The 72,089-nt window shown below is 44.0% G+C and overlaps 1 protein-coding gene and 1 long non-coding RNA gene across 2 annotated transcripts; one reads left to right on the top strand and one right to left on the bottom strand.

Moving 5' to 3' along the window:
* Nucleotides 1-725: 725 nt before the first annotated feature.
* On the bottom strand, nt 726-8,361 carry LOC144332800 (uncharacterized). Its single transcript, XR_013400921.1, has 4 exons — nt 8,229-8,361; nt 2,531-3,046; nt 2,343-2,433; nt 726-1,030 (listed from the first exon to the last, which is right to left on the bottom strand). It is a non-coding gene; the product is annotated as an uncharacterized LOC144332800 (long non-coding RNA).
* Nucleotides 8,362-31,518: 23,157 nt separating this feature from the next.
* Nucleotides 31,519-51,995, top strand: EMP1 (epithelial membrane protein 1). The gene is made up of 5 exons (XM_001087779.5): nt 31,519-32,001; nt 46,647-46,764; nt 48,675-48,771; nt 48,877-49,017; nt 49,731-51,995. The coding sequence occupies exons 2-5, from the start codon at nt 46,687-46,689 to the stop codon at nt 49,898-49,900; spliced, it is 486 nt and encodes a 161-aa protein (XP_001087779.3). The 5' UTR covers nt 31,519-32,001; nt 46,647-46,686; the 3' UTR covers nt 49,901-51,995.
* The last annotated feature ends 20,094 nt before the right edge of the window (nt 51,996-72,089 follow it).

The following is a 72,089-nucleotide window of genomic DNA, read 5'->3' on the forward strand; positions in this document are numbered from 1 at the left end:
CACAAGCTCACACTGGGGAAAAGCATGAGTTGTTGCCCTGGAGCAAGCTGCCTGTCTGCCAGGCCAGTAGTGACACAGCCCCTTTCAAATGCTCCAGACTTATGAGAACCAAAAAAAAAAAAAAAAGAAGAGAGAAAAAAAGGTAGGTTCAGGGCTGACACACGGCGGCTGCATTCTGGGATTGGGCTACAGCTGGCCCTGGCCGTGCCCCTCTCTCTGAGGGCTGTTGGAAGAGGTGCTTTCTTGTGTACACAGGTGGAGGAGCCCACATTTCCAATCTTTTAGCCCCACCTCTGGCCCAGCCCAGCTGCAGACACCCTTCCTTTGGGCTGTGAACTGGACTGCATGGTCAAGCCTAGGGCAGCCTGAAGCCAGTGATGAAAATCCCTGGCATTTCCTCTCATAACCATTTCCAAAGGGCTTTCCCCAAATATGATCTCATTCCATTCTCATGGCACCATGGCATTTTCAACTCCAATTTAGAGATGCCAATCACTAAGCACCTCTAGAGAGGCCATGCCGTTAATTAGTATCTAGGGCTGCTGACTTGAAAACCTGGGCTCTTTCAGCCATCTCACATGGTTTGCATCTGACTCATCCCCTTTGGAGGTGAGAAGGTGGGCTCTGCGATTTGGGAGATGAGAATGACAAAAAAAACCTGTATTAGCCATCCCGCCTGAGCTTGCCAAAGGTAGCCACCTCCATCTGTGGGTCAGGAAGCTCTTTGCATTTCTGCTAGAAGGAACTGATGGTGCCTATTGATTAAAAATCTCATGAAAAGAGAAGCAGAGCAGGCAATTGTTATGTGTTTGGTGGTGTTGGTATGTGGGGCATGAAGAGAAAGGAGAAATGTCTGAAACTACATTCACCAATCTTAAGCAAACTTCATTGCTTGAAACACAAGAGGGAAACAGCTGACTTCCTTCATCTTCACCTTGGATGTGCGAAGGTTCACCCCAGGTGAAGGGCACTGACCAAATGTGTGACCCTGGGCAAGTCACTTCGTCCCTTTAGGCTTGAGCTTCCTTTCCTGGAAAACAACGAGGCTGCAATAAATGCCCAAGGTCGGACTAACTCGAATAGTCTGTGAGTCCAGGATTCTTAGGAAAATGGAAATCATTAGAGTAGGAAGGGAAGAGTTTCTTCTTGGGGACTTCTGGTTCAAGGCCTGCCTTCCTGAAGGGGCAGTTAAATCATTAATAGGTTGGTGAAAAAGCATCATTTTCTTAGGGATGGAACGTGCCCTTAAAGTATTTGCAAAACTAGCTAACTAACAACCAGCAAACTAACCACCTAACTAACCAACTAGCCAATTAACTACCTAACCAACCAGCTAGCTAACTATCTACTAACTAAAACTAACACCTGAACAGCAGCCACAGTGTGGGGAAGGAGCAATTGCAAATACCCTTTTCTTCTGTTGCAAACAGGGACGGCTCCAGCAGTTGGATGGCAGCCCCGGGTTTCCTGACATAACCTGTATCTGCTTGGTGCTCCTCGGCTTGCAGGGCACAGGCAATTTGGTTTCATGCGGCCATGCCAAGTGCAGAGAGAGGCCCCAGCTGCACTTTCAGTCACGTGACCTGGTGACTCAGGCCCTTTCTGGTTCCTGCTTGTCAGGGTATGGGAAAGGTGAGACACCACTTTGCAGTGGCTCTTTGGGAGGGTCTAGGGTTGAGCAATGGTTTGTTATTATATAGGTTGCCCTGAACCCTTTTTACGTGAGCATAATAAAGTTATCTTATAGCCCCAGAATTGCCATTTTCAGATGATGTCTGCAGAGTTGCTGTGTTCATCTCCTGTCTCCAGGAGTAAGCCAAAATCATCGGAGGGGAAAAAATAAATCTACATTTCACCACTTCCTTTAATGAAATAGTTCGGTATTTAACCACCTCATCACCCGAAATGTCTTTTATGCTAACCTGAATCCACCCTGCCACGTTTAAGCATAATTCCTCTTACTCTGGTAGACAGAGTGGAAAATTTGTTCCACGATGGCAGGAATGTCTACGTAACCTTAAGAGAAGATGCTAATTCCAACTTTATTTTCTCTTCTCTGCCTATCTGTAGCCTCTGTTCTTTCAAGCTAGGTTTCAAATTTACCTCCTTTAGGAATCTTTCACTGTGGAACCCCTCCTTTCTACAGAAGAGACCAGAACACACAGGCTCAGAGTTTATATTCTTATGTGTTTGTTCTTACTGATGTGCGGTTTTGAAAACGCTTTTGAGTTGATTTCAGAGCGCAGTGCTCTGTATTTGCAGGTGGGATGGATTCTCTTTAATGCAACTGTGGTGTTGTGAAAAGCGCTGTGGCCTTGGAGTCAGGAATCCTGGATACTTACCAGCCATTACTTGAGGCAGGTTCCTCAATCTCGGAGAGGTTTGTATTATTCCTCTGGAAATCAGAAAATGGGGCTGTAACTCCTGGAGTCACTGTGAAGATAAATGAAGGAATGAAGATAAATGAAGGAAAGTGCGGAGGATAATGGCTTGCATTTAACAGGCAGCCCATTGACACTCACTTACGTACCCTGAGGGACCAAATCTTCTATTTCTATTGTTTTTCTCCATAACGCCTCACTGCACTGCTCTGCCCACAGCATAAGCTTAATGAGTGCCACACACTGACTATCTATTTGGTACCTAAGAACAAGCAAGCTGGAAAGGGCTTAGGGCCACTTTATGGTCTGAGTGAAGTCTTGAAAAGTCCAGGATGTGGGTCCCCACTCCAGGTAGATCACAGGAGATAGCTCAGGGTGTGTCTCTGAGCCAGGGAACCAGATGAGAGGCAGGATCCATGAAATAGGAATCTAGGGGAAACAGAAGATTTGGTCCTAAAAGGGATGTCTGGTGCAGGCATGTGCCGGAGAAAAAGGGGCCAGCAATGCTTCTACTAAAATCTGTTCCTTGTAACTTCACCGGCTCTTAGAGTTCACCTTTGCACTGCCGGCTCCATTTTCCTGCGTCACTTCGACAAGCCAATTTCCGGTCCTTATCAGCACTGTGGGAGGTGGGGTTTCTTTATCCAGGTGCTCAGTTTGATTACCTATGAGAGACAGATGTTATTGATGCTAAAGTAATTTATTTTCCCTGGGAAATGCAGGCTTTGACCTCCGCCTGGTTCCTTAGCCCTTCCTGCACACAAGGGTCAGAGGCTCAGAGACGGCTGTGGCCATGCTCCAGTGAGTGCAGGTGACAAATCTCAACCCTGATCCAGTTTGACTCCAGGGTGAAATGGGCAGGGATGACTCACAGGTTGAGGAACCCGCTCCACAAAGGCTCTGTGGAAGGAAATGATGTCTGGGTGGAAAATGGGCTTGCAGCTTTGGGATGAACTAAGCCTGGAGAGATTACTGAGGGCGAGGGAGGGGTTTATTTATAGAGGGCGAGGCCTTCTCTTTTTCCCACTAGGCCAGATGAATGGAGAGGTGAGGAAAGAAGCCTGTTGGGGGACCACATCTATTCCCCGGCTCATCTCTTCAGTCAAAGCCTGGCAGAAGCTTCTCATTTATTTTTCTACCACCAGTTCCCTGACCCAGGATAGGATATCAGGTGGTAAATCAATACTTGCATATGGTGATTTTTGCTTTGTGGACCCTCAGATACAGACAGCCAAGCTCAACACATTCCTCAGCCACACTGTTGTTAGTAGGCTGTGCAAGGTCACATTTTGGTTTTATTTTGGTCATTTGCCTTTTTCCTTTCATCCCTTATCTTCACTTCCATTTCCCTTCGGTACCTCCCTTCCCTATTCCATACTCTACCTGTACCCCTGACTCACTCGTGGTATTCTAATGACAGAACAAGAACCCCATGCATGTGCCCCTATGGCTTTGGCAAGAGCTTCTCTGGGTATATACCAGTCTGCAGGATCACTGGGCCATAAGGCATAGGCATGGCCTATGCCGCTCCTATATATGCCACATAGGAGTATTTCACTAAATACCGCCTGGTTGCTCTCCAGAATGGCTGCACTCCAGCAGTGAATGAATGAGCCTGTTTCCTGGAATCTTCTCCAGAACTTGCTGTTACCTGGCTTTCTAATCTTTGTATACTGGGTGTGTGTAAAATACTATATAATTGTTTTTAAATTTGTATTTTTCTGATTTCTAGGAGGGTTACATATCTCATCTCTTACTTGTTATCTATTCTCTAATTTGTGTATTCCATGTTTTGCCCATTGTTCTTTGGGGTTTCCAGTCTTTTTCATGTTGATTTGCAGGAGTTTTTGCATATATTAGATATATAATTATCTATGTATGTAGACACTATAATTTTTTGGATATTGTTCTTATCCAGTTTTGGAAGCAAGATTATACTTACTAGCCTTGTCAACTGAATACTATTTTAATTTCTATAATGATGATCTATGCAAACTTTCAACTTCTTCTTCTGCCAATGTTGGTACTTTATAAATTCACTATAATGTGTCTAGGTGTGGACCATTCTCCCCATCTGTGTTGTATAACATTCCATAAGTCTTTCCAATTGAAGTCTCTCATTTTCTTTAATTCTAAGAAATAATAATTATTTCCTTAAGTATTTTCCCCTTTCATTTTTTTTTTTTTTTGGTCTTTTTGGAGAGCATCTGTTGTATGGTTAGTGATTCTTCTACTTCTGTAAATCTAACTTCCACTTTTGATTCTTTTTTAGAAAGAACTTAAAATTATATGGTATTTATTCATTTACTCTTAATAAAAATAAGCCTCTTAATATTCCCTTGTATTTATTTCACTTCTTCCTGGAGTACTTCTTCTAAGAGAATATTGAAAGAGGTTTTATATGTGCCTAAGATATCCTCAATTTGCCCCCAAACTTAAAGACAGTTTAATTGGAGTTAAAATTCTAGGTTGAAAGTTTGTTTTTCAATGCTGAAAAAAGTATTCTATTATCCCACATCCAATGTCGGTAGTAAGGATTCCTGGTTGTCACCCAACACCCCCTGCCCTGTCCCAGGGGATCTGAACCTTCTCTCTGGAAATCAAGAGAATGTGGAGAGGATCTTTGGAGGCTAAGTGATGGTGTGCTGTGTGGATTGCAGCAGTGGCAAGAGGACCAAGAGCTAATGAGGTGGGGTGGGCAGGGCAAGGCACAGGGAAGGAGATGTGCAGGTTGGGGGTGGCTGGCTAATTCTTCTGGCTGGCAAGTGCTGACTTTTCCTGCAGAACCCTGGAAGGGTACAAAATTCTAAATTTAGAGGACTCAAAAACTCTAGATTTGATGGTGAGCAAGAGTGAGATGCAGGCTGAAACTCCCCACTTCTCTACCCTATCACAGGGGAAGGATTGCTCCTCTGTAAAGAAACTGAACAATCTGATCCTGATGTGGGAGCTGATGCCACATCCAGGCTCCATTACCACTGACCCTGCAGTGGAGCTGGGTAGTCTGCACAACCTCTGGTGTACTCTGAGTTCAGCCAGTTTTGCTTGCATCACCAACTGATAGGCATTTGAAAGAAACTATGAAACACAATTAAGAAAAAGAGAAATGACTCCACAGAAAAACAAGAGTTAATTCAGGATACATAAGGAACTTGAAAGAAACTCGAATTTGTATATTCAGAGACATTTATGAAACTATCATATCAATTAACAGAAGAGAATGCTATAAAAACATTAACTAAAAAGTTGGAGGATAAAATAGAGGAAAAGTAAAATAAAAAAGGTAACACATAGACTAAACCAGGGAACCAACATCTAACTGATAGAGGCTCCAAAAAGAGATGAAGACAAACAGATGAGGGAATGAAGTACAGAAAAACATTACAAGAGAATTCCCCGGAGTTGAAGGACACAAAATTTAAGAAAGACATATTCATCTTGTACTCACTACAATAAGGAAGAGTTGGCAAATGAAACGGTGTAAAATTCGGGACACTAATACTGAAAAGAGAGTTCTTAAATGTTTTCTGGGAGAGAGAAATGGAGAAAAAAATAACGCCAACCTACAAATAAATGAGCACCAAAGATTTCTAACAGCAACACAGTTTGCTAGAAAACAGTGTTTAACTGCTTTAAATTATGAAGGAAAATGATTTTCAACTAGAATTCTTTATTTTTTTATTCTTATTGTTAGATGAATATGCTTATGTATCAACTAGAATTGTATACTCCTCAAGAATATCTATGAAATTTGAAGTCAGAGGAAAAGACATTTTGAAACAGATAAGAAGTCAGAAGGCTTAACTTTACACACCTTTTTTTGGAAGTCATTTGAAAACACACTCCTGAAAAATGAGAAAGCAGAACAAGCCAGAGGAAGACACCAAATTCCAGAAGCAGTATATTCAACCTGGAATCATAGTGAAGAGTAACACACAATGACAGTTTTGCTGCAGGTCTGGAGAGGCCAGTATAGATTTTACAGCTGAAAGAAACACTAATTTGTGTCTTCAAATGTTTTTTGAAGACATGTAAGCACAGAGATGTTAAATCAGTTGGCCAAGATCACTCAGTAGTAAGTAGTAAGTTAGCGATCCTGACTCAGCCTGTCAGGCTTTGGAGCCTGAGCTCTTACCTCTTACTATACAGTGCTTCTCCTGGTAACCTGCCTTAAAGTTATTAACGAGTTCCATTAGGAAAATGAAAATAGTGATATGTTCCAGGCATGCTAAACCCTCATTTATTATAGTCAGAATGCAAAACAATACTATGTAAAATTGCTAAATTAAGAATTAGCTTTATAGAAGTCAAGAAACAGTTTTTAGAGAAATAAAAGTAATCACCAGGAGAGAAAACTCAAAGAGAATGCAAGGTGATTAGGTAGAGGGAGTGGACAAGGGAAAGCGGAGAGGGAAGAGGAAGGGAAGAGACTGTCGCTTTGCATTTTAAATCCCCTGCACCTTAAAAAATTAAATTATGTGCATGAATTACTTTGAAAAACTGTAAATTTGTGTATCTTTTAAAAGGGTAAATAGGGCTTGTTTGGAAGATGAGCCGAAAGGGCAATGATAGTAATGTTCAAAGGGGGAGAAGAGTTGGAAGTTTGTGTCCTCGTGGGGAATGGTGTGATCTAGTGGCTGGATTCTAGGGTGGTGGTTTTAGCAGAGGGTGGACGTCAGGCGGGGGAGGGGGGCAGCAGCTGGAGGTGACTCTGGAAAAGTGGGCTAAGGCAAGGCTGTGGAAAGCACTGAATGCCATGCTAAGAAGTTTGGAATTTCCTCTGTTGACCATGGGGAGCTATGAAAAAAAGTTTTGAGCAACGCTGATTCCATCTATGTTTCAGAAGAATCATCCTTATGGCAAAATGCAGTAGGATTTGGAGTGTGGGAATGACAGGAAGCGGGAAAGCCAGATCAGAGGTGGTTACAAGCTTAAGGGACTCTTCAGGGTCCGAATTAAGGCTTTTAACCTATGTAGAAAACTGAAGTTCCATAATTGCAACTTGAATGAAAACTCTTCCACCACTTTCCTCACCTTCCTGCGGACTGGGGTGTCCTTTGCCCAGGAAGACACTGATGGGGCGGTAGGGTGGTGGTGGGTGGGCCACAGGGAACTGCCCACCCCTCCTCATTCAGGGGCCACTAGAACCTCCTGTCTGGTCCAAGTCTCACTTCAGATTTTAAAAATCTTATTACAAACAATTTTTTGGCCACATTTCAAGACATGTCTTAGTTTTTAGCCCAGGATTTTTACCAATCTCTCCCCAGCCCCCTCCACACCCTTTAATGATTCCCTTGGTTTTTATAAGTAGTTTTCCAGTTTTTTCCTCCTGCCCTGCCAACTCATCTAAGAAGTAGGATTTTTTTCTCCTTTTTTATTATTAATATTTTAAAAATAATAAAATGGAAAAAATGAATGTTTTTGCACTTCTGGCCTCTTGCTTTCGAGGTTCACACCCACTGGTGCCCTCCCTCTGAGGCTCACTAACATTCCACACTGCTGGGCGTGTGTCTGCGTGACTAGGAGCCCTCGGCTGCTGTCTCCTGTCATTATAATTTCTCCCTTACCTCCTCACCTACTTCCATTCCTCCATTTCTCTTGCCCTCTGGTTGCTAGGCAACACAGTGCAGGGGCAGGAGGAGCTGGCGGGCAGAGCCCCCATGGAAATAGTGGCTGCTTGTCTTCCTCTCCCAGCAGCTTGGCTGGGAGTTGGGCAATTGCTGAAGGTCAAAGGCAGCCATCCATAACTGTGTCATTCCCTCCACTAGGTATAAACCTGATGCAATCAGGGAAATACCTGAAGGTAGGGGATGGGGTAAAGTAAGGCAGTCAGTTTTCCTTTCATACCCAAGAGGCTGGGCGTGGCTCCTGCCTTCCGGCAGAAGAGGGTAAAGGTGGAGATGAATTGGCCTTTCTTCATTTCAGGAATGTGAATTTCATTTCCTTCCACACCTCTCTGTCCAGTGGCTGGGCTTCAGAACTAGAGTCGACCCTGCAAAATACAAATTCACTTCTTAGCAGAGGTTGAATTTTTTGAGTTGGGGTCCATTTCTCTAGTACCAAACATGATCTGGGGACTCGCAGCATGGACAGCCTCTGGGAGCTTGTTAGAAATGTAGACCTCGGTCCCATCCCGGACCACCCAACCAGAAGCTGCAGTTTTTCAGAATGGCTGGGTAATTTGTATGCATGCTGATCAAATATTGTAGATTTGGTCTTAGGTTCTTGAGACTTCTTCTTTTCTCCTGCTCAGTGGGGCATCATGGAATCCTATCTTGGGGTCCTTCATGGGTTTACGGAGAGATGAGTGAGCAAATGCAGAGAACTGTCTTAGCCTGACAAAAACCCCTTCCCCTTTCTCCATCTATCCTTATCCTACACAGGTGTGAGACAAGGCATGTCCAGATATGTTACTTCCCTTATCCTCACACGCTCCTGTGTCTATTTTTAAACAACGAATCTCAATTATATTGATGAAGAAATGACCTAGTTTGTTGAAGCTTTCAGAGCTTCAATGGACTCACCCTGGTGATTGCTGAACAGCTTGCTTTCACCTTCCTTTGGTATGTGTCTTAGGCTAGAACTTCTATCCTTTTAAACACATAGCTCCAAAGAGTCATTATTGAAAAAAAGCAATCAGAAACAGAATGTTGGGTTTGGTTTGAGTCATAAATTCCACCACGTAGGGATGAAATTAAGGACTTTTTTCCTGAGCCTCTGCAAATGATTCCAGTAGTTCAGAGGCCCTTTTGAACAAGAGGTTACATGGATTGAGTTTCAAAGAAAAGAATGTCGAAAGACGTCTTCCAGCTGAGAATGGGCTCCAGATGTGAGCATTGCTCTTCCAGATGTGTGGACGAATGGAGCGGGACTGAGATGCCTCACATGTCTGTAACATGAAATGGAAAATCCTCTCTCAGCCATAGGGGAAAGTAGGACAGGGGGAAGACAAATGGAATCCAAATTAAACTCTTCAAGGTGGGGCCAGACTAACTCGAAGAAATCATTCCCACGTGGGCTGACATTTTACATATGCAGTATGTGTAGAGGCCACGCCTCAAACTGCGCTGCTGAGCAGAAACTCAGGAGGTATTTTGTCTGCGGGAACTCACTCTTCTCAGACCTGCGTAATTCTGATTCAGCCCCTTAGAGGAGCCTCACTGAGAACTGCTGAGACTACAGACAGATCAAGCAGGACAGGCGGCCAGACTTACTTAGGGGAGCTGAGAACAGAGCCCAGAATGCGGAAGGGGAAGGAGCCAGGAATCACACAGTCCTTTCTTTCTTCGGCTTCTGAATCAGCAACTCATTCTCTCGGGGATCGCTGGGTTTGTTTCTTGACAATGGCTAGCAGGTCCCATGTTTCTCAGATGAGTAAATTTGAAACCACAGAAAACCGAGGCCTTGTGGCCAAGTCCTCTTGGTTTGTCACATCTCTGAAAATCTGAGCCATTGTCAAACTCCTGGCTGCAGGGAATTAAACCCTTTATTTCCCTCTGCCAGCATCTTCACCTTCTCCAGGAAGATCTGCCAAAGGACTGCTCCAGGTGCAGGTCCATCCACCTCCCCACTTTCCCAAACCTTCCTTTTCCATTTAGAGGCTGTCCTTGAGTCCCAATTTCCATGTCACTCTGGAAGCGTAAAAGTGATCTTTATTCCCCCTACCTTCTCTATTTTTAAGCAACACAACTAACTCACTCTGTACTGGTTCAGCTGGTGAGGATCCATATTTTCATTTTCCCCTAAGAGTTCCCAGGATCTAAACAATATGTTCTGACAAAACAGGTTAATTTGAGTTGCTAATTATTTACATTATTAAAACATTATTACATTTGTCCATGTAATAATGTCTACATACTGATTACACACACACACACACACACACACACACACACACACACACCCAAACTGGCATAATCCCTGGTTAATATGCTAATAATAAAATTGATGATTACTAAGTTGAAAAAGTTAGTTAGCTGTCTTCTGTTTTTGTATATGGGGCCTAATTCTTCCTGTGATCTTGGGCCCAACACTTTTCTGAAAGGCCACACCAGTCAGAAAGCAGATTTTCCAGTTGGAAGGTATTGAATGCATTGCAGGGGTAAACCCAGGACCAGTCCACCCTGGGAGGACATATGTCATTACACTGAGAATCAAGTATCAGGAAGTATAGTATCATCATCATCATTATCAATCAATGACTAACTATGAGTTTATTTCCTTTTGTTTTTATTTTATTTTTTAATTTAATTTAATTTTTATTTATTTATTTTTTTTGAGATGGGGTCTCAGTCTGTCACCCAGGCTGGAGTGCAGTGGCATGATGTTGATTCTCTGCAACCTCTGCCTCCTGGATTCAAGCAATTCTCCTGCCTTAGCCTCCTGAGTAGCTGGGACTACAGGCGTATGCCACCATGGCAGGCTAATTTTTTGTATTTTTAGTAGAGACAGGGTTTCACCACATTGGCCAGGCTGGTCTTGAACTCCAACTCCTGACCTCAAGTGATCTGCCTGCCTCAGCCTCCCAAAGTGCTGGGATTACAGGCATGAGCCACCGAATCCAGCCTCCTTTTGCTTTTAATCAATTTAGAATTGAGTTCTTAAGTTGCTGTTTTGATTCTAAGCATATGTTTTGATTCTAAGCATATTTTGATATTCCAGTGAGTACCCAATTCAGTTTTTATATATATATATATATATATACACACACACACACACACACATATATATATATATATAAAATTACACACCCTGCATCAAAAACATCTTTACGTATTTTTATACTTAAACCCAGTTCAAATTGCTTTAAGGCTTAGGAAAATAAGTTTAGTTCAGTATGTAGTTTAGAAAATGTATACATTTTATTCTGGCTTCCAACTAAAACTGTGGTGTATTTCTTGCCTCTGAATTGGACAGATTTCTGTGTTTGGCATGTATTGTGGCAATGGTGTATTATTTTGTTCTTGTCAGTTGCATTCATCATTATTTTAAAAAGATTCCAGAAAGCCTGGTGTTATAGTTAGCCCACCTTGACCCTAAATGTTGCACCATTGCATTTTGACCAAGCATTGGGATCATAAAAATTCTCCACCTTCTGTTTCTAGGCTTTCCCCACAGCTCACAGCCCAGAGTCAGGAGAAATGGCGTTTTGGTTCATCGGCTTCCCTGCAGTGAGCAGGGCTGTCCAGACTGAAGGGAAATGGCATTTCTCCTGCTGCAACTCAGGACCCTGCTAGAATAATTCTTGCCTAAGACGGCATCGCAGCCATGTGTTCTCCAGCTCATTAATCCTCAGCAGTGACTAACGCTGAAAACCCAACCCTTGTCTTTGGCCAAGGGTGTAATTTCGTTTGGAATGTTGCTTTCTGTTGACTTGTTCTCTACCTTTTTTTTCACCTGTCTGTTATGCTTAACTCTACCCTCCTGCACGTGTTAATTCTAGTCCTTTGGTGATCTAAACTAAAGAAAATGCCTCAGGCATAAACTTTTTATTGATTAGGTTTCTTTTCATGTGCTACGGCACCTATACCTCTAATATTGATATATTAGTTTAAGCCTACCATTTCTCGAATGCCTATGTGCCAAGTAACTTACATGTATCATGTTTGTTGTGACTAACAACCCAATATAGTGTTGTCCCCACTTTTTAGATGAGAAAACTGAATCTCAGAGAGTCTGAATGCCTTGCCCAAGGCCCTGCAGCTAGAAAACCTCATCTATCTGACTTCAAAGTCTATGCTTCATGGACTTCCAGCTCTGGTTCACGTTACCCCAGTAGAACCCTGTGACTTCAAGAATTTCTCAAACGTCCAAACCAATCTATTTTAATTCACTTTATTAATAAAAATAATAATTCCTGCCTGTCTCATAGATGGTGTAATGAAGTGAAAGGAAGCAGAAGAGAGTGTTGTAGCTGGAAAGGTGGGAAATCACCCCCTCTATGCTGAAGGGAAGATTTCAGGTTCCAAATGACACGTTTCCCTCAGAACGTGTGAACCTGCCACCACCCTTTTAATTTGGTGGATTGATTTAATCCTGTATCTGAACCTGAGTGAGGAGATTCCTTCCTGGTTCATGACCCTGCTCTTGGAAATGCAGGATCTTGAACTAGAAGGCTCTGAGTGACAGAATGAAGAGCTGGAGGAATCAGAGTGAGATACAAGAGGGTTCTAGACTTGTTCCTCATTTTATCAGACAATTGAAAGTGTTGATCTTTCTTCTAGAACTTGTAACAAGAGAAAGAACAGCAAACATGAACTGTTTCCCCTCGAGTTTGTTTTCTTGCACATACCCTCTCTTCCTGACGCCTTGGAAGAACAGCCTCTCTTGACCACCAGAGGACAAGCCTACAAAAGTGTAGAGTAGATGCGTGGCTGAGTGCATGTTTGCACCCTCATTCCACATCCATCTATGAAGCATTTGAGGCAGTTCCAACAATAGCATGATCACTAGCCGTGCTGCCATTTCTTCCAACAGTGACCATGAATATCTTTGCTGTGCTCCTGAAACTCTGCAGACAGTCCTGAGGGATCCAGTGGGTCCTCTGACAGACCCCAATGCTGGAAGTCACGCATATAGCTCTGAAGAGTTGTCACAAGAAATGGCGTTTCTAGAGGATGCACAGGAAGCTTTTCATTTGGCATCAGAAAGGCTATTGGATTTGCAAAGACTGCAGAGGAAGAGTTTAAATTCTGAGCCCTCAAAACAGATTTTCAGAAAAGTGTCTTCCAAGCTCTGTTTAGTAAATATAAACAAGATAAGACAACACGCTTCCCAGGATCTTTCTCTTGGGTTTTTATTATGTATGTATTCGTTTATTTTTTGCCTATGATAGGGGTATTACTAGGAAAGGGAGACCAAAACCTCTCATTCCTTAGGTTGCATGTAATGCTTACTCAGGAGATACGAGCAAACACTTTGGAATCTTTATCATTTATATGTTAGCTGCCTTACTGGTGAACTCTACAGAGACTATCATATTTACCAAAATAGAATGACATCTCTGCAGAATCTTTTGTCATAGGATTTCTTGGCCAAGTCACCTTCCCTCTAATTTGCAGAGATGATAATAAAAATCAAGTGAGGTCACTAGTTGAAGAATAAGTCATCAGCAGAAGCTGATGAGCTCAGCCTCCTTCAATCTGGCCTGGAGCCAGGTGACGGGTTCAGCGCAGGAGCCTGGCCTTCTCTCCCAGCTCTCGATATACATACTTACTGCAATGGGTACCTGTAGTTAGTGCTGAAAAAACAGGTGTGGTGTGGAGCAAGTCCAGTGGCTCTTTAATTATTTGCAAATTTGAAGTCAGTTAAGTTTCTTAATTATTAATGATCATCCTTTGGACATCAATATGCCAAGTACTGCACTTGTCACCCAGAAGAGGAGCCGGGATTGTGACGTTTCAGCGTTTCACTAGGATGGAAGAAGAATCAAGCATGAAGCCACCAAAGAAGGACATGGAAGGTCATCAGAATGGCAAAGAAAGCAGTGTGAAGGGAGTGCTAAAGGGAAAGTGTGTCAGTGTCCTGGCAGTGTAGCCAGGCTGAGGTTGGAAGGAGGCATGAACAAAGCCTGGTTCAGAGAAAAGGGTGACATTATTGTCACCCTTTGGTGACATGTGATGACATTATTGTCCAGGCAAAGGGCAAGAGTCTTCAGGTGCATGAATGACTGGATAAATAACAAACATGATTGGAGCCACAGGGCTGTATTGTGCCGCAGCAGGGGCTGACGAGGTGGGGGAGGGTGCTGGTGGAGATAACAGGAGCTATGCATGGGTTCTGAGCCAGATATGAAATGGACTTTGAACCTAGTTGGTCTGAGCAGCTGCATGTGGTATCAATTAGCATAAAAAACAGTTGAAACCAAAGAAATCTGCAAAAGGACAGCTCTCATAATCTAGCATTGAGAAACATAAAAACTGAACTTGTGTTGAGACATTTGGAATGGAGAAAAAGACCCTAAGACAGGACGTAGGGCAGAGGAACAATTAGCCAGGGCTCAGCAAAGAAATGGTGATGGAATTGGAGGAGAGATACTGCATGTGTTTTGTCGCCTCTTGGAATTTTTGAGCTGGAAGAGACCTTAGTCTAATATCATTATTTTGCAAATGAGAAAACCAAAGCCTAGAGAGGCCAGTGAAGAAGTTGTCCCTATAGACTTACACATGGGCCGATGAAATTCAATTAGGTCTATATTTTATTTGGAAAATGACATAAATATGTTTTAGGTTTCAGACACAGAAGCTTAATTAACTAACGCCGTGTGTCCAGCAGAGCAGTGGTTTTAGGCTTTTGACTTGTGCATTCTGATTCCAGAAAACTTGACCCTTGATAAGCTCTGACCCTTGATCCCTGGAGACTTTTGGGAGGTAGTGAGTTACTTTGCACTGGGGCTACTACGGATAGAGAGGATCAGGTTCTCCAAAAGCCATTGGAAAACATGGTGGGGCGGAAGACTGGCAGAATCTCAGAGCTACACCCTGCTCCCTGGGGTTCTGAGATCTGGGAACGGTCAGGCTAGACTGGATCTTTCTCAGGATGTCCCATTCTGGTCTGGGTCATCTGGCTTCTACCCAGACTCACGTCAGCCTCCACACTGTGATTATCCATGACACTTCAGCCAGCAGCATCTCCACAACACAGTTTATTAAAAAAAAAAAAAAATTAAGATCCTTTCCCAGGAACTGGGAACACGTTTCATTTAGCTTCATTTAAAATACATTGTTAAAGCGATGTGCCCCACAGAGCTGCCAAATGCTATAAATATGTATGAAGTCGCGGTGGCCTCCTACACCCATGGAGAGGCCAGTTTTGGGATGGATAACAGACAGGGGGAATTTTAAGTACATCCTGTTCCACTAACACTTGCTTCTTTTCCATTCTGTTCTTCCTTTTGCTCTCTCCTGCTCACCCCAGCAGAAAAAATAATTGTATGAAGGCAGAGCCTGAAAGATTTCTTCTTTTTTTTTTTTTTTTCCTTAAAGTGTTGCAAAACCTTAAAACTGTAAGGGAATAACAGCTTTCCCCACGACACACAAACGCAGCTCTCCTCTGGCAAACAGGAAACCATCCCAGGGCTGTGGGCTCCTGAGCCAGGAAATCGGGCTTTGCTGCTCTGGCTACCTTCCCCTCAGGTTCTTCCTGGGCATTCAATGCAGTTAAAAATAGTAACCACCAAAACCAGAAGAAAAGATGATTTCATTGTCTAACCGCTGCAACTTGTGGCCTGATTTGGGTGGTGGCAGAGAGGGAGTTAATCCTCTGAGTTGGCACCTAGGGAATTCTCTTAGGGTCGAGCTGGTCCCTCCCCCCGCCCGCATGTCAACACCGGGTGTCCCTGAGGAGGAGCCCAGCTCAGGAGGGCGGCGTGTTAGGCAGGGCCAGCTTGCCACACTCGTGCACACTGTGGCTGAGGCAGCTGGTGGAAATGCAAGATCTCCCCGTGGCCCAGCCTGTGTGCCATGCAGGTGGTACACACCTGCCCTGGCTTGGGAAGGCAAGGCTGGGGGCAGAGCCGCTCTGCTCTCTGAGCTAGTCACTCCTGCAGTGGTCTGAGCAGTGTGCATCCTCAGCTGGCCCTGGCAGGCTTAAGAATTTGTAGAATATGCTCAGTTCCACTCAGCATGGGGAGCTGTCACAGTGACAGGTGTGGAAGGGACCCAGTGGGCTTCTAAGGCTCTGTGAAGAGAAAGACAGCTTGAGAAGGTACTTGAGGGTCTCCAACAGTTAATCTCGTTGAATAAAAGAGAAATCAGTTTTTACCATGAAGAACCTTGCTCCACCCCTGCCATGCAGATTAAAATCCTCCAAAGCAGAGGTAAATTCACAATGATGAAAAGATCCACATCCCTCAAAATAGGCTTATGGTCCTTAATTTTTAATTTGCGTTTTTTTTTTTTTTTTTTGAGATAGGGTCTCACCCTGTCATCCAGGCTTGAGTGCAGTGATGTCATCATGACTCACTGCAGCCTTGGACTCTTGGGCTCAAGTGATCCTTCCATCTCAGCCTCCCAAGTAGCTGGGACTACGGGCATGAGTCATCACACCCAGCTATTAATTTTTTTTTTCTAGAGATAGGGTCTTGCTATGTTGCCCAGGCTGGTGTCTAATTCCTGGCCTCAAGTAGGCTTCCCAAAGTGCTGGAATTACAAGAGTGAGCCACTGCACCCCGCCTTGCCACTCATTGGGCAAGAGTTTTAAAAATAAGTTCTGTGTGCCTGGCACCTCCTGAAGTGTTGTGGGGATACAGAATAGATATAAGAGCTGTTTGCCATCTTTGAGGACTTTACAGTGAAGGTGAGAGAACGAACTCAGCTGAAGCAAACTGGAGACAAGACACACCAAGCATTCAGCCAGGAAGCACTGAGTGCCGACCAGACACTGCTCCGGGGAGGGCAGCTGTGAAATAGCATAAAGAAATGCCTGCTCTCAGGAGCTCATGCTCCGTGCGGGGAGTAGGTGGAATAATAAGCAGGATATATGCCATATGCTGGGTAGTGCTGGATAATGGATAAGAGTTAAGCAGAAAAATAAAGTGGCAAAGGGGGATAGGAAGGGTTGGGGAAGGGTTGCAATTTTAGAATAAGTTTCTGGAAAAGTTCTTCCTGAGACGGTGACATTTGAGTCAAAACATGAAAGTACAAGTACTGAGACTGCATGGTTCAGGCTGGAAAAGGACAATCATAGAGGGGTAAATGGGGAAATAAGCAGAGGACACTCATGCAGAGGCTGAGGCTACATCCAAACCCTTGAAAGTCGGAAAGGCTTTAACTAGTAAGAAGAAGGGATAAGAGGGACAGAATTGATATCATTACCTTGAAATTTGTACAATCCAATAAATGTTTTCTCTGCTCTGTGTCTCATATGTTACACACTTTCAAGAAAAACAGTTCTATTGCCTACTTATGCCCTTTGGGTGGATACATCAGCACTTGGACTTTTCCCAGGGATGTCCGTCAGTCCCCATCACAGCACTGGGGACTGGGAGGCAGCACGGGGATGGGGTGTCCCTTGCTTAGCAGTGTCCACCGGGGAGGGGCCCTGGGTGGAAGGGCGGTGGCTCTACCCTCACCCAGAGAGATATGGGGTTGAGAGTTGCTCAGCCACTTTCTAACCTTGTGACTTGGTGTGCTAATTTTCTCATCTGTAAGTTGAGAATATTACCTTATTATTATTACTTTTTACAGGGTTGTTATTAGGCACACATTAAGAGCTCAGCAAGTCATACCCATCATTATTGTTATCATGATATCACATAACTATGTGAAATAAAATGACGAGCTGACAATTGTTGTGAAATCTGTCATAAATCTGAAGGGTGCTAACATCAGTCAAACTTGTATTTCACTGTAGAACTGCCAGCCTCGGGTCAATCGGGCACAAAGAGAGGCTAAGCAATGCACCCCTGTCCACCACACTTGGTAGGTGTGGTTGGATGCATGTGCTGACCTGGGGCGCCAAGGTGGAGCACTTTGAGGGTTTGGGGCCAGTCCTGGGGGAGAGGAGTGGAGAAGAGGTGGGGAGGAGTCAGATGGGGCTGATCAAGATGTAGTTCTGAATCTGGCATCAGCCTCCGGGCCACGAGCTCCTGTGAACCTTCCTACCAGAAGGTGCTAGCTCACCAGCATCATGGGCTGTCCATCCACCCTTCCCTGGGGAGTGTCACTCAGGAGGGGACCTGGGGAGAGCTGGCACTGGGACTTCCACTTCCCCATGCACTACCTCTTTCCTTCTTACTGATCTTGACAGTTCACCCGTGTGAGTGCTCAAAAGCTTATGATAAGAAAACCTGATCAACCTGAGGGCAAAGCTGTAAGAAGTTTCAGGCATTTAAAACCGGTCTGGATAAGGCCTGGGGAAATCCTGTGGTCAGCGAGTTAAGCAGGATAGAGGGCCCTCGGAAGACTGAGAAAAGAAGCATGGGGCTGCAGAGAGCTGAGTGTTTCAGAGCAAATGAAAAGTCCATGGCGTGTGCTAGAGGCTCACACTCTGGGTGGCAGGGAGACCAGGTCCTGCCGCAAATTTAAAATGTGGCTTCTTGAGTGTTTAAGTCACTTTGCAATGTCAGGCTCATCACTGAACTCTGGTCTCCCTTTCAGCGCAAGGGACAAGCCAGGCTCCTCACATGCACAATTCTGTGTCCACTGCTGATGAAGGTTTCTCTTGACTTCCCACAGATAGAATGGGCAGGCATTCAAATACTTGCTGATTCATTGATCAACAAGGCAGTAACTAGGACTTTTTAACGATCTGTTTTTAAGGTTTATCAAGCACTTATTACATGCTAGGCACTGTGCTTTACACACATTATCTCAGTCTCATAAAAACTTTATGATACATGTACTCATATTTGTTTTGCAGGGAAGGAAATGAAGCCTCAGAGAGGGTATGTGATATGCCTCGGCCTCACAGTTTAGTAAGAAGGAGGACCCACATTCAAATTCTGCCTCACACAGTGGCTGTGAGCTTGAACACAGTGCAATATTGCCTCAGCATCCACCAGTGTTTAATTTTTGACTTGTTTATGTCCATAAAAGTAGGTTACCAAGGATGGGTAGATGTGTGATCCTTTGGGGCGAGTAGGATAAGGAGATAAACATATTTATAGTGCGCTAATGTTACAACCAATCCATTTTCACAATCTTTCATTCACTTATAAATCGATTTTGTTCAATAAAAATAATAGAGCACCCACTATGCTTATGCATGGCTGGCCATTGTTGAGGGTTCAGAGACGAAAGATCATTCCTGCCTTCTGGATCTTGCCCTCTCATGGAAACAGGGAGACAGAAAAGTGAATATTGGTAAACTCAGGTGTACTTAGAGGCTGTGGGAGCTCCAGGTGGGGCATCAGATTCACACTGGGGCTGCGGGTGTCTTCCTGGGGATGCTGATGCCCAGGCTGAGTCTTGTAGACTAGGCCAGGCAAGGGAGAGCAGGCCAGGGGAAAGGGCATTTCATCTGGCAGGACATGGAAGGCTTGGAGGTTTCAGGCTCAGGCACAGAGAGATTTCAGTATGGCTGGGACATAAGGCAGGGAGAAGAGGGTGACAGGCTTGTGGGCCTGAGAGATAGGGACAGTCAGGCCAGGGAAGGCCTTGTGTGCAGGCCAAATAGTGGGTCCATATCCTGGAAGCAACAGGGTGCCACTGAACAGCTTTCTATGGAGGAAAGACTTGGTAGTTTTAGAAAACCACTCCGAGAGCAGAGGGGATGAACCAGGACAGGGCAGCTGGAGAGGGGAGACAGGCTAGGAGGCAATGAGAGGATCCAGGACAGTGAGGTAGGAGCAGGCTGCAGAGGGCTTGAGTGGGGGAGACAGCTCTCAACACTCAATTGCCCTCCATCCCAAATCAGAAAATACATATAGTGTGTTTGTTCTCATAGCATTGTCATATTTAGTTCAAACTGGTATCTCTGTTTGTTTACATCTAATGCCTATTGGTTCTAACAAATAGTCTACAAACCACAGTATTGGGAGCCTCAGTGGCAGGTACTCTTCAAGGTCTTTACATATGTCATGTCATTTCATCCCCCTATCAACTTTGTGGGATAGATTTCATTGTCTTCACTTTACAGATAAAGAAGTTGAGGCTCAGAAAGGTTAAGAATATGGCCAGAGCTGGACGTGGAGAGAGGAATAATAGACACTGGAGACTCAGAAGGCGGGAGGGTGGGAAGGCAGTGAGGGATGAAGAATGAATCAATGGGCACGATGTGAACTGTTTGGGTGATGGTCACACTCATTGCCCAGCTTCCCTGCTGTGAACTATATCCATGTAATAAACTGCACTTGTGCTCCCTAAATCTACAAAAAGTACAAATAGAAAAGAATTTGCCCAGAGTCCTTCCAAGTGACAAAGCTGGGATTCCAAGCAATCACAGCATTCTCAGTGAAGTCCCATGGTGGGTTTTTGTATTTGTTTGGAAGGGGGTGAATTCCTCCCTTTTTCAGCCACATCCACACTTTATAACTGTATGTTAGCAATCCAGGTCCTTTAAGAAATTCGTTTTTATATCTTCAAATTCTCCTAATTAAAGAAGGGTCAAAGGTTGCACCAGACACTAAAATGGAGGTTTTGTAATCTGTAAAATGTTTTCATCTATGTTGCCTTTGTTGGGTCCTCCTATTTTCCACTGAGCTTGGAAAGACATTATTATCTCCATATTATTGATGAGGAAACTGAGGCAGAGAAGCAGACGTCATACTATTAAATGGCATAGCTTGTCCTTCATGCTATGAATTTATCCTTTGCCTTTTGTCTCTCACTGACTACACTCAGGCGGCAAATGGTGTCACATGAACATTCTTGGGCGCATAAAACTGGGGGGAAATGCCATTTAACTCTCCGAATGTTTCTGCCTTGGCCTCCAATGCAGCTCATTCAAGAAACACTGGGTACCTAAGGTGTCCAGGCACTGGGTGTTCAAAGATGCCCAGATAGGCCCTTAGGGAGTAAGTGGTGCACAGAAGGATGGACACAGGGGAGCTGAAGGTGCATCAGGGTGGTAAGTGGCATCCTAGTGGTGTGGCCAGAATGAGCCAGCTCCTGGGGTGGGGTTACTCATTCTGCCGAGGGCGAGGTGGAGGGACGAGATGGCCTCACAGAGGAGGTGACATTGAGACCGGCTGTGGAGGTAGAACAGCATTTCTTTAGGGAAAGAAGGGCAGAGACAACAACAACAGGATGACTGGTTAAGTCCTTGCTATGCGCAAGTCCCTATGTTAAGAACTTTAGAGATATTATTCATTTGCTACTTTCAGTAACCCTGTAAGACATCAACTGGTATTAGGCCCATTTTATAAATGAGGAAATGAAGGCTTAGGGAGGATTTGCACCTAGGCAGTCTGATTCCAGCTCATTCTCTCGACCACTGCATCACAGGGCAAGCACTCAAGCTGGAGAATAGAGCTTGAGTGATGCCTCAGAGGTGTAAAGGTGCCCGGATCACTCAAGGTGCAGGGTGGGTGCAAGGAGGGAGGAGGGCATAGGCCTGAAAGGGGGATGGGGCCAGCGTGCCATGGGCCTTGCATGAGTGTATCTCCCCAGCAAAGTTAGATAGCAGTCATGTGATCCGATCTGATTGGGTCTGTGTTTCATCTAGATACTCTGGTGCCACAAACTCGGTGCCTAGAGGGGGCCAGGCCCATAAGGCAAATGAGGCAAGCAGGCCCAGCAAGAAGGAGGGGGTGTTTGGCAAACCAAAAATTTTATTTGAAACGTCCTGATTTTAAAATATAGGAGACTAATTCAGATTCCTTTTTTAGAACTCTTTCAGGACCAACCAAACTATGTGTGTGGGCTGCTAGTTTGCTACTGCTGACATGGAGGATGGATTGGAATAGAGAGAGCTCAGAGGCAAGGGGCTCAGTGTCAGGAGCCCATTGTAACAGTCTAGACAGAGGAAGAAGCCTGGAGCATCGGCCATAGCATAGGGAGAAGTGGAGGGGTCAGGACTCAGATAGGTTTTAAGTAGATTAAATAGTGTTAGTTGACTTTGGATGTGGAGAGTGGGAGAGGGAGGAGTAAAGATTGACCTGGTGGATGATGGAGCCATTCATTCATTTATTTTTTGAACAATTATTTATTGAGTACCTACTATATCCAAGATATGGCCTGAGGAGCACAGCTACCACAAGGAATAAGACACGATACCTTGCTGTGAAGAAGCTCCAAATCTACTGAGAAGGTTTGTTGAAAGATAAGTTCTGTTGAGAGATTTGGGGGCATGTAGGAAGAGCACCCACCCTAGTCTTAAGCAGCAGTGTGCTAGGGAAGGCTCTGCTGATGCAGGAGAAGTGCAGGTGTGAGGGAGAGGGGCACACATTGGATTCTGGATTTGTTGAGTTGAGTCTTAGCTACAGCTCAGGTAGTTCTGTGATCTGATACCACTGCTCTGTGATGCTTTTAGTTTTTTTTTTTTTTTTTTTTTTTTTGAGACGGAATCTTGCTTTGTCACCCAGGCTGGAGTGCAGTAGCATAATCTCCATTCACTGCAAGCTCCGCCTCCCAGGTTCAAGCCATTCTCCTGCCTCAGCCTCTGGTATAGCTGGGACTACAGGCGCCTGCCACTGTGCCTGGCTAATTTTTGTATTTTTTTAGTAGAGACGGGGTTTCACCGTGTTAGCCAGGATGGTCTCGATCTCCTGACCTCGTGATCCGCCCGTCTCGGCCTCCCAAAGTGCTGGGATTACAGGCGTGAGCCACCGCGCCGGGCCGATGCTTTTAGTTTTACAATAGGTTAGAGTCCACACAGCTTGCTCACCCATATGACACATTCCTTTCTTGCGGTCATGCATTCCCTGTATCCTCTTTTAAGATACTTGGCATACATGTGTACACAGTTGAGAGTGTAGCAGTTGCTGGCGTTACTGTCAAAGTCCATGTCTTTCCTAGGTCCCTGTCCACTTGTCATCCATCTTAGGTGTTGCAATATTTGTAAGGTGAACCTGGGCTTGTTTGTTTAGTTTACTCATTGATGTTGTGGAGAATGATCTGCTTTCTTCCAGGTATTATGACTATCGTATGGTGGATTAATTATGAGGAAGATACCCTGTGCCGTTCATCACTCCACCTCCTATCTGAGAGTGCCACACATTCTTTGTCCAAACCTGGGCAAGATTTTGCTTCATTCATTGAACACACATCTGTTGGGCACCCACCATGTGCCAGGCACAGTTTTAGGAGTCTGGGATGCATTCGTGAACAAAGAAGGGCTCCTACCCTCATGCAGCCTTGCTTTCCTGCAGCCTAAATGATTTGTTTGTGTGTATTTCTGTGTTGCTCTTTTGGGATGTGCACAGATGCATGGCCCCCTCTCAGCCAGGAGGATGTTCCCACCTGTCCCCTCTCAAGTGAGGCTGTGTTCCCCATCATCTGAGACTCTCCATTCTGTTCCCCTAATATGGATTGTCCACAGCATGGCAGCTTCTTTCCTTGGCTGTTGAATCTCCACTGTCCCAAACAGAACCTTAAACACTTTGCCCAAGTTCTAAATATCACTGTTCCTCTATATACTCTGAAAACAATTTATGTTCTTTTTTGATAAGATAATTTAACTGTATCCTTATGTCAGACCCTTTGTCCTTCCCATGGACCTGCTCACCAGATGCACACATTCTGTCATAAAGCCCCTGTGGTCTTTTGTTCTCTGTCCTCAGCTAAAAGTCCTTCCTATGGGAAAGTGTCCAGATAGACCCAAAAGAGGCCTGGAACTCAGGCTTGAGCTGGTACACTGGTATGGATTTGGCACAGCAGGATACTCAAGAAGACTTTTCTAGGGAGGTTGGTTTTCACCAGGTCACCTGGGATGCAAAGATAACCTGGGGATGAGGAACCAAGAGGCCACTGCAGGAATCATTTGGGCTGGGTGAGTTCCCTGCTCAAAGAACAGGGGTGCAGAGATCTCTGAGTCATAAGCTGCTCTGTGAAGGTCTAGGAAGCTCTGGCTTGGATTGCTACCAACTGTCATAGTTAAAAAAAAACCACTCCTCATATCTGCAATTTCTTCACCTATTTGTACCATCTTTGATGTATGGCAGACACTTCATAGCTTCCAGGAGCCACAAAAAGGCAAGCAGTGTAAAGGAAAGAGAAAAGTTAACAGCAAATAAAGAGTTAAAAACTCTAAGAAACTTGGATGTTGTTCTTTAATAGGTCTGTGGCCTCGATCAAGCAAGTAGACTTCCCTTAGCCTTGATTTTACCTGCCCAGTAAGATTTTCTTTTAAAGGTTGGAATAGGAGCAGTGTGTGTGCATAAGATGTTATGCAAGTAGAAGTTGTTTTTGCTGTTGTTGCGATTATTATTTTTACTTTTAGCAGGCTTCCCTCCTAAAGCCTACATTAATCTGGACCTGGATCTTCAGGGCTGCTCCAAGGGCTGTCCTTCTGTGGCCGAGGACAGTCCAACAGCCATTACCCAGTGAGCCACCCCCTGTCCTGCCCATTAATCAGTCAGCACTGGGCTGAGGAATCTGTGTAGCTGTAACCTTGCCACCAGCTAGGACGGACCTTGCATTTTCTTGTTTCTGCACCAAGGCTGGAAATTCCTTGGCAGGGGTTCCACCCACTACAGACTTGCCTGTTTCACTGCCCCAAGGGTGCTGAAGGAACCCCACCGTACCAGGATATAGGGAACCATAAGCTCATTAGGGACAATTCGCTAGCATACCTCCTGCTGCCCTGCAGAGCTCTGTGTGGGCTCCAGCCTGTGGAACTAACTAGGGTCACATGCTGAGCTGTGGGAGTTGAGGCATAAAGTGAGGTTCAAACGATGCCAGGAGTCTGAAATTTTGGGAAATGGATGTGCTGGAACTGAAAATGCTAATGGAGTAGTCTGTGGAGATTTAGCCAGAACTAAGGGATCTTTAAAATATCAGATTCCTGGCAACCACTCAGCCCTACGTCTTTAAGGTTAGGCAGACTCCTTTGGCTTCATGTTCTCAGATGAAAGATCAGAAGGACAGCAATATGAACTGTCAATCATTGCTCATGACATAAAAAGAGAAGGAAAGAGGCCAGAGAGAGCTGGCTGGCATCCATTTACACATGCTTCGCGTAAGGTTTTAGATTTGGGAAAGTGACCATATAATGTTAATACTAGAGGGGACCCTCAAGATCACGAGAAATGACCCCATGGAAGAAACTGAGACCTGGAGTGCTCAAGTAAGCTTTCTAAGATTGCACACCATTGAGTGATGTGATCAGTGCTGTACACAAGCCCAACGGATGGGAAACAGAATAGTTAATAAGGTGGTAAATATGTCATTACACGTACAGATACATTATGTACAGGAGTTCCACCATGGTATTGTTTATGGTAGCAAAAAATCGAAGCAGCATAAGTATCTATTATCCACTAATAAAGAATTGCTTAAATGCTTTATGACATATGCACTCAGTGGAATACTACATAGTCATTAAGGATAATGATGTCGATCTACATTTATTGACATGGGGTGCTGAGGGGCTTAGCTAGAGGGACATAAATTTTGGTATGAAATAATAATGGATGTCAAGGCAGCACGCACATCATTTTGGGTAAAATTTCATATGCGTATATGAATACATATATATGAAAGAGTGTTTATAATAATTACCAAAGAGGTGAGGTTTTAGATAATTTTAATTTTTTAATTTACATTTCCATGCATTGTTAGAATTGTGTTTGAAGATCATATATTACTTTTTATAACCAGAAATCAACCAGTAAAAGGACTTCCTCTTTTTTTTGGTCATGGAATTCCGTGTGCAGTTTCAGAGCTTCCCAGGATGGTGGGAGTGAATTTCCACACCCAGTTGGTTTATAATTGCTTTCCTCAATAATAGGCAAGTGCTGCCCAGCACGCAATCCAGGGGATGGCCATTCAGACAGCATGGTGCCTTGGATCTTCAAATGGATGTTGCTGGTGCAGGAAGTAGATTAAGATGTCCCCAGAACTTCAAGATAAAGTCTCTTTTGAAGAGTAAAAGTTGGAATGAATGGAATGGTTGCTTTGAGCTTCTGTGGAGGTGACTACCCTAAAAATAGTCACAAAAGGGTGGCAGGAGAGATTTAGGATCCCCCCAGCTCTAATTAAGATGACTGGGTATAGTCACAGGCAAGCATGACTAGAGTGGAATTATAGCTAGAAAAGTGAGACTGAATCAATTGCATTGATTAGTGCTGTAACTTGGCTGAGGACATAGTGTGTTAACCAAAGAGGGCTGATCAGTAACAAGTCCAGAGAGGAGAGCTTTGTGTGTTCGTCAGAGTTTATCTAGCTTTGTCCAAGGAAGAATAGCTGTGAATCCTATGGCCACGGACCCTGCCAGGTTAAGAGCATTGAAGTTCCTCACTACAGATCTTCCTACAAGAGGAGGCTGGACCTGGCATCTGTGTTTGGAATGGCAAATGCCAACTTGTGTGCACGTGTGTGTCTCAAAGAGTGGAAAGAGGTCTTGTTTCATCCTGTAATTTTTTTAAAAAAATTGACCAATTGTCTTAAAATTTAACCGGGATGCATATCCCATTTTCCAGTGAGGCTGAATAATCAAGTCACTCTACTTAGTACTTGTTTATTTGTTTGTTTTCACCAAGAACCAATTTGTGTCTCTGAAAGTGTTAACTTGGTCTCAAAGATCAGTCCGGCTCATCTCTGGGTCTCGTGTGTTTTGTTGACCACATAGTCTCGTGGGGAATGTGCTTTAGGATCCTTAGACTGGACTGCCCCTTCCATGGCAATTTTTCTCGGACAAATTTAAATATATGTACTAACTACTTTCCCCACAGCTACGGGGGCTTAGCTAGATGGGTGCTGTGACCAGCATCTGAGTTTGAGAAAAGAATCTTAAACGAGAACCAAGATCCTCTTACTTGGTTATTTGACACTTCATTGATTAAACGTACTACATTTTAATTGAATGCTTACTATGTAGCCACCATCTACTTACTGGACCTGCTGCTCACTGTATGCAAAGGCAGGGCTAGTCACTCTTTAGTTTCTTATGAATATTCAATTCTTTACCTGAAATGGCCCATTAAGCAGTAAGAACAATGCACTCAGTAACATGAGAGCTAAGGTACAAAAGAAAAACATTTATTCAGTATAACTTTAATATCTGTCTTCTAATATTACAGTTGGCATTGGCTGGAGAAAGGATCTCTTCATTTTTCATTTTGGCTGCAATTGCTTCTTACTTGTTTGCTTGTTATTCTTCTCTGGCCATAAAGCTGTATCCACACTGGAAATGGCTCAGGTCCCTTTGTCAGCCATTTGGATCAGTCATGCATATCCCAACTGCCTGAAAAAACTAGGTTTAGCAATTAGTATCAATCTGGTAACTGTCCAATGTGGCCAGGGCGGCTTGTTTCTCCTACAAGTTTAGATGTCATTGTTGACATCACCACTTCTCCTCTCTAGCTACACGCTACTTTCCTCTCTGTTCCACCAAAAGTGTCAGGCCATGGCCCATATTCTAGAAAGGCTCTTGGTATTTCATCAGTGTTCTCTTTTCTAAGCAGTTTAAGGACCAGCTAGCTAAGAGACCAGAAAGTGGGGGACTAGGAGGATTTTAGAGACTTCTTGTTTTGTGAAACTATATTAAAATTACATCTTACTGAGAGGAATTTAAGAAAGTAAGCAATACACACCTGTAATCCCAGCACTTTGGGAGGCCAAGGCGGGTGGATCACCTGAGGTTGGGAGTTTGAGATCAGCCTGACCAACATGGAGAAACGCCATCTCTACTAAAAATACAAAATTAGCTGGGCATGGTGGTGCATGCTTGTAATCCCAGCTACTTGGGAGGCTGAGGCAGGAGAATCGCTTGAACTTGGGAGGCAGAGATTGCAGTGAGCTAAGATCTCACCATTGCACTCCAGCCTGGGCAACAAGAGAGACACCAAAAAAAAAAAAAAAAAAAAAAAGAAAGAAAGAAAACAAAAGAAAAAGAAATTAAACAATAACAGCCAGAAGAAAATGGGCTGGGTGTGGTGGCTTACACCTGTAATCCCAGCACTTTGGGAGACTGAGTTGGGTGGATTGTCTGAGCCCGGCTACTCTGGTGGTTGAGGTGGGAGAATTGCCAGAACCTGGGAGGCAGAGGCTTCAGTGAGCCAAGATCATGCCACTGCATACCAGCCTGGGAGACAGAGCGAGACTCTGTCTCAAAAACAAAGCAAAACAAAAAATTAGCCAGGTGTGGTGGCGCACGCCTGTAGTGCTAGCTACTCAGGAGGCTGAAGTGGGAGTCCGGGAGGTGGAGATTACAGTGGGTTGAGCTCGTGCCACTGTACTCCAGCCTGGGTGATGAAGCGAGACCCTGTCTCAAACAAAACAAAACAAAAACCACAACAACAACAAAAAACCCCCAAAAAATCATAAAGAAAGCCAGAAGAAAGCCTGAGAGAGAAATAAAGAGAGGAGTTTTGGAGAAAGAAATGAAGGAAAGGAAAGGAATACAACATTTCTGGTAAATTCTCAAATTTGAAAGAGGAGTGGTGAGGAACAAACATTCCTTTGACTTGGGAAGATACTGTGTAACTTCCCCTCCGTTCTATTTACCTTCCAAGCAGTATGTGCTAATATTAATATTGACATCCCTGTTCATGTAATAGCTTTGGGGAACATGTTGCATAGTTTAGGATTCTTTTTGGTTAACTGAGTTTGAACAAAAACAAGTTCAAGCTATTATTAATTTTCTTTTCTGTGGGCTGTAGGGGCCAGACCTGCCTTAGGAGACCTCTTGTATCAGTCATTAAAAGCCTTCATTTCATGCCTTCGTTAAAATGTTTGCGCCGGTTCGAACTTGAAAATCTGCCCCAAATGGCATCATGCCAGAAGTTGATTCTTGTTGCTTCAGAAAAAGGGGAAAATATCCCTTTGCTGGAGTAACATTTGCACTGGGTGAGAGGGACATTCCCTCCCAAGAATATATGGCTTTATCGAGTGAGGTCAAATGAAACTTTGCCGGGTTCTTTGCCCATGCGGAAAATGAATGTGTCTAATTTACCTTCCAAATGGGGGAAATGGGAGCAGAAAGGCAGATTACTCGACATAGTTTGGAAAGACCATATAAACACCAGGGGAGTTGTAGCTCCAGCCCCATGTGGTTTTAGGCCCCGAACCGTTTACCGTCTGTAGTCTAAAAATTGGCAGCTCATGGCCACAGGAATACTCAGGCTTAACACTTTAATCACATCCAGAGGCACAGTAAGCTAGAACTTCAGCCAGAACAGATCCAATTTCTTTCCCAGACTGGATAACTTTGTTTTATAAAATAAGCTCAGTGATATTTCAAGGGTTAATTATAAGTCTTTAGAAATCCTGGACTTGCATTTATCTTTTTAAAATATTTACACAACTTGGCTTTCTATGGCACTACTCTGTGTGTGTGCACGTGTGTGTGCGTGTGTGTGCATGTGTGTGCACGTGTGTGTGCATGTGTGTGCGTGCATGTGTGTGCATGAGTGTGTGTGCATGTGCTCGTTTTAAGAGCTCAATACATTTAATATTTTCTCTCCAAACCTAGACATCTCCAAAAGCACACAGGAGATTTATCAGACCCATTTGGAAGGTGATGCTGTCTACTCACTTTAGGGTGAAATAGAGGCGGGCAGATGCCTCCTCACAGCCACTGCCAGGTAGTAGGAGCGGAAACTGGGCCTCCTGCTTTCTGAGTCCTGTTTTGAAAGCCCCTTCCTGAGTCCAGTATCTCTCTTTGTGAAATTCATGGAAATCCAGATAGACTGAAGGATTCTCTACTCAAGTACTTTAAGAAAAGTTCCTGATTTTTTTCCTCTTGTTAAGCCTGAGAAGGAGGTAGGAGGGAGAATGCCTCCCCTCTGCTATTCCTTGGCTCCAGGTTTCTCTTTAAAAAATGCCATCAGACCACATACTCCTCAGCATCTGAGAACGCTTCCTCTGGAGTCCAGTTCTCCTTTCCAGGCAGCTGAGGGAAGAGAGACTTTAAAACTGGCAGAGGGCATCAGAGGTGAAAGGCAACCCTGAGAGCAGGAAAAGGCCAGGGAGACAGGCCGATTCCAGCAGGGGAGACTGGCCCATCTGGAGCACCAGGTCATGCCTGGGGATTCCCTGGCCTCACCTGCAGACAGCCTCCCCTCCCTCAGGGTTGGGCTGCTCAGAGATCACCGGGACTCTCAAACCACTGCTGGGAGTGGCCCCTCTCAGACAGGCATTTTTATTACCAAATGAGCAATGAGAGAGGGGAGAGGTGAGGAACTCTATGAGAAACATGCAGTCTTTTATCACATCATCAGTTTTCAGTGAGAAAATCCAGACCTTCTTACTTTTACAGAGCTAGAATTCAGTTCTCAGGGACTTGTGAAGATGCAGCATCATCAAATCATTGTGTGTGTGTGTGTGTGTGTGTGTGTTGTTTTCCTTATCATTCAGCTTAGAAAATATTCTCTACATTCCCATGTTAAAATATTTTTTCCTAAAATCCATCCATCCTTACACATCCCAACCTCCTAAAGAAAGTAATATAGGTTCATTGCAGAAGATTTGGAAAATACAGAATTGTGACCAGATCAAACTAAAATGCACCCATAATTTTATCACCGAATTTGATCAACATTTTGGTGAACAGCCACCAGTCTGTTTTCTATCTTTTTAGGGAATATAAGTTCCAAGAGGCAGGGGTGTTGTTCACTTCTGTGACTCAGTGCTCTGAACCAGGCCCAGTGAAGGTTGACGTGCAGGCTGTATTGACAGAATGAATGAAGAAATACTACACGTGCATATTTTGAATTGAAACAGGTCATCAGGGTGCAGCAGAGAATAACAGAAATAGAATTGCTTGGATGTGTTGACTTAGATCCAAGCTACTACTGGTAACGTACTGTATCTCCTAGAATAAGTCACTTCACCTCTCTGGGCCTGAGCTGCTGCTTCAGTAAAATAATTCTTGTAGCTAAGATTTGTTGAGTGCTCACTATGTACACTGTCATAAGCCCTATATGTGTATTTCTCATCATAGCTTTATGAGTTACGTACCTGCCATCTCCATTTTATGCATGAGAAAATAGGCATGGAGAAGTTAAGTGGTTCGCCTAAAGTCACACAGCAAATTTGTGGAGAGCTGGGCTTGAACTCAGGCATCTGGGCTTTTACTCTCTCCAGTGGAATGCCTGGGCTGTGGGATGAGATGACTTCACAGGCCTCTCCCAGCTCCAGTGTCGAGAGAGAGGAGGGGAGTGGTGCAGGGAGGTAGTTCGGATGATTACGCTACTGGCCAAGTTCAAGAAAGTCAATTGTGGAACAAGGTCCAGCTGATTATTGCAGAGAGCAAAGTTCTTAACTAGAGGACTTCCTCCTGGAATGTGGAGAGTACACACAGGCACTAGCAGAGCATAATGAAAGACCAGGAATTCTCCGCTGTTCAATCAGTGCTCCATCACTCAGAGGCAGGGTTGCAAGGGCTCCTCATGTGTCCCCTTTGCCTTCAGGGCCTCCCTGTACAGCCACCCACAGGACAGTGCACCAGGGTCAGGCAGGGAAGTAAATAAAAGAAGGAATCTGATAATTCCTGACAGTGTGCAGCAGCTGATGCATTTAATGGGGGAGGAAGACTGGGAATCTCGCTTGATGATGACCTAGGACGTCAGTCAGCAGGACACTGGCCCCTTTACTCCCCCTCCCAGGCTGAAACCTTGTGTTTTGCCTTATGCCCATGGTAACCAAGTCTCCTTTTTGGTGAGGAGGAATGGGCTTCAGTAAACAGATCTATTTGTGTGATCCTATTACTCATTTGAAGCAATGTCACTCCTTTTTCCACTGTGGTCTGTGTGTCTGAGTCAGAGACAGCCTACAACAGGGTTCTTTGAATTGATGGCTCACTCCCAGCCACTCTTGACTGACTGCCAGCTTAGCAGGGCGTAGCTTACCAACAAATCTTTTTTTTTTTTTTTTTAAAGCCAGACTGATTCATAGAAACTCCTTTAAAACACGGTGAAAAGAAACCGCCCATTACACACCCCAGTACACCAGCAGGGGAAACTTATAACCTCGGGAGGCAGGTCCCTCCCCTCAGTGCGGTCGCATACCTCCAGAAGAGCGGACCAGGGCTGCTGCCAGCACCCGCCACTCAGAGCGCCTCTGTTGCTGGGACTCTCCAGGTAAGACAGCTCCTAACGCTGAGGGGACTCTCAGCAAACCTTCTCCTTCCTTTCCACGGCTCTCCTTCTTCTGACCCCATCTAAGCTTTGCTTTTACTTTTTTCCTTTGCTATTTTTCTATGATCCTTGAAACTTTTGGCTCAAAGTGGATACAGAGACAACTTTTTCCAGAAAGTTCAGAAAAGTGTATTTTGAGGACGGAGTCTGGGGAAATCAGTGGGATGGGACTGAAATCGTGCCTGGCAGTGGCTGGGTTCTCGTTCTAGGATGTGGAGGGAGCAGGGACTTTGAAACAAACTGGGGTAGGATGCTGTTTAGGGAGGAAACACCACACACCTTGGAAATGACATTGGGAACTGCCCAGATGGTTTTCACCTCAAATCAGTTTTGATTCTGATTGCTTCAGGACTTGAATTTTTTCTCTGCTCGCTGGTTGTTGGTTGGGATTTTTTGGGTGGTAGTGGATAGATAACTGGTTTTCAGTTTATTTTTGACATTGCTTTTCCTGCCTGTTTTCTTCTCTATTCATTTCTGTTTAAATTTAAGTATTTTTTTCTCCTCATAGGATGGGAAGAGGGGGATTGGTTTGTTTAAAGAAAACTGTTGGCCGGGCACGGTGGCTCACGCCTGTAATACTAGCACTTTGGGAGGCTGAGGCGGGTGGATCACCTGAGGTCAGGAGTTCAAGACCAACCTGGCCAACATGGTGAAACCCTGTCTCTACTAAAATGCAAAAATTAGCCAGGCATGATGGCAGGTGCCTGTAATTCCAGCTACTCAGTAGGCTGAGACGGGAGAATTGCTGGAATCCGGGAGACAGTGGTTGCAGTGAGCTGAGATTGCACCACTCAGCTGCCCAGGCTGGAGATCACTCTAGCCTGGGCAGCTGAGTGAGACTCCATCTCAAAAAAAAAGAAAAAAGAAAAAAAAAAAGAAAACCGTTACAGAGTGAAAGAGAGGGAGGCAACTGGTGTTTCAAATGAAACGTGGGAGTGGTTCATTTGGTGGAAGCAGGAGCTGATGAGGATTCCAGATGCCTTCTCTTGGCCAGATGTGGAGGGCGGGGGAGGCAAAAGGGAAGCTGGGTTTGGAGAAGAGGGTGGGGCAGGAGAACATCTGTGCCTGTTAAAAATTGTTGAGTGGCTTTGTGCTTTCACCCCAGAAAAAGCTGCCTTTCAGTGCTCAGTGAAAAGATGGCATATCAGAAACGATAAAAGAACTTTTAAAAGCAAGTGGATGTGGAATTTCTCTGCATGGAAGGCAGTGATTGTTTTGAAATGCCTATCTTTTCTTTCGTTCCCAAAATGTGGTTGTATAAATGCAAATACTCATGCTAATCATGAAGTAAATCAGGAGGAATGAAGAAGGGTGCTTTTTCCTTTTTTTGTTTTTTTTTTTTTTTAGGTTAGCATATTGGGTGAGTGTCTACTGAGGTGTGGCCCATTTCAACGTAAGATACTGGTATATTTTTTTTCCCCAAGTAAACAAGATGAGAATGACAGGATTCAGCTTGTCTGACAAAGTTAGGCTTTTCCTTTAGAAGCGCAGTACGTTGGGAGAGAAGATTTAGATGTAATCAACCCTGTGTTGGGCAGGCAATGCGCCTTGTAAAACTGCCCCAGGGGGGATGATTGAGTAGGCACCAGGGCAACTTTTCAAGATGAAGGGAACTCCTACATTTGCTTCAAATGTTTATTATTTCCACACTACATGGATGTGGATTAGAGAAGCCATTATTAAATCAATAGTGTTAATATCCTGCGAAAATTATACAAATCTTTTAGTTCTGTGCAGGTTAAAACTAATAAGCAATGTCTGTCTAACCAGTCAGCGCACGGAAAGCCCCGAAAACGTTGGGAGTGTAAACCATCATGAACTGCATTATTTGTGGCAACGTTTCACATGATACTGCAGCTTTATACATGAGAAAATATGCTACATGTTACTTTGCTGGAGTTTGAAGACAATTTAGCAAAACGCCGTTTTGATTCCTGCGCTCTGCTCTTCCTCCAAGAAGTAGTGAGAGAATCCCTTAGCTGTGAGAGTTTTTCTGGATTTCAGCTTTGACAATACAGAAATGTGAGGGTTATTCCCGCCACCTCCCGCCTCCCGCTCCACCCCTCCCACCCTCAGGGGCAGATCCAATTCCACCCAGACTCCGAAGAATGGGGCGGGGGCGGGGGCTGCAGGACATCCTGTCTGGCGCCCTGGTCAGAGGGCCCCCCACATTTTACATTGTTTGTGGGTACTACACTGTCTTGGGAGTTGGCAAAAGGCCATCAAGAACCAACTCAACTCGGAGCAGATCACATCCTTAGAATCTGGCTATCTCCCAGGACTGCTGGGCAGACCGCTGGGGAAAGGAAAGACGTCCCTTCTGTGGATTGTGGAAAGGACTTATTACGCCTTCCTCAGCCCTTCCTGCTTCCTCCAGAGACCAGATTAGGCCCATCAAGTTCCCAGCCTTGTCAGTGGGCTTCATGGAGACCCCCTGCCCGGGAATGCAGACCCTCTTGGCTTGCTCTGGGTGGTTCTAGGAATTTCAGGTAGTGCCAGATCCACAGGGGCTACTGGAGAGAGACACCTTGAAGACTTAGGAGAACTTGGGGATGAGGCAAGACTGCTTTTCTGTAGACTCTATGGAGCCTGGTGGGGCACATAACTGAACCGTCGCCACAGGAAAGGGCACGAGGCAAGTCAGTTCCATTTCATCCTTCGTTTTCGTTCACAGAATTCTAAATTTGGGAGGGATCTTGGATCTCATTCATTCTCCTACTGTGTGCAGAAATCTAACTTTTACACCATCTTGAACAGATGGCCATCCTACAGATCTTAAAATTTCCAGATGTGGGGAGCTCAGAACCTCAGTGTGTATCTCCACACTCATTCCCCCAGCAGGCCAGCTCTAATTTTATTAAAGTTCCTTAAATCCAGCAAAATCAACTTCCTTATAACTTCCTGATTCTGCTGACCTGAAACAACTCAGAAAATATCTATTCTGGTTTCGTTGTTGCTCCACCCAATGATCCTTATCCTCTAAACACTTAATGCCTATTTAATATTTAATGAATACAACTTGATGGATCTACATTGCATTATCTTTTCTTCTTCTTCTTTTTTTTTTTTTTTTTTTTTTTTAGCCTAAGGCTCAGAAGGGCAGGGAGCATTTTTGAAGCTTGGAATTATGCTCTTAGTCAATCATACTCACGGGGTTTTTGATTTGGAGGTATTTTCATTTTCTAAATGCATGGATATGGTTCCCTCTTTAACTTCCCACATGTATGTACATAGCTGCCTAACACAAAAGCTCAGGCATATTTGGGACTCTCAGATGTACATACTTGGAGGGACACACCCAGTGTTGCTACCTACTAAGTCATGGTTAGATCAATCCAATACCAGGACACAGGCTTCTAGCTAGGGGATTGTCCCATAACTTGGGGATTGTCCCATAACTTGGTCCATAGTTCACGTAGCCCACGCCTATACATTGTCACCACCCATCATAGTAACTATGGGAGCAGGCTGCCCATCAAATGTAGCCTCCTTGTAATTGCTGGCCAGCAATCTGGGTATCAACCCCTTGAGAAGAGCTCCTACATCTTAACCAGTGTAGAACAGGAATTTTCTCACCATAGGCTTCCCTTTTCTAATACTCTCCCCAGATCCGCCCAGGTGATCTTGAATTTCTGGACTGCACTTGCTATTCAGTAATGAAGGAAGCCCAAATATGGTTCCAGTTAGGGGTTTACTTGAATCTCCATCACCCAGCCCCGACATACACATGTCCTGAAACTACTCTTTGCAACACTTCAGTCCCTGGCATCCTGCCTGGGTAAAACCATTTCCTTCAATTTACCTGGGAGAGTCACTGATAGTGAAGGAGAAAGATGAAAGCACAAACACCTGTGGTGATTGCTGCTTCAGTCTTTTCCTTTTTAACAAAATGTTTGGGTCAAGGTTTTCTTTTGTGTGGTGGAGATGGCATTTCCCTGGAACTACGATGGACTCCTCTGCTGAATGGTGCCCTTGGCCTTATGTGGCTGTGACAGTTTTTCTATTTGCTGAGCCTGTTTCATGAATTGTTTCTTCAAAGAGGGTAGTTGAACTAGAGAGCCCCTTCGGCACAGCTTGAAACCGCGGCAAGAATCCTGGAGCAGATGTCAGACAGCTGACTAGGAAGACAGAGGGGCAGTGGTGTTATCTAGTGGTGTTATCACTAGATAAGTGGTGTTATCACTTGTCTTTTGCTTTCGGAAGTTGAACCTGTTGGTTCTTTCACACCCCTTATGGCTCTGAGATTCTAATATTCAGCCAGGCGTGGTAATCGAGCTACTTGGGAGACTGAGGTGGGAGGATCACTTGAACCCAGGAGTTTGAGAACAGTCTGGGCAACATAGACCTGTCTCTGAAAGAAGAATTTTAAACAGCAGGGCGGGGTGGTGCATGCGGGTAGTCCCAGCTACTTGGGAAGCTGAGGCAGGATGATTGATTGAGCCCAGGGCTTTGAGGCTGCAGTCAGCTATGATTGTACCATTGCACTCCAGCCTGGGTGACGAAACAAGACCCTTCTCAAAACAAAACAAACCAACCAAACAAAACACCAAAAAAGAAACGAAAAACAAAAAAATTAAGATCCTAGCATTTCTGTTTTGAGGAATCCCTTGGGCTGACGCTAGCAGCTAGTTTAATCTGTAAAAATTGATAGAAAAGTGAAACAGGGCAACGCGTGGCATTGAAATGGGCATTTTTCAGAGGATTCTCGTCTCCTAGGTTCCTTGAGGACCCACACAGCCTCCTCTGCCCCATCCATTCACAGATTCTTTAGGCATGGTGTTCCCCGGACTTACTCTCAGCCATGAGCGTTCACCCGGCACTAGGAATAAAAGAAAGAGGTTTGAGTAATTAAACGTAAAGGGTGCCAGCTCACATGAGGAGGGCAGGCTGAGTCTGCGAAGACATTGACAACAGCAAAGCATTCACCAGGAACAGAATCAGGCTCAGGGAGAAACTGAGCTGGCCCTGGGAACAAACTCCACCCTCTTCTCGAGGAGGGAGACCCTGCAGCATGAGGGTGTGGTGTATAGGTGTGGACAGGAGCCAATGAGGAACAATTTGAGAGGAGGAAGAGGAAGGTGTGACTAAGACAGGAGGGAGGGAGGGAGAGCAAGTGGGATGCTATTTCCCAGGCTGTGTGTTGAGGGAGGAGGCAGACAGAAAGACCTAGAAGCGGGAGAAAGAGCTAAGTTGATAGAGAAAGACAAAGTGGATAGACAAAAAGCTAAGTGGATGGAGAAAGAGCAAGGGAGAAGTGATGAGGCTGTTACCCCTCCCATCCTTCCGCTCTTTTTTGGGAACCACCTACCCTCAATGTTTCAGGACAGTCCTTCCGTCAGAATTGTATTCTTTGTCCCCTGTGAAGAATCTTTTGTTGCACTGGTTTCCTCTTGTTTTTTTCAGGATAGTTGACACCTCTTTGGTATCATTTGAGTTTCCGCTATGGGTGCCCACCAGGCTGGAACCTCTTCAATGTTTCTCCTCTTCCAGGTCAGATCAGAGCTGAGAGCAAAACGGGGTCCTTGATCCTTAGACCTCTCGTTTCAAAGACTCAAAGACCCTTCCCCAGGACGCTGGAGAAGGGGAGTTGGAGAGAGGTTTGCGACCCTGAAACAACTAGCTTGGGGCAAGCCAGTGTGTTCACATTGATCTCAGAGAAAGTTCTGAAGCTGAGACCTGGAGCTTCCCTTTACTGAAAGATAGTTTCCAGGTCTGGGTGGGGTGGGGATTCCTGTGGTTAGAAGGTTAGAAGCTTGCTTGGAGTTTGCAGGGGGATCTGGTTCGGGCCTGTGGTGGCCAGGCAGGCTGGCTCTGCTGGGTGGGCCTTCTCCACAAAATGAAGGGAGAAGCAGTGGCCTCTGAAGACCATGTGTTTTTATAATTGACATAGTTTTAAGGGGTGTATGCTGACGCTCTGATTAACTCAGAGAATGTAGGAGGAAAAGAGAGAACAGTAGATCTGGTAGAAGTTCTAGAACTTCCACCAAACCCTAAGCCAAGAGACAGGAGAGAGAAAATCATGCCAGGTGGAAGAGCCCTGCCTGGAAGGTGCGAAATGGCTTCAGTTCTGATTCGATTCCATTTCTCCTTTGGGGACGTGCATTTCCTTCTTATCAAGGGGTTGGACTGAATGACCTCAGTGCCTCTCAACCTCTAAAGAACGAATTGAAATGAAGCCCTGAGCCCACCTGATGGGTCTGGGGTGTCTGTAGGCAAGGGGCCTCCCCTCCAGCTTGCCGCCTTCCAGGAGGCTGCAGCTTTGCTGGTTGAAGCATGTTGCCGCCATCTACTGTTGGTCCCGCCCAAGCGCCACTGGGGCTGGGCCACACCTAGGTTTTCTTCCCAAACCCCTAGTTATTATCTTGGCAGCTTCTCCCTTGAAGACATTCTGGCTGCCAGAACACTCCTTTGTCAAAAGCAGAAGGCAACTCACGCTTCCGTCCTCACCCAGGGAACATCGCCCGATCCCTTAACCAGCTGCAGTCTGGGGGAGTGGGCTGGGCCCCAACTTCACAGCCCAGGTCTGGCCTCAGTCTTTGCAACTGTTGCCCAAATCCACCCCCTCCCTTGGACACAAAGGCGGACAAGCGGAAATAAGAGAGCGAGGTTATTCTCCTTGGGAGCATTTGCAAAAAAATATTCATGCCGCTTGTTTGCTTTTAGCATAATCGTTGGTCTTCAGGCTCTGCCAGGGAAGCATAAGGCCCATTTCCCTGGCCTGAGCCTCTCACTTTACACAGAGGAAGAGACCAACCAACCAGGAACTGTGTGGCCCCCGCTCTGTGCCTGGCACAGGCCTTCAGCCCTCACGCTAATCCTTTGAGGTCTACAGGTCACAGTTCAGGTGTGGTGGAACCAGGATTGGAGCTGAGAAGCCCTGCTCTGTGCTACTTTGAACTCTGTGCCTCTAGGAGCCACTGACGAGAGAAGTTATGTGATTTTTCCAAAGTCAGCAGTTGGTAGGAGGCAGATTTATTATAAGAATCTGGTTCTCCAATAGGTTCTCTCTCATATAGCGGGCTTGCCCCACTCGCAACCCACCCCTTGGCTCCTCACCCCTAACTATGTGAGACTCTGTGCTAGTCTACACAGCACCAGACAAACACGACTTGCTGTATAATCACCCCCATTTATGATAGCCTGCATTTGGGAGATGAAAAAAATAATTGTTTTCCCTGCAGCATGTAGGTTCCTATTACTTTTGCTGCTTGATTGACGATGCTTCCCCTGGTTGTAAAAACTGCCCTGTATTTTCCAACATCAAGTCCTACCTGAGGTTCCTTCCTTCCACACCAAACATGAGCTATGCAGAGGCCGAAGGAAATGGCCCCTGAGAATTCTTTTTCTTTGCATGTTTCCCATGGAGAAATTAATACCCTGCTTTCCCACTCCTGCATAAAAACAATATTGAGAATGGAAAAGTACACTTGATATAAAACAACAATAACAATGGCCAGAGAGGCTCATCCAAGGTCTCATCCACTCAGCCTGCCTTTAATCCCAGTCTTTTCCTCCTCCAGACACATCCTCTCTGGCTGCCCCCAGAAAGGAGTGCTTCCTTTTCTGCTTTTGTGGTAACATGAGCATCCATTTTGCCAACCAAATGATCCTTCATGGGAAACAAACACATCAAAAGCAAACCAACAAAAGCAAAATGCTCCTGACGTGCGCAGAGGACAGAAAGGCTTTCGTGCCACCCTGCGCGGTGTCCTTAGGAAGGAGAGGCAGCTGCGGAGTTTCAGGTGTCACGCTGAGGAAGGTGGTGTGGGGATGGCTGACTCATGGGGGTCAGTTGACCAGAAGCGGCGGCTACGCCTCTCTCTCCCTCCTCATGCCTTGGAGGAAGGGCCATGTCTTTGGTCAGATGCTGTGAGAAAGCTTTCTCCAAAGTTTACAGTTATCCAGAAAGAGATCAGAATTTCACTGTCAGAAAAACATTGTCCAACAAAAAGGGAGTGTCTAGCAGTAATCTCAGGACTGTGTTATGACTTGACTGAGATTTTGAGATCTAAGGTGAGGGCCTCTGGTGAATCTTCTGATAACCTGGTAGTTCTTCTGTGAAGACAACCATGCTAGAAAGAGGAAGAATTAGTCTAGTAGGGTAATGTCACCGGCAGAATTAAAAGTGGTGGTGGTCGTTGCCAAGAGCACACTTGGACGTATTGTCAGAAAAATCTTTCTAACTGGGGAGGGGATCCTGGTAGGTAGTGAGCTCTCCATGACTGGAGGAGGTTAAGCATGATTTAGATAGTTCTTTGGTCTAGATCTGTAGATGACTTTCTTGAACTGAAAAGGAATTTTAAAGACCTCCCTCTTCAGTCCTGAGATTCTATAATTCAAAGAAGTAGAGAGAAAGGTTAAATCTGCAGACAAACTAGCGTTTAGAAATTTAAGACATTCTCTTTGAATTCACTTATTTCCTCTTGAACAAAAGGCAACACACACATATATATCTGTGTGTATTCAAATGCACTCAGGAAACAGTCACATATTTACATAGGTATTTATATAGAAATATATAATAAAGTTTGCATACAATAAGATGCTCAATACATAGTTGTAGTAAAGTATTAAACAATTTCTGAAAAATAATAAAGGACTAAAGTCTATGTATGTTAAAAAAAAAAAAGGAAATATTTTCCCTCTAGAATTCTGTGGTTATTATGAAGTCTTCAGTCATTTTGACATTGATTATTTTTCCATAGGGAAGAAATTATGGGCATCCTTAATTCATTTATTTGTTCATTGAACAGATATTTATTTGGTACCTGTCATAGGCAAGACTCTCCCTTCAGGGACTTAAAATCTTAGGGCTATCATTAGCGGTTTTAATGAAAAGCTATGTGAGGGCAATAAAATAAGAGAGAAAAGAAAACTACTCCTAACCTATGGATCTGGGAAGGCATTTTGGAAGAGGTAGGATTTTAGCTTGGTTGAAAAGAATTTGATAGACTGTCACAGAAAGAAGAATACAAAGCAAGGCTTTTATTTTTGGAAATCCGAGACCTGGGATTGCAGGGGCTGGCTTGAGGTGCTTGGAGCCTCTTTCCTGGTGATTGGTGGTGGTTAGTGGTGGGAGTTTGGAGGTTCTTGAGCAGGGGAGTGCCATGGTCAGATAACCCAGTAGGAGGGTAGAAGATATGTTAGAGGGGAGGCGTTCAGAGACAGGGTCATGGGTGAGGCTGATGCCTTGGTCAGGCTAGGACCTGAACTGGACAGTGGCAGTGGGAATGGAACATAAGGAAGGATGTGAGAGGAGTAATAGAGGTAGAAACTCAGGGTAGGACTGTGAGGTTTTGGGCAACAAAAGTGGAATGAGGGGAAGGGAAGACAGGACATTTGGCAGTGGTCATTACTGCTCTCTTCTCCCCAGAAAAAAACCTGGTCTTTCTTAAGCTGCCATGGAAATGCCAGCCAGATCCATCCCTGCTTCTCAGAAAGCTCTCTCGTGCCCTCTTGTAGAGAAGGCCTCCATGATGCCTCTCATCTGGGAGAATCTTACCCATACTCAAATGAATCATGGAAATCTGAGCCCCGAGGGCCTCCCCCAGTGTTTGCATCGTCTTCAGTCCCTGATTTCTGAGCACGCTCCCCTCTCACCCCTCAGCTAAGGCTAATTCTTCAGTGACTCAAGCCCCAGGATTTTGACCACTTCCTTCACTGAAGAAGTGGGTTTTTGGTTGCTCTGTTCTATTGTATTGCTCCCAGTTATTGTGTTTTAGGCCACACTTAAAGAATTGCTGCTGCCTCCAGGCCCCATGGCAGTTCAATAAGCACACACACTTCTGGACAGGAGGAAGTTATCTGATTCCTAGCTTAGCAATCACGGAGCCAAATTATGCACCTCTAAACTTCCCTTCTGTTTCTTAGAAGTCAATTATTCTCAAAGTCGCTGCAGATTTAGTTACCCACCAGAAAAGGAAAGGCTCCCATGTGGCCCTGAGTAATTTCTCACTGGTCAGAGAACCCTAAAAGTGTAGGCTGCCTGAACAAAGGCAACAAAGCAATGTATGGCAGTCTCAGGTCTGTGTTCCTTTGATTGTTTCATTTGTGTGTGTGTATGTGTGTGTGTGTGTGTGCGTGTGTGTGTGTGTGCGTGTGTGTGTGTGTGGTGCAAGAGGGAGGCAAGAAGCCAATAAAGATTTAAATGGATGGAGATAACTTGAGAGGTTTGGTTATCCCTCTTTCCCTTCTCTCATGTCTCGTATTAGTTAGCCCTTTGGAGCTATAGCCATGAGCAATTTTAATCTTCTTTATTTTATTTTATTTTGAGATGGAGTCTTGCTCTGTTGCCCAGGCTGGAGTGCAATGGAGCGATCTCAGCTCCTTGCAACCTCCACCTACCTGGTTCAAGCGATTTTCCTGCCTCAGCCTCCCCAGTAGCTGGGACTACAGGCGTGTGCCACCACACCCGGCTAATGTCTTGTATTTTTAGTAGAGACTAGGTTTCACCATGTCAGCCAGGATGGTCTCGAACTCCCTCAAGGTTATTTCTATTAACTATAACTAGATTAGCTATTCTGTTAGCTAAGAACTTTATCTAAATACTGAATGGTCAGTGTTTGTGAGGTTTGCATTAGAGCTAGGAGCACAAAGACACGTCTGCTGTAGTGCGGTCTGGGCAATGCGGAAATAAAAGGAAGAACAGTGGTCAGAAACAAAAGATGGTGGTCAGAGGTAGGGAACTGCAAGCCTGTCCATTAGGGCAGAAAAAACAGAAAAGGGATATCAGAGACCCGTGTGTGGCTCTGAGGTGCTGATCTCCATTTCTGTTAACAATACTTCTCTCCAGAGTCACCATACATGGCTCCTATACCTTCCTCAGTTTCCCACCCAGCCCCTGACTGCCCCTGTGCCACGTATGTTAGGTAGGTGAGGCTTAAGAAAGAGATCATCCTCCACTCACAGCGGTGGGTACAGAAATGTGTTCCTGGCATCCACATAGAAGTCAGTGGATGGCCTGTTCTTTAAAAATGCAATGAATTGATAAGCTCTGCTGGCCTAGGTCTGGGAGTCTAAGCACCACAAATGAACGCTGTTATGAGCATTCCCCTACAACTTTGGGACTGCCCAGTGCACCAAATGCTCTGCAAAAAGCAGGTTTTGCTTCAAAGTATTCAGAATTGCAATGCTGTGATTCTCTGCATCTTGGTTTGTGCTGCCTCACTAGGACTGGGGTATGCTTTCCACTGGAGAGTGCCACCCATAGCATTTTGGAGAGGGGTGACGGAGAAGTCTACTATTGTTTTAGTGAAACACACTGCTAAGAAGTAAGTAGTAGCCACCAACACTTCCAATGTATAAATTCTCATACATGGTATTTTTTTCAGTGCCTTTGTATGAAGCAAGATTCACAGTGGGGCAGGGAATGAATCTCCCCACAAGCTACCCTGCAAGTAATGGGTGGGTGGAAGTTTTAGGAGCAAGGGTTCTTCTGCTATTCTACTCTGCTATTTGATAAGTGCATAGACATTTACCCATTAGGTACCACTAATGGCTTTTTCATAAAGACCTCAATGATCACCCCCTCCCAGACTGAGGGGTCCCCTGGGGGCAAGAGGTATCTAGCCCAGTATAGAGACTGGGTAACTAGGGATGATTCAGCCCAGAAACTCAAGATGATAATTCATTCTGTTTTCACCTGTGTTGGGGGAAGGCCATTGAAAGTAATGGAAGCCCCTCTAAACTGACAGTGATATTAGTAAAACCTGACAAATAATGGGCCAGTGAAAAGATGGAGAAGTTGTAGCTCAAGCTAAACAGCCTCTCCTTCTGGCTGGATACAGCAGCTAAAAGCAGAGAGAACTGTGTGTTTCGCACAAGAAGACCACTTGCTAACTCCAGACATTTTGCTTCTTTCCATGGTGAAAAGACAGGGAGGGCACAATCACAAAAATCCAAGATGAAAGAGAGTTGCTCTTTTGCTTGATTCTCACATCCATTCTTCCAGCCTGCAATGGGCGGGGCATATGGTCAGCTGGATCCAGGGGCCAGGAACTCACACACACCACCAGGGCTGTGACGCATGGGTCCAGGTAGAGGTGCCGTGGGAGGGGTCATTGAGACAGAGAGTGTGAGCTGGGCAGAGGAAATCAGACTTGACTTTAGGGGTTACAGAGCAACCCAAGGAGACAAAATGCCGCTGAATTCCCAACACCCTATCAGGGAGGGAATGTTTTCTGTGACTCATTTAAGTGGCTTCACTTGGTGGATTATATTCTGTTATTGGCCCCTCCAGCCTTTCCCGCTTTTAAGAAGAGGATGTTTGTAAATTAGAAGCAACAGGAACAAGAAAGTCATTTGAAGAGCCCGAGGAGGATTAAACATCAGTATTTGTTATGTAATATTTGCAATTCTCTGCAATCAGCCTGTTCCTTTCCCCATAGGGGGCAAGGAGATCAGGATCTGGTGAGGTGTGAATCTTGGGGCGTATGAGGAAGTTGGGCTGAGAAAGTGAACTGTCTCCTAGTCTTTCCCGAGGGTGTGCTCTTAAAGGTCTCCCCGCTTAAGGAGCAAGGGTCAGACAAATGACAATTTCTAAGAGGACTGAAAGGATTTTATACACCCTGCCTCGTGGACTACACAGCAGATACCTTATTACTTGCACTTAACATGGGGCAGCCTAGCGATTGAGTAACTGGGTTGAGTTGGCAACAGCTACCTGGCTTCACTTATGAATAATAGTAATAATAATAACCACAGCTAAAGCAACCCCATTATTAGTAGCTGCCATGTGCCAGACACTAGGTGTTTTACATAAACAATCTGAATTCATCCTCACACTTCCCTTTGCAATTGACATTGCGACTTCCACTTTCTAAATGAGGAAACTGAGATGAGCGGTCAAATAACTGGATACGATTCTAATTCAACCTCCGATTCAAAAAACTCTTTTTGCTGTGCATTTAAGTCAAGCAGAAAATTGTGGAGGTGTGCTAGAACCCGAGAAAAGCAAAAATGAATTTGAATGTGTGGGGAGATTATTAATAGCAGACATGAAAGCTCCAACCTCTCCCCTGAAAAGGCAGGATAAACGTCATAATTTTTGCATTCGCAGTTAAATTGGACACATAAAAAAACAGCCTGGTTTGGAAGGAAGTGGCCAGATTGGGAAGGGGCTGCTGGAGAGGGTCAGGGAGAATGGTGGAAGCAGTGTCTGCCTCTCATTCCTTGCTTGCAGAGAGCAAGGCACCCTGATGTATATTAGATCATTCTAGATTTTTGGTTGCCTGATGAAGAAAGTGAGAGGAGATAAAAGGCATGTGAAGTGTTGGAATTATAGTATCAGTGCTCTCTAATAAATACTGGTATGGCATTAAAGTGGCTCAAGCACATTCAAGGCATCAATTAAATTAGGTGGAGTGAGAGAGGGCAGTGGAACAACTGCAGGACGCGCCTGGCCATCTCCTCCCTTGGTTAGGGCATCCACACATCCATTCTGCCTAGGGTGTGAATAACCTCAAGCCCTTTCCTTTTGATGTCCCTCTGAGCCTGCACTGCTTTGTGACAGTCTTAGGCATGACAAAGCTCTCCTTCTGTAGCTGACATAAATCAGAATAGCCTCCCCCATGTGTATCCTTCACACTTCCTTTATTTCCTAGGCTTTATGATCAATGGGCTCCCTTCTTCTCTGCTGCCATTACGGCTGAAAACTTTTGTTTATCCATGTACATTCTTAATCAATGTTAGTTCCCAATCCTCCCATCCTGTGATTTATGCATTTGCCTATCTTCTGTATTGAGTCCTGAAGGGTTGGAATTTGTGTAAATGTCATGTACAAGAAGGCACATTTGGTGGTATCTCAAGTTGCATACAGAACCATCACACTGAGCTGTGGAAAATATGACTCTCTGCCCAGACCAATGGCAGGCTTTCTGCCATGAGGCACACAGAGTCCAGAGGCTCAGGTATAGTAATACTAGTCTGAAATGCTCAGTCGGGAGTGACCAGACCATTAAACTGTAATTAGGTTGTTATAATTATTGAAAACCAAACAGCATTATAATAATAGAATTGTGTCTTTCACATTTTATATCTCATCCGGGATCAAATTAGTAGCCTATTCAGTATATGGGCATTGAGTAATAGCTGCTATTCTTCAGAAGGCATTCGCTTCTATTAAAAGTGCTGGGTGAGCAATTCGATGAAAGCATGGACATTTTCCTAGTGGAAAATGGACATTTATATGACATTGTTGCACAGAGACCTGGAAATTATAAAGGTCTACTTCTTTGAAAATCACAGTCCTATTTGTAACCTCTAAAACACAAACAAAATAAAATAGTAGCAGTTATCATAAAATGTTCTTGTTCCTTACTTGAAATAGACAGTATTAGAGAACTGAGTATGTAAATGCCTAAGAAGAAACCAAATTCTGTTTCCATGTAGGTATGTATAACTGGATGAATAGGCACTTAGGCAAATCAGAGCTAGGTTACAGGGGTGTTTTCAGGAATTTATGATTCGATTGTGATGGTTTTTAGAGCAGCTCTTCCCCAGGTTAGCAGAGAGCCCACATGTGTGGGAAAACTGAGTCGTCTTATCAAATCCAACAGTAACCGTTTTTGTCCCTTTCTTTTTCTTTTCAGAACTCTTTGCTCACGAGTTACCAAAAAACCAAAAGCCAAGATGTTGGTATTGCTGGCTGGTATATTTGTGGTCCACATCGCCACTGTTATTATGCTATTTGTTTGCACCATTGCCAATGTGAGTAATATGCTTTTGTTTATTCACTCATTGAGAAATCATTCGAATATTTACATCAAGTGCACAAAAGAAGTTTAAGCCACAGCCCTTGCCCTTCATGAACTTACAGCTCAGTTGTGGGAAAACAAAATAAACACACGCTTGCCCTTCAAACAATTAAATAACAAGAGGATAAAGGTGAATGGCCACAGGAGCGATCCTGCCAGAGCTGTAGGTGGTTAAGGGCTGGAGGATCTAGTGTGGCTTCTTCGGGCTCTAGAAGAGCCTTCCCAGAAGCAGGTGTGAGTGGAGCTTGAGGTGAACCTGGAGGACTGGTAGATGACTGAGGTTTCTCTTAGTGAAAGAGGGAAGGTGGAAGGATCATAGGGATGCATTCAGGTGGGAGTGCTAGCAAAGGAGCACATGTAGGAAGGACAAGCTTTGGTCAGAGGATAAGGAGGACACACACCTAAGTGGCCGGAGCCGGACTTCCCCTTCTGAGAAGCTTGATTAGAAGGATAGATAGGAAGGAGAGGATGACAGGCTTTGACTGCCAGACCAGCGAATTCAAATTTTGAGCAAAGAGTAGCCTGTGAAAGCGGAGTTTTGCAAGATTAACCCAGTGCCACTTAATTAACTAACTCAGACAAAACAAGAAAAAAAAAAAAAAGTGGAGGGAGTCTTTTCTCTCTGAACCCTGGGCTACTCTGACCTCTAGTGATGGCTTATAGCACCCAATTTGCTTTTACTTGTGCTTTTCTCAGAAAAAACAAGCCAGCTCCTTGGACTTAAAAACCAAGGCCACCAATCACTAGGCCGGCAAACCATGGTTTCAGAATCTGTTTAGGTCCCTATCACAGTTAAAGTATAAATGAGTTTTAAAGTTCAGTTAGAAGAGCTTTGCAAACATTGGTGGGTGTGATCATAAGCAAGGCTAATTTAAGAATAACTGTGATAAGGCAACCTCCACCCATGCAACCTCCTCATTTTGTAATTTAGCCATTCTATATGTCAACTCTTACATCTATCCAGATAAATCTGATAAGCTTCTTCAAAGTGTATTAATGAGCTCCAAAGTGCTGTGTGTCTGTGAATTACCAGCCCCTAATATACGGCTCGGCACACAGCTGTTTACTGAATGAAGAGCAGGGATTGGCGCAGGTGATTGCATGTGCCTGGCCCCGCCTTTCCAGTGTGTGCATTTGTGTGTATGTAGACAGAACCCTGCACTTGTTTTCTATTCTAGAAGGATGATTCCTTTTCTTGGGCCAGGCAGGAAGGGATGGCGGCACCATCATGAGCCTGGGGGAATCCATTCAAGTCACCCTTCAACTTTTAGTAGCCCCTACAGGAAAGCACTTGCTGTAGTATTTTACTATCAAATTACTTTGCATGTTGTGACAGTGAAGTTTGATCCTTCTGTTTAGATGAAAGGGGCTTATTAACCACCAGATTCATTGTTATTTTCCCAGTAGGTCTTATGTTTTTTAATTGTTTCCAGTTGGACATTTCACTTTTTTTTCCTGGTCAACCAGGGATTTAAAAGAAACAATCTTGTTAGAGTATATGAATTGCACACACTTAAGCCAGCTTCTTCATCCTGGATTTCTGTTTCTCAGAACCTTAGAATTTTAAACCACTGTGGTTGAATTACTTCCGTTTATTTTAAGTCATGAAGATCGTAGAACCCAAAGAGGGCTAGGTGATTTCTTTCTGGGTTTCACATTCTTCTGTCTCTCTTCTCTTGGGATCTTTGTGACTTCAGTTTTAATCAGACCTTATTTCCACCCACAGATAGGCTGCTTAGCCATCGTTATGGCTAGATAAAGTGTCTTCATTAATATTTGATCCCGATGTAAGCTGATTTGTTATTTTCTTTTTAAATCAGAGGGTCAGCTTTCAATCAACATTTTCTTTCCTTCTGGTTTCAGGTCTGGGTGGTTTCCAACGCGGGAAATGCATCAGTAGGTCTTTGGAATAACTGTACCAACACTCTCTGCAATGGGACCCTGTCATACGCCCATGAAGGTATATATAAAGATATTGACCCAGTGCTGACAATAGGTGTGGTCAGGGAATGTTCGGCCCCTGGAGTGACCCCATGCCCTTGTTCTCCTCGCCCTGTGTCTACAGATGCCCTGAAGACAGTGCAGGCCTTCATGATTCTCTCTATCATCTTCTCTGCCATCTCTCTCCTGGTCTTCGTGTTCCAGCTCTTCACCATGGAGAAGGGAAACCGGTTCTTCCTCTCGGGGGCCACCATGCTGGTGTGCTGTGAGTATCTCATGGGTTGAGTCCAGTTTACATTGTTAAGTCCATCTTACCATGGGGGCTACTGGCAACTTGGACAGATTAGCACATGGTTCAGTGAAACTTCCTTGTGCAATTTTCTCCTCTGGTTATTTGTTCTCTCATGGAAAACCTTGAACTGCTGCTTGGGTTAAGAACCCTCATCTTCTTCATTGTTCAAAACCAGTGCTCCTTGGTAGCTACCAAGTGGCAGCGCATTATCTGTCAATAGCACGTGTATACAAGACACTTGAAGAAGGCAGAAAGGTAGGAGTTCTCAGAAAGATGAAACCACTGCCACAATGCACACAATGATTGTGATTCTCATTTAATTGTTGTTCTTTCCCAATATACTCGGGTTGGTGGAAGGACATGCTCTTTTTCATCCCTGATTAGCTTTCCTAGACCCACAAGGGCCAGACAGAACAGCTGGGTGGTAGGCATGAGGTTCTGTGTTTTACATCACACTATGGACACACAAATGAGCGCAGATATGAGAGCCCAGACACCTCTAATTTATCGACATACCATTGAGCTTGGCCCAGGGGACATCCATCAGAACTCCTGTTTAGGGACAAACAACCAGAGTTCATTTTCCTATTGCTAATGAGGGAAATAGGATCTTCTTAAAATTAGAAAAACTTTTTCTCGATGTTAATGTAAGAAAACACACTGACACATCTCCTTTTCCCCTGCAGGGCTGTGCGTGCTGGTGGGGGTGTCCATCTACACTAATCGTTATGCGAATGACTATAACACCTACTACGGGTCGGAAGATCACCACGGCTATTCCTATATCCTGGCCTGGATCTGCTTCTGCTTCAGCTTCATCATCGGCGTTCTCTATCTGGTCCTGAGAAAGAAATAAGGCCAGACGAGTTCATGGGGATCTGGGGGGTGGGGAGGAGGAAGCCGTTGAATCTGGGAGGGAAGTGGAGGTTGCTGTACAGGAAAAACCAAGATGGGGAGGGGGGAGGGGGAAGAAAAGGGGGAGCTCAAATCCCAAACCATTACTGAGGAGATTGTCTGCTGCCAAGCCCCCGCCCTGGGGAGAAAGTAGTTGGCTAGTACTTTGATGCTCCCTTGATGGGGGCCAGAGAGCCTCCCTGCAGCCACCAGACTTGGCCTCCAGCTGTTCTCAGTGACACACACTGTCTGGGGCCCCATCAGCTGCCACAACACTAGCCCCACTTCCGAGGTGAATTCTGGGTCATGCACTGAGGTCCACAGACCTACTGCACCGAGTTAAAATAGCGGTACAAGTTCTGGCAAGAGCAGATATTGTCTTTGTGATGAATACGATAAGCCTGGAAGCCATCCTGCCCTTCTGACCCAAAGCAAAACATCACATTCCAGTTTGAAGTGCCTCCTGGGGGGGCTTTGGCCTGCGAGCCATTGTCCCTCTTTGGAACAGATACTTAGCTCTGTGGAATTCAGTGACAAAATGGGAGGAGGAGAGAGAGTTTGTAAGGTCACCTTGGTGGGTTAGCTAAACCAAGAAGGAGAGCTTTTCACAATGGAAAACCTGGGGGATGCTCAGAGCCCAGTCCAGACCTCACACACGGCTGTCCCTCATGGAGACCTCAAGCCATGGTCTTTGCTAGGCCTCTCGCTTAAAGCCAAGTCAGTTCTTCTGGAGTTTCTCTAAAGTTACTAGTGAACAATTTGGTGGTGAAAGTACTACACAAACTGTGGGATCCAAGGGGCAGTCTTGCAACAGTGCCATATTAGGGTTATATTTTTAGGATTCCCCTCAATGCAGTCAATGTTTCTTTTAAGTATACAACAGGAAAGAGTTGGACATGGCTGCTTGTAGCACAATCCTATTACTCTTCCTGTTAACTGTTTTTGAAGAAGTTTTGTCTAATGATCAATATTGAGGATCAGGGCTCCTAGGCTCAGTAGTAGCTCTGGCTTAGACACCAGCTGGAGTGATCAACTCTTAGGGACCCTGCCTATCCCACTTCACAGGTGAGGCATGGCAATTCTGGGAGCTGATTAAAACACACGTAAACCAAAACCAAACAACAGGCCCTTGGGTGAAAGGTGCTATATAATTGTGAAGTATTAAGCATACTATATTTCAGCCATGATAAGAACAGAGTGCCTGCATTCCCAGGAAAATGAGAAAATCCCATGAGATAAATAAAAATCTAGGTGATGGGCAGATCTTTTCTTTAAAATAGAAAAGGAAAAACTCTTGTAGTACCTAGTCAGATGGTAGATGAGCTGCCTGCAGCTGCAGGAGCACCTCTATATAGTACTTAGAAGTAGTATGTTATTCCTGGTTAAGCAGGCATTGCTCTGCCCTGGAGCAGCTATTTTAAGCCATCTCAGATTCTGTCTAAAGGGGTTTTTTGGGAAAACTTTTTGTTTATTGCCCTGAGAAGGTCTACCCCAGGGAGAATCTGAGACATCTTGCCTACTTTTCTTTATTAGCTTTCGCCTCATCCATTTCTTTTATACCTTTCATTTTTGGGGATTTGTTATGCCATGATTTCTGGTATTTATGTAAAAGGATTATTACTAATTCTATTTCTTTATGTTTATTCTGGTTAAGGAAATGTTGAGGGCAAGCCACCAAGTTACCTGGGTTGGGGTTAGAGAGATTGGCCAGCAAAAACTGTGGGAAGATGAACTTTGTTATTATGATTTAATTATCACATGGTTATAGAAGGCTGTCTTAGTGCAGAAGTATACTTACATATCAGACATATCCAACGGAAATACTCAAATTTTGTTAAGAAGTTGAACTATGACTGGAGTAAACCATGTATCCCTTATCTTTTACTTACTGTTCTGTGACATTTATGTCTCATGTAATTTGCATTATTTTGGTGGATTGTTCTAGTACTGTATTGGGCTTCTTCGTTAATAGATTATTTCATATACTATAATTGTAAATATTTTGATACAAATGTTTATAACTCTAGGGATATAAAAACAGATTCTGATTCCCTTCATTGTGTGAATGTTTTCTTTCTAAAAAAAATGTGGAAAAATATGGATAGTTGTGACATTTATCCCTCATTAACTGCCTATCAGTTTGATTTGGACAACTTGACATTTATTTGAGACATTAAGCTACTTTCTGGTAATATATTAGGCATTTCTGCAATAGCTCTTTCAGGCAACTGAATGTTATTAAGCATAGTTTTATCTTGCTTTAATTAAACCTCTTAGGCAAAACATGAAACTTCATAAGCTAATACATTAGAAAGAGTTTATGATTTTAAATCAGAAATGCTTGTGACATTAAGAAATGAGGCACTTGTAAAGTTTCTTTGAAATAGCCAGCTCCTCTAGTGTGTCTTCAAAATATAAAGTGATTCACAAAGGCACGCATCACACCTATTTGTAGCAGCCCATTCATTACATAAACCAGGGCATACCTCTGTGGGCCCTGTGAGTGAAGGGAGGCTTCACTACTTTCTGTGAGCAGTAAGGACTGGCAACTTTCTGTGAGTGATTAGGACCAGGTAAAGACTGCATATCCTTGTGTCATGTCAGCACCAATACGATAAGGAGGGTTTGAATGTGGAGCAGGCAATCTTCCAGCCCCTTCTTGTCCCGGATGAAATAACTGCACAGAGTAATGCACCAAAAATACACAATGGAGGCTGAAAAGTTCAACATATTTTAAATCAATTAATCAAATTGCATTGATTCCTGATGCCTTCTCAGAGGCCTACATGATTTCTTAGATTGCTCTGAGAAATTATCATAAGAGGTCCACTTCCCTCACTTAGCTCCCCCAGGGATTTCTTTTCTCCTGTGTCATACACCCAGTCCTAAATCAACCCCCCAGACTATCTTTCCATCCCTTCTCCAGAGGGAACTTTTCTCAGACTCTGCAACAAACTCCTGGCTCTATCCAGAGTATCCTCTGCTTCAAAGATTGGTATCTTTCTCCTCAAAAGCCTGGATGGTGAATGGGGGTGTATTAGTCAGAATTCTCCAGAGAAACAGAAACAATAAGATTCGCATGTGTGTGCATATATATAAAGGAATTGACTCACATGATTATGAAGACAGGCAAGCCCAAAGTCTGCAGGGGGTGGGCCAGCAGAGAGCTGGTGCTGCAGTGCAGGTCTGAAAGTTGCCAGAGTCCCTTTTATAGAGAAGCTTAATAAATATTTGTTGAATTAAATGTCTTAGGTGGAGACAAATAGAATTAAAGTGGTTAAGTAAATACTCTTAGGTGAAATTTGTGCAAATTATGAGTGTAAAGAGGGTGAGCTACAGAGCTCTCCATGACCACTCAAGAATGGGACCCACAGGCAAATGATAACTTATTCATTGATCAAGGTGATAAACTTGAGTTATCAAATGATTAATAGATAACGATCTCACTTTGCCTTGGAATTAGCCATCGCAGTCCCTGTGTTAAAACCCCACTGGCTTTCAGGCATGGAAAAAAATTTCAGAAAGGCCTTGAAAGAAGGCACATGAAGACCAAAAGGATATCGAGCAGGGCTCCATACTTGAATAAAGGAAGAAACTCTCTTCAATGTTTACTAAGAAATAGATAGATGTCCTAGCGAAAATGTTTAAAAGTATTTGAAGAAGAGCTAGATTTTGTAGGGGGAGAGAAGGGAATAGGATAGGCTGCTGGGAGGCAAAATGAAAAGAAGAAAATTTGTTGGAAATTTTGGAGTAGATTGTGAGGAGAGGTGACCCATTTTAAAGATGTACTGTTTGGAGGTGAACACGACTTTCAGAGCACACAGCAGATGAGGAAAGATATACACTGATTGTGTGGAGCCCAAGGCAAAGAGGGTTTTTGGAGTCTTAAGTGGCCTTGTTTCTGAAAGGGAGACATGTGGAGCCTACTCCTGAGGTGGGAGGCTGGGGAGGTGACCATCAAGACCTATACTGATAAACAGCTAGGGGCTGGGTGCTGCACCTACATGCTGGGGTAATAGAAAATGAAGCAGACATGTGTCCCATCTTCCTCCAGCTTTCAGTCTAGCTTGGAAATCAGTTTCAAACCTAGAGAAAATGGAGGCTCTGTGGGATGTAGATGAGGTGGGATCATGGATGCCTAGGGAAGGGAAGAAGAAAGATTTTTCAGGTCTTTGCTCTTCCTTGTGACCCTATCTCATGCCATGAGCAATTGCCTGGCATCTCCTGTGGATTGGACCACTGCTGCATTTCTTATTTGCCAACATTACTTTGTCCCAAATGCCATTCCTTTGTTCCAGGGCCTCCTTGTCTTCCATCTGGGGAACTCCAGGTGAGGAGCATTATAATAGCTTCTCTGCCTTTATCTACAATCTCTCCAACCTGTCCTTTATGCTGATGTCAGGACAGGCATTGATGGATGCTTCTACCACTGTCAGGGCAGGGAGGGCCAGAACACTAGCATAAGATGTCAATGTGTATATCCATATGTCAGGTCCATACTCAACTCAAGCTTCTGGTTAACTCCTGATCTATTGGCAGCTCCAGTTCCCAATAAGTTCCTCATCTCCATCTGAGACCACCTCAGCCTGGACTTAATTGTCCACATCACTATCAGCATTTTGGTTAAACCCATTCAACAAGTCTCCAGGAAGCTCCAAACTTTCCCTCATCTTCCTGTCTTCTTCCGAGCCCTCCAAACTCTTCCAACCTCTGCCCGTTACTGAGTTCCAAAGTCGCTTCCACATTTTCAAGTATCTTTATAGCAATGCCCCACTCCAGGTACCAATTTCCTGTATTAGTCTGTTTACACACTGCTATAAAGACATACCTGAGACTGGGTAATTTATATAGAAAAGAGGTTTAATTGAAAAAAGGTAACAAAGTGAGCCCTGATTAAAAAATGACTGTCTACACATGACACATGAGGGACTTTATGATATTAAGAGATTCATTAAACAACAGTGGGTGGGGAGGAAGAACAGACTTTTGAGCTCTTCCCAATATAGGAATGTGTTAGTTCTAAAAATTTTCTTAAGTTGTTTGCTTGGAACTTAGAGTATATTTTTCTATAGGAAAAATTCCGAGCTATTTTATTTATGATATGGGCTAAAAAGACTTCTGTAATCTAGCCTGGAAACTTAATAATCATTCAACTTATTTTCAATGAGATATGACTGTTTACATTCTGAAACCTGGAACCCTCTGTTGCCCTGCAAATGCTTTAGGAAAAGAAGAGTGTGTCTGATGGAGGCTAAGATGGAAAGTGAATATGGATCCATATTCAGAAGACACGGCTGCCTTAGGGCAAGGAACAGCTTTTCCCTGGCCATGCTAAGCGTTTGACATTGATGTGGGAGAATATGGCATTCAGTATGACTCTGTCTGGATATATATAGTTTTGTAAATTGGGTGTTCTTAAGTTGAGACTGCATGTTTCATTCCAAAATCAATCTTAGTTTTCCCACTTTCATTAGCATATTGTATTAGTCCGTTTTCACACTACTAGAAAGACATACCCGAGACTGGGTAATTTATGAAGAAAAGAGGTTTAATTGACTCACAGTTCTACATGGCTGGGGAGGCCTCGGGAAACTTATAATCATGACAAAAGGGGAAGAGGTACATCTTACATGGTGACAGGGGAGAGAGAACGTGCAAGAGAAGGGAAAACTGCCTTATAAAACCATAAATGTTGTGAGAACTCACTATCACAAGAACAGCATGGGGGAACCACCCTTGTGATCCAATCATCTTCCACCGGGTCCCTCCCTCTACACACCAGGATTTTGGGGATTACAATTCAAGATGAGATTTGGGTGGGGGATCAGCCAAACCATATCACATATCAATGCTTAAATTCAGTTTACCTGAGAATTTTGAATGATTCCAACTCCTTAGTATAGTCATTTACAGGCTTTTAGGCATTATGAAATCGTACTATTTTTAATTTGATTTCACCACCTCTCCTCTGCCTTATAAAAAGCTGACATCGAGCACATATGTACTTCTAATTTTTAAGGTGAATCAAAAGTAAACCTGTTTTGAGTATTTGGATATAGTTTTGCAACAGCTCTTGAGGTACTAGGGTCGCAGAATCAAGTATGAGAATTGTAGTGGTAGATTTATGGGTGAAATGGCTTACATTAATTAATCTGACATTTAGTCACCTTGTTTTAAAAAAGCAAGGCAGTATTCTGGCAGTGATATTGAACTCCAGATTTCTTTCCATATACTCACTTATGAAATTCACTTCAACATGGCATACCAGAACTGACTACTAATTTCTTTCCCCAGAATAATTTAAATTCTTTACATCTCGTTGTATTTAGTATTTGTCAGAGCTCCTGGAAGGACAGATAAAAGATAAATGCAGACAATTATTCATTGTTCAGCTTAGGTTCATTTCAGCCAATCATTTTCTTGACCTTACCCTGGACCTCCTCATTCCCCAGAACCACTCTTCCTAATTCAGAGGAACGTGCATGGCTCCTAATTTCTGGAGCTAACACCCACTACCACCATTTTTGAACTCCATGCTCTTTTTTATTTTTGAGATAGAGTCTTGCTCTGTCACCCATGCTGGAGGACAGTGGTGCCATTTCCGCTCACTGAAACCGCCTCCTCCTGGGTTCAAGCAATTCTCCTACCTTAGCCCCCCAAGTAGCTGGGATTACAGGCACTCGCCACCACACCTGGCTAATTTTTGTATTTTTAGTAGAGATGGGATTTCACCATGTTGGCCAGGCTGGTTTCCAACTCCTGACCTCAAGTGATCCATCTGCCTTGGCCTCCAAAAGTGCTGGGATTACAGGCGTGAGCCACCGGGCCTGGCTGGAACGCCATACTCTTTTAGCTCTTCAGGGATGCTCTGTTGTTATTCTCCTTCTCCCTGTATCTCTACTGGAAATTTTCTCTTGTGGGTAAAATACGCTTAAGTTGACCATATCTTAAGCAAAAGAAAACACATAAACAACAACAAAAAAAACCCACTCCTCCCTACCCTAATACTTTGCCTCTTGCTCTCTTATTATCCATCTCCACCAGGCCCTGTCTCTGGGGTCGAGGGTAAGAGCTCACACACTATATACCTACATACTTAAAAGTTGTATATCAAGTTAACAAGCCACATTTAATAAAAGGTGTTCTATTGTCCTACCTTGATAAAGATACCTAGAAGGTCAGGTTAAATTGAAAAAGCTCAGACTCCTTGGAGTCCTGGGGTAGAAGTCGGCTTATTGGGGGAGTGGGTGTCAGGCTTTCTGCTCATAGCTTGACTTTCTTCTTCCTCCCTCCTCTGCCCCATCTTCCACCATGAGAGACATGGAGTGCATATGAGTGGGTACTCCAGCCCACACATACGAGAACAGCCCTCATCCCTGTCCCATCCTGCAGACAGCTGCCCCTGGGCCATCTCATGGGCCATCCCGTAACACAGTCCAGGGAATGGTATGGTATTATGTAAACATTTGACAGGCCCAGGGAAAGGGGCCTACTCATGAGCATGAGGACATTTGGCCAGGGACTTTGGCAGCATGGGCAATCAAAATGCAGTCTGACAGCAAGGTGTGGCCTCCAGGTGGGTGTGCTCCTTTGGTCCTGAGCCCAGGGACTTCTTGCCCCGAGAAGGGTGTGGCTGGAGGAAGATTGGAGCAAAGCCAGGAAAGCACAGGCCTGGAGAAGGCCTCCTGCCTGATCTGAGGGCTCAAGGCTCTGGCCTCACTTCCCATTCCCTCACCTCGGGCCTCCCTGGAGCCAATCAGCTTCTGCCCTCAGCACTCCAAAGTGATCACTCTGCTGAGGATCAATAGTCACTTTATATTCTCCAGTCCAATGGGCACTCTTAGCCTGTACATTTTTGTTTTATTTTCTTTGCCTTCTGCTCATTGTATCTTTGTATTTTGCATGGGTTTTCATTAAAATTCATATAATGAATGATCACCTATATTGGAATGAATCCAAAAATCTGCATCTTGACTCAGATCAGCTTTCTGAAGTCAGGGCTGTAAGAACTACAAATTCAACTGAACCTCTGAGGCTCCCCTCCCCTTCTTTGACTTCCCCATGTCAGGAAATAGTCACCTATCACTCAGACTTACAGGCCAGCTATCCAGGTGTCACTCACCATTCCTCCTTCTCCCTCATTCTTCACATTTAATTAATAACTGTATCTTGGTGATTATAACTCCCAAATATTTCTAGACTCTTTCCATTTCTTTCCATTCCCTTCGGTGTGATCTTAGTTTAGACCTTTAATTGCATTTATTTAAAGTAGCTGAATGGGCTCATAAGAATTCACTGCTCCAACTCATTTTCCACTCTGTTGCAAAAACTGATTTTCTTGCAATGCAAATATGAGAGTGCCGTTCCCCTGCTTTTAATCCTTCATTTGCTCCTTCAGGTTGTGCAGGATAAAATTCAGAACTTGTCTATTGCTGCCTCTTTTCCCCCATGCCCAATCTATCCCAGGGCTAAAACACACTACTTCTACCACGTTGTGGGGAGTTTTCCCCACATGCCATTTCTTTCTCTGAAGGTCCTTCCTCTGGTATCTGGCTACCTCATCCTGATTTCACAGGATCAGAGCACATTCCTCATCTCCAAAAGGGTGGCCTGATGCCCCAGACCCTGCTGAAATGAGCTTTGTCAACGTTTACATAATACCATATGCGTATTTCATCAGAGCATTTGTCACAGAGTATTTGAATAGTGGGTTGAACAGCACGCTTCCCTCACTGGACCATGAGCTCCAAGAGGGCAGGGAACTCATATTTCATTTCCTTCCCCTCAGCATTTAGCCGGATGCCTGGCAATTAGCAGATGTTCAATACAATTGTGTGAGAAGGGCTGGGGAAGGTGTTGGGATGCATCATCACGGGTGACAGAACCCGTCCCTGTGGCACTCACTGTCTCGGGGGATTGGACAGGTGGTTCCAATGCAGGTGGAGTGCCGTTGACGCTGAGAGAGAAGGGAGGAAAGGTGCCTCTGGGGGTTGTCTCTTACTATTTTTAGGGTCATTAAAAGTGATTAAAGCCCTCTCTGTAAAAGTGTCCACATAAATATTTTTTTCATAAAATTCTCCTAAAACATCCATGGGTTTCCTAAGTAGTACAGCCCTTAGGCCTGAGCAGAATGACCTCTGCTTTTAGAGCATTGCATTTATTTAAAGTAGCTGAATAGGCTCTGGTCCTCGTCCAGCTGTGCATGCATTTAAGATGAACTTCAAGGGTGAATAAAACGATGGAAGTTGTAAAGAAGTCGGAAGTTGAAAGATCAGCCAACAAAATCATAGTGACGGAAAAGCTGGCTGGAGCAAGTGACCCATTTGGAAAGGTAGACTGGGGGCTTTACTGCAGAAGGTCCTGACTCTCAGGGTTAGGAATTTCACAATGATTTGGAGGGATAATGGGAATTCCTGAAGTGTTTTTGAGCAATGATATCACTGGAATGTGCTCTGAAAGGATGAATTTGGCAGATTACAGAGGGGGTTGCAAGGGAAGCGAAGAAGGTGGAGAAACAGCTGGGAGGCTACTGTAGTAGTGGAGGGAAGAGGTAAAAAGAACTGGACAAAGTGGGTGGGATGGGAATAGAAGAGATTAATATAATACAAAAGGTATGATTTAGATGTCATGTGATTCAGCAAGATTTCGGGGAGAAGGCAACAAAGATTACTCTGATTTACCAGACTGGAGTTGGGGGAACTGGCCACGCCATCAACAAAACAGGGAAGCTGAAGGAAGAATTTGAGGGAGAAGATTATAAACTCAGATCTAGATATGTTAAGTACAAGGAGCTGGCTGGACATTTACATATCTTGCTCCTTAAAGTCTAAAGGTGTCTTAGGTTACTTGTGAAGGGTTCCTTTCTAGAGGGATCCTGGGGGTTCCCCAGAGCACCCACAAATGTAAGTCTCTAGGAGGCTGCACAGTTCCCACCTTTAGACTCTAGCTAGGTAAGCTTTTCATAGCACATCCATCAGCCTGGGTCAACTCACTTGGGACTGACCTTATATCTATTTGAATTCAGCTGTCTTTTGTTTTAAATTTTACTTTTAAATTGTTTTATTGCCAATTTTAGCTCCCCCAAATTAGCATCACACTTTCTCCTTGTGCTAGTTCCAACCTGGATCCTGTAGGGGTGGACACGGAAGGGTGATGGGAGGACAGGGCATGGATCTGGGACACACTTGGAGTTTTAATTTAGTATCCCATGAAACTTCTTGTTTAAAATATCTGATTTGCTAAAATTTGCTTTTCAAAAATGTTGGCCTTTTACTAAATTTCCCTTTTCAACATTTTAAACATCTGCTTTAGTTTTAAAATGGCTGTCTTTTTTCTTTTTTTAAAAACATCTTTTACGTTTGTCCAAACTTTCCTATCCCTCAAAACAGAGGCTTCTTTTGGGCAAATTATTTTGATGTGAAATCTCTGAAGAATCTCATCAACAAGAGATCTGGAATGATGTCTGAACACAGGTAACAGTGACCTGGCATGGATGTAAGTCAAAGAATATTGTGAACAACCCCATGTAATACCCGGGCATATGAAGAAATATGAAGTTGAGAGGCAATCATGCCTTTAGATTTTGAATTAGTCAAATTATGGTCTGAGTTATAGAGTACTATGTTCACTGTTGGTCACCACTGTTCAAAGAGATGTGAAGAAATTAGAGTGATTGCAGAAACAAGCAACCAAGATGATTAAAGGGTTGGATAATAGGTTCCAGGATAAAAGATAAAAAGGTTTGTTGCTGTTTCCAGAAGAGAAGACTAAAGTAGATCGTGATTCTGAAAGGTTTTTATAAGGCATGGTTAACAGAAACAACATATGATGGAGAAAGACTATGAGCAAAGCTAAAAGAAGAGAAAATGCCTCATTTTGGATAAGTCAGGCCAGAATCAACATTTTACCCTTTCCTATACCGTTACTAATTAATCACAACCTTTTTTCCTGCAGAGCTTGGGCCAACCATATAAAATCCCCCAAAGGGAACTCCAGGTAGCCTCTTTCAGTTCTTTGAAATTTTTCCTTCGAAAGAAATCTGTTTTGTCCTCTATTTTGGATAGCGAACGTTTTGAGAACTTAGACTTTACCAATGGATTTCTCAAAGATCTTTCTAGCACCATGATTCTACCAAATCATTTGATTAAATGAGTTTCATGAGGAATGGACTTAATTTGTAGATGATAATGGATCTAGGCCCTTTGACGAAACTGAGACATCTCTGGAATCCCTTTTAGTGAAGGGCTTGGAGACTCGGCTACTCTTTTAACACATAAAGTTTAATTGTCTTCTCAAAGAAACTCTTCACAGACAGCCTAGAAAGCCTCATAATGCTGAACAAAAAGAAATATTTGGATGGAGCCAGAAGTAAGGAAAGAACTTCTACCAGGATCTCCGGTGTAGAGTCTCCTATTTGGCCCAGGAGAGGAAAATTGGGCTTTAGGAGGATCCTGAACACTGATTGCCGGAGGAAGGCATCGAGATGCCCGAATGAAGCTAGTTGAAGTCTTTGCTTTTTCTGTAGCTGTTTGTGTGTTGTTATGGAAAAGCCTGATGAACAGTGGTTTTCTGACATGAAGTTTCTGGGAGGTAACAGTGATAAATGGCAGTTCAAGAAGCTGAAGGGCAGAAATCAATACTTGCTGTTACTCTGCAGTAAATTATGAGACGCCTTCAATGAGAGGGACAGATGTGGTTTTTCCAATTGCATAGTTTGAATTTTAGTTGTTTATAAATTTTCTTTCTCCCTGTGGGTCTAAGTTTCTGTCTTTGCCATATATATCCTAAATGTATGGTGATATGTATGAGACCACTTAAAAAGGTGGCAGGCAATTCACCATTACCATCTGAATTTTCTTCTCTACCATTGACTTTCTCTAACTTTTCTAATGATGACTAGCATAGTTTGTTTTGTTGAAGGACGGCCTTTGGACCACAAAATGGATGAAAATAAAATAAAAATAGCTAAACTGCTTTAAAAAACCCTTAAGAATCTCTTAATACTAAGTTTCAAGGGCAGAGTCTTTCTCAGTGCCATTTGGCTCACAGGCATGCATTCCAGAGCCACCAAATTTGACATACAAAAATAAAAAAAGATTTTACAAAAGCCATTTCTTCCAATGAGGTCAGCAACGGTTCTCGTCATTTCTTTTTTAAACAAATTCATCATGTTCCACCAAGTCAGATATTTACATATACTAACTTGAAATTTCACTCCTGAAAAAATAATAAAGGAAAAGTCTTCTGGGATATTTTTGCTATTTTATGGCAGTTGTTGATCTTTAGTGTTTATTAATTTTTTAGTCTTTTCCTTATTTATAGCCACCCCTCCCTTTTACAAAATATAGACCAACTTCCTAAAACTTGAGCTAAGAAGTCTGCTCTTAGATGGTGCTCCTGTTTTATAGCTGCTGATTAGGCCGGTAATCAGGAGAAATGTACGAGACTGCATTGGAGGAGACTTCTTGCAGCCTGTCCATCACACACACACATAGATAGCACTTCTGTTGCTACTTACCTGAGACAGTCACATGATACTTTCTAGGACAAGTTCAGATAGGAGTCTCGAGTCATGATGGCAGAGAGAATATACGCACCACACTGCTCCAATGTTCTAGGGGCATTGCAATCACAGAGGGAGGAGTTGGCTCTTCCTGCCCCTTCTCTACCCCTGCTCGCTAACTGCAGGTTCGCCTGGCCAACCTACAGACTAACCTGTGAGAAGCACTCAGATGGGGGGAGAACCTCCTGCCAGATGTAATAACCATTATTTTGAAAGGCAGAGGGGAGAAGGAGGGCAACCAGGAGAACCTTATAAGACTTCAGGGCTTTCAGGCAAATAGATGATTGTTTGACGGTTTGAGGGGCTGTGACTTACAGTCAGATCATACAGATTCCTGAGACATAATCTAATCAACACCAAGCATACCTCCTTTGACTGTAAGTAACCTGAGTGCTTGTTCTAGGACTTTTGTCTCCTCTGTTTTCCCAGAACCAGACACATTGCCTGGTTCGTAGACACTGAGTAACATTACATTAGACCAATGAAAGGATAAAAGAATCTCAGGTTCTACTGAAGGAGAAAAGGGCTTACACTGCAATATCAGGAAGAGAGGGTATAGAGGGGGAATTTCTTGGCAAGGAATGTTGTTGTGTTATTATAGGTCTGTTATGGGTTATTGAGGAAGTGCCATGTAATCTAAGGAGATGCATCATCACAGCAGAATTTCAACTGTTCTGGAATGATTTCAGTGGGCTGCCTGGAGGAGGGCATGAACTAACTACTGTAGGCTTTCAACCTTCCCTTGATGTTGAAGATTCTTATTCTCAGGAAGGTGCCCCACACCCACCCCACCCACAATTTTCTTGGACAATTCTAATTTCCTACACTCCCTGCATTACAGAAGCCACTGATTCTGGACATTTTTGGCAGTATGGTATTGGTATGGTATCAACCAATGCTTTTTCAGAGCAAAGACACTTTATCAAATACCATTAAGTATTGATTACATTAAGTCCTCACTTAATGTAATGTTTTTTTTTTTTCTGTTTTAATTTAAGAAGGGGTCTCGTTATGTTACCCAGGCTGGTCTTGAACTCCTAGGCTCAAGGGATCCTCCTGCCTCAGCCTCCAGAGTAGCTGGAGTTACCACTGTGCCCAGTCACCAATAGGTTCTTGGAAACTGCAACTTCAACTGTAAACACATACAACAAAGCCAATTTGATCACACGCTAATTGAGATAAATAAGGGTTAAGGTCCTGTGGCGTATTTCTGTCCACAAAAGCACCACCAAACTTCTAAATAAAGACCAAAACACTTCTTAAACATTGAAATAAATATAAGCTATACAGACAATTAGGAAAGATTAATAAAAATAATTATTTACCCAATTATTTCAGTTCAGGTTTAGGATGGCTGGAGCCTCCTGGAACAGCTCAGGACACAAGGTGAACTCAGACAGGACACCATCCCACCGCAGGACGCACTCACGCTCACATCCACACCCATACCCACACTCACACTGGCACCACGTAGACAAGCCGGTTCACCTAATGTGCACAGCTTTGGGATAGGGAAGGAAAGTGGAGTACCCAGAGGAAAGCCACGCAGACATGGGGAAAATGTGCGAACTCCACACAAACAGTGGCTCCAGCTGGGAAGATATTTTATTTTTCTCATCAATGTTATAACGAAACGATGACGTTATTCGAGCACTCTCTGTACGTTAATGGCGCCATCTGCTGAGATGCTTAAGAAGCTAAAATGTGAGAAGGACCCAACGACTCCTCTGCCAAAAAATGGACGTGCATCATTGTGTCCTGGTGCTAGCAAGTGTCGAGAAACAGAAGTTAAAAGCTTCTCCTACCTTTTTTTTTTTTTTTTTTTGCATTGGCATCTGTTGACCTATATTGTGCATTCTGTGTAAATTTCATATGCCAGAAAAATCAAGAGTAAAAAGGTCATGAGAAGGCAGAAGAGTGGGTTGGAGAGGACTCTGAATAAGAGAACCTGGGATAAGACAGTTTATCAAGATATAAGCAATGATTTCTGACTTTTTTCAGCCAGGAGATACGTAAGCACAGAGGATGTGATCAGTAAGGGATCTTGTACAATGAGGAAAGTTGTACTGATCCCTTGGATCAGTAAGGGATCTTGTACAATGAGGAAAGTGATGCATTTTCATCTTCCAGGTGCCTCTCCACCCTTTCTGTCTGGGAGCTGTGAGGTAGGGAATCTGCAGGCTGTTCCCTGATGGACCCTTAAGGTTACTAGACCAATAGGCGACCTTGAGGAATGCTACTCATTAACCCAGTTAACAAATAAGGTTAACATCCTTGTCCTAGTGGGTGTCTGATTTCCAGTCTGTCATTTCACACGTTGACACTAGATGTCAGGGAAAGACTTAGCGTTCTGCTTTGCAGGTCTCACATCTCTTCAGCAGGAAGGAAAGCTGCCTGAGACAGAAATCAGGTATTGAAGACTGGCAGATTTCCCACTGTGAGCCACTGGGGACACCAGGGCTCTTATGCCAAAACATCACTATCCTGCTCACACCCTGTTAGACATACTCTTGATGCTGTTAAAGCCCATTGACAGAACGGGTTGGATCAAGGTCATTTCATCAAAAAAGTATTTTTTTTTTGAGTGGGGGGGGGAGGGGGAATGAAAGTCATTAATTTACCCTTTCAATTTTATTATAAAAGAGATTCAATTTTACTTTTCAAAAAAGGACAGAAGGTATAACATAGTCATGTTTTTGTAATCCTTTTCATTAGTAAATTAGGAAGGAGGTAAACCAGTTAAAAATTATATGGGAGTCTCATAAGATCATTCTGATACTCTGTAGTACTTTCTTTCATTTTGCAAAAGTGATATTTTGTTTTAAATGATATTAAGCAAAAATGTGTTTTTACTGCAGAATAGCTAAATTCTGACATGCTTTCATTATGTTGCCATTATGATTCCCAAGGCTCTCGGCCCCTTCACAGTCTTCCTGATATAATAAAAAACGATGGGCTTTTATAAAAAGTATGGATAACACATTCAGAAATTTTCCTTTCTTCTTCCTTCTTTTCTTCCCTCCTTCCTTCCTTCCTTCCCTCCTTCCTTCCTTCCCTCCTTTCTTCCTTCCTTCCTTCCTGCCTTCCTTCCTTCCTGCCTTCCTTCCTTCCTTCCTTCCTGCCTGCCTGCCTGCCTTCCTGCCTTCCTGCCTGCCTGCCTTCCTTCTCTTCTTTTTTTTTTTTTTTTTTTAGCTTGCAAGAAGGCAATGTGAACAAACTGGAACCAGGAAGGATGATGGTAGAGGACAAAGCCAGAAAAGGGTACAGGATTTTCCTTGTCACGCACATATTTTTGCTGTAGTCCAAAGGGTCATGGCCATCGTGTTCTCAGCCACCCTTTGGAAATAACTAGTCATCTACCCACCCAAGGTTAAAAATAGCACTTTCTTGGTAGGAGGAGCCCACAGTGGGAGGAGGGCCCACCCAGATGCTGGAGAGCAGCCCCGCCTATGGAAAGATGTTCCAGGAACCCCCTTGGTGGATCTGGAAGCCATTATATCATCACCAAAAATAGTATTATTAATACCATATGGGTGTGTCCTTCATTTATTTGTGAGCTGGATGTTGCGCAAGTCACAGGGGACTTGAAAAGAAAAAGACAAGTTTTCTGCTGGCTCACAATGGAGGCAGGAGAGAGACATGCTAGAAAACCATTCTAATGCTTATGATAGATATTTACAATGGTTGGTCATTGTTACCTACTACAATCCAGACAACCCCATCTTCTTGGAACTTTCAGATAAAGACTGATGTGGGGTGTGGTGACTCACGCCTATAATCCCAGCACTTTGGGAGGCTGAGGCAGGAGGATTGCTCTGGGTCCAGGAGATCAAGTCCAGTGTAGGCAACATGGTGAGGCCTCATCTTTACAAAAAAATCAAGATCAATGTAGACAAAGACAGTTTCAAAGTGTAAGGCAGATTAGAGAATTACTTGAGCAGGAATAAAAATATGGAGAGATGTCAGTACTACTGATTTATTGATCAAGTTTTAACTGGTTTATTTATAAAAATACCTATATGACACATACTATGTGCTAGGCATCATTTTAAGCATTTTGCAACTATAAGCTCCTTTCATCCTTACAACTCTCTAAGTAGGTACCGATATTAGTCCCATGTTGGAGATAAATAAACTGAATCACAAAGCACCCAAATATTCACAGATAAAGCTAGAATCCTGGAGGTCATTTCACTTACATTTTCTTCTACTCAACCTGAACACTCACCTAACAACATGCCTTTTCTTTTCACCTAGGAAGAGAGCATTATGTAGTTTAACAGCTTGTGAGTTTGGAGTAAGTCAGATCTGTGTTTGACAATTAGCTCTGCCATGTAATAACTGAGTTTGGGGCAACTTTTACTGAAGTTCTCTGAGCTTAGTCTTTCTTATAAGGAACAGTGGTAACTAATTCCTATAGTTGTTGGAAGAATAAAAGGAGATATCGTAGTAAGATTACATACTCTTGATAAATGTTCTTACTTCTTGTGGAAGCCAGGCTCCAAGATCACCCACACGGATTCTCATTTCCCGGTGATCAGGCCCTTGTGTAGTTCTTTCCACTTGGATAAGGCTGACCTATGTAACGAGTAGAATATTGTAGAGTGACTTCCGAGGTTAGAGCATAAAAGACACAGCAGCCTTGCCCCGTCATTGATCTGGGGAAAGCCAGCTGCCATGCCATGGTGATATGGTTTGCCTGTATCCTCACCCAAATCTCAACTTGAATTGTAGCTCCCAGGATTCCCATGTGTTGTGGGAGGGACCCAGGGGTAGGTAACTGAATCATGGGGGCTGGTCTTTCCCATGCTATTCTCGTGATAGGAATAAGTCTTACAAAATCTGATGGTGTTTTTCAGGGGTGTCTGCTTTTGTTTCTTTCTCATTTTTCTCTTGCCACCTCCATGTAAGAAGTGCCTTTCATCTCCCATCATGATTCTGAGGCCTCCCCAGCCATATGGAACTGTAAGTCAGATTAAACCTCTTTTTCTTCCCAGTCTCAGTTATGTCTTTATCAGCAGCGTGAAAACAGGCTAATACACGTTGGGGCCCCTAGGCAGCCCAGTGGAAAGTTCTGGTAACAGAAGCCTCCTGCTTCTTTCATCCTGCCAGCCAGGTAAGTGGACCATTTTAGAAGCAGATCCTCTAGCCCCAGTCAAGCCTTCAGATGACGGCAGCCCTGGCCAAGATCTTGACTGGAGCCTCATAAGAGATGCTAAACCTGAACTGCTCAGCTAAGCCACTTGTGGATTCCTGACCCATAGAAACGGTATGAGATAATAAATACTGACTGTTGCTTTACACCGCTATGCTTGGAGCAGTTTGTAACATAGCAACAGATAATCAATATACTCTCCCTCATCTATTCTTTCTCCAGTAGTTCAAGCTGGACTCTTATCTTGTCTCCGCCTCTCACAGCACATTCTGCTCCAGACACAACTGCAGTGGGTGAAGTTTGTCTTGGAAACATAGCCCCTTGTAATCCATTTCACTTGCCCTTTCTGCTGCCAGCTGAAAATGTCTTGGCCTCCTCGTATGGTCAACCAGTCTTCACTGGCATTCAGCAGCCCACTAGTTGTTAATGGGCATGAACTCTCATGTGTCTCTTTCTGGGGACATTCATACTGGAATAGTGGACACAGAGGATGTTACAACATAGCCTGGGGTTTCCCTTTAAACTCTTGTTTTGGGCCTCAAAAATGTTAGGTATGGGTCTGGACCTACGTTGGAATAATTGCCTGTAAAAAAATCTAAATTCCTTGTAATCACCTTCTTGGTCAATTGGGCTCTGGCTGCCCCACCCTTCTAATTCATCTTTAACCAGTTGTTCCTCACTCACTGCGCCCAGCCCACCCTGACCTTCCCTTCTCCCCTCCCCTCCCCTCCTCTCCCCTCCCCTCTCTTCTCCTCCCCTCCCCTCTCCTTCTTTCCCTTTCTTTCTGACAGGGTCTCACTCTGTCTCCCAGGCTGGAGTGCAGTGGTGCAATCATGGTTCACTGCAGCCTCGATCTTCTGGGATCAACTGATCCTTCCACCTCTGCCTCCTGAGTAGCAGGGACTATGGAAACACGTCATTATGCCCAGTTGATTTTTGTATTTTTGGTAGAGATGGGGTTCCGCCATGTTGCCCAGGCTAGTCTTGAACTCCTGAGCTCAAGTGATCTGCCCACCTTGGCCTCCCAAAGTGCTGGAATTACTGGCATGAGCCACGGTGCCCAGCCCACTCTGCCCTTACTGTCCCAGGAGAATGTCAAGGTTATTCTCTCCACTGGGCTTTTGCACCTGCTGTTCTCCCTGCCTGCAGTCCTCTTTCTGCAGGTCTTCACTTGATTGGTTTTTTTCTCATCATTCAGATTTCAACTCAGTGGCACCTGCTCAGAGAGGCTTTCATTTATTAACTAAATGAAGCCCTCCCAGCCCCACCATTCCTGCTATACTCTACAATACTACCATGCTGTTACCTTCATAGCAGTTACCATTAGTGAATTATCTTATTCATTGGTTTGCTCACTTGATCTTTGATTATCTCCCACTCCCTTGCTTCATGACAGCAGGATTGTCTTGGTCACACACCACATGTCAAGTTCTTGGTGCATCTATATATGTATATATAGTATCTCAGAAATTTATTCACTGAGATGCAATATGTGTGTGACTCAGACTTCGTTTTGTTGGCTATAAGACGAGATTATGCCTAGTACTTGCGTACAATTCACTTATAGATTAGAAACAATAGAAATGCTCATAGCACATGTGAATGGTATGCTGTATAGTAGTAACATTATTAATGCGATTTTCCATCGTCTCTGGTCCGTTTTGCAAACTCATCTGAAGTTTCCTGAAACTGTACAAATTCCATGCATTGGGCCCAGCCTCCCCCACCTGGACAACCCCACTGCCCCTCACCCTTCCCATCCATGTTCTGCTCTAATTCTCTGCATCTACACCCCTGCAGGACCTTTTTCTTTTCTGGTTTCTACTGCAGTTGTTAATGTAACTGCGTCTCCTAGTGGCCACTACTGATATGACACATTGTGGAGTTGGGAGGACATTATTGGAAACCTGTTTATGGATCATTCTCCAGTCGTTTCAGGAGGAGAAACACCAGCCTCCAGTGCAGATAAAAAGTCTAGGCCACAGAAATTATGGTCTCCGTATCCATCCTTTCCTGAAATCTGCGTCCCCCTCTGTGACCTTACTGTCTGGCCTCATTCAAACTCCAGCGTCTTATCTGGCTTACTGCCTCTTCCCATCTAGAAATATCAGCTTGTAATTGATCTCCCCTCCACACATTCTCCTTCTCTGCATATACATTTTCCTGATGTTCATATTTTCTCAGGCCACTTCTCTCCTTAAAAACAAGCAATGGCTCCATACTGTATGAAGAATAAAGTCCCAGCTTCTCAGCCTGGCATCCCGGACACTTCAAAGTCTGGGTCCAACCTGGCTTTCTAGTTTCACTCACTTCTACACTCCTGCCTCCTCAACCATCGCATGCTCATGCATAAGGCATCTGGACCATTTCTCGAAACTACGCCTCTACATCATCAAAGTCCTGTTGGCCTTCATGCTGTTCTCTCTACCTGAAGTGCTCTGCTTCCACTTTTACCTGACAGTTGAATCTCATCCCACTCAGAGCCAGCTTCCAGGCTCTGGCTTCCATGAACTGCCTCCTGCCCTGCCTTCCCCTGCACCATCATGTCTTAGTGGAAATATAACAATTATGCCTACCAGCCTATCGAACAATGCTAATGGGCATAATTGTTCATATTTCCACCAAGACATGATGGAGTTTTATTTACTTTAACACTGTCATGTGCACAGTAGGTCATTAACATCTGTTAAATGGGTCAATGAATATTGGAAGCTAGAGTCCATGTTTCCCGGAGCCCAGTTCAGGCTAGTCTGAGAAGTGAGAGGCCACATATGGTGATATTGGGACAGAATCTTTGAAATTGGCATGGCCGTGGGCAACCTGGGGTGCAGAGTTACTTTAAACTGGAAGCAGAGCTTCCATTGAAATTCTATGAACTTTAGTTTCCTTAGGGGAATACTGGGCACAATTATTTCTCAATCTCCTTTTTTATCTTGAGAGAATGAAGGTGAAGATCTTAGAATAATGGTTTATGTACTCTGACGTGCCAAGATAAAAGGCAAAGTGTAAAAATTAATACTAGAATATTAACTAACATGTGTTTGGGAAATTGTATTCCTGCAACACTATTTCTTTTTTAAAATTTCATTGTATTTCATATTTCTTTGGTTTGTATTCCAAGATAACTGTGTGTTACTAGTAGCTGAGATGAATGGAGCTTACGCAATGATACAATCTTTCAGTGGATTTTGAGACAAAGCGTTTAGTAGTCTGTAGTGAACACAATAGTCCTAGAGATTCAGAACCCAGATACATAAATTCATCTTTTTTTTCCAAGTCACTTCATTGTATCTGTTAGTGATCTTTTGACTCAGTTTTCTCACCTGAAATTTGGAAATATTATTTAATTTCCAATATTTCCAATAAGTTAAATGTTCAGTAAACACTAACTGAGTCACACCCATAGAGCTGAAGGTTTTCCAGAAAAATGCCTCAGAAGAAGCTAAATTTGAAGTTACATATTTGGGGCCTATTTTTCTATCTCATACACCTAATACACCCCAAGGCCAGCATTATAGGGTGCACATCTGTTCCTCTTCTTGGCTACTGGGGAGATTATTTGCCTGGTTCAGAGAGGAAACCTTCTTACATTGTTTGATAGATTTTATACATTAGAGCCCCTTCTTGTTCAGAAGAGAGCAGCAGGTGGCTAAGGTTGGAATATTTACTGCCAATTCCATGTAGAGAGCTACAGGTCCCAACAACCCAACTTCCATCAGAGACCCAACCTCCATCAGAGATCCAACCTCCATCAGAGATCCAACCTCCATCAGAGACCCAGCCTCCATCAGAGATCCAACCTCCATCAGAGATCCAACCTCCATCAGAGACCCAGCCTCCATCAGAGATCCAACCTCCATCAGAGATCCAACCTCCATCAGAGACCCAACCTCTATCAGAGATCTCACCTCCATCAGAGACCCAACCTCCATCAGAGACCCAACTTCCATCAGAGATCCAACCTCCATCAGAGATCCAACCTCCATCAGAGACCCAACTTCCATCAGAGATCCAACCTCCATCAGAGATCCAGCCTCCATCAGAGACCCAGCCTCCATCAGAGATCCAACTTCCATCAGAGATCCAACCTCCATCAGAGACCCAGCCTCCATCAGAGATCCAACCTCCATCAGAGACCCAGCCTCCATCAGAGATCCAACCTCCATCAGAGACCCAACCTCCATCAGAGATCCCACCTCCATCAGAGACCCAACCTCCATCAGAGACCCAGCCTCCATCAGAGATCCAACTTCCATCAGAGATCCAACCTCCATCAGAGACCCAGCCTCCATCAGAGACCCAACCTCCATCAGAGACCCAACCTCCATCAGAGATCCCACGTCCATCAGAGACCCAACCTCCATCAGAGACCCAACCTCCATCAGAGACCCAACTTCCATCAGAGATCCAACCTCCATCAGAGATCCAACCTCC

This window comes from Macaca mulatta, chromosome 11 (assembly GCF_049350105.2).
Source record: "Macaca mulatta isolate MMU2019108-1 chromosome 11, T2T-MMU8v2.0, whole genome shotgun sequence".
Classification (NCBI taxonomy): Eukaryota; Metazoa; Chordata; class Mammalia; order Primates; family Cercopithecidae; genus Macaca; species Macaca mulatta.

Coding starts and splice junctions, on each gene's coding strand:
- EMP1 (XM_001087779.5), top strand. CDS start 46,687: ATGTTGGTATTGCTGGCTGGTATATTTGTGGTCCACATCGCCACTGTT. Junction 48,772..48,876: donor CCTGTCATACGCCCATGAAG/GTATATATAAAG, acceptor CTGTGTCTACAG/ATGCCCTGAAGACAGTGCAG. Junction 49,018..49,730: donor GGCCACCATGCTGGTGTGCT/GTGAGTATCTCA, acceptor TTTCCCCTGCAG/GGCTGTGCGTGCTGGTGGGG.